The sequence below is a fragment of the Nuphar pumila genome, chromosome 6 (genome assembly GCF_984573655.1).
Source record: "Nuphar pumila chromosome 6, dmNupPumi1.hap1.1, whole genome shotgun sequence".
Classification (NCBI taxonomy): domain Eukaryota; kingdom Viridiplantae; phylum Streptophyta; class Magnoliopsida; order Nymphaeales; family Nymphaeaceae; genus Nuphar; species Nuphar pumila.
Genome location: NC_143254.1, coordinates 116,290,177 through 116,350,129, shown reverse-complemented (window position 1 = coordinate 116,350,129; position 59,953 = coordinate 116,290,177). Strand labels below are relative to the sequence as shown.

Sequence of the window (59,953 nt, the reverse complement as noted above, 5' to 3'; positions counted from 1 at the left end):
TTTAGATTTTATGGGTTTTAGATTATAATCTTTTTTTTTGTAATTTATTTAGTGATTGCATGCTAAATCTAATATTTTTTTTAGTATGCTTTAGATTTTAAGGGTTTTACATTATAAATGCTATTTTTAAATTTAGTAAGTGCATGAATGCTAAATCTAATTTTTTTATTTATGCTTTAGATTTTAAGAGTTTTGGATTATAATCCATAATTTTGTAATTTATTGAGTGAACACATGCTAAATCTGAATTTTATTTATTATGTATAATTTAGATTTTAATGGTTTTGCATTATAACTGTTATTTTTGTAATTTATTGAGTGAATGCATGTTAAATAAGATTTTCTTTATATATACTTTAGATTTTAAGGGTTTTGGATCATAATCTCTAATTTTATAATTTATTGAGTGAATGCATATTAAATCTGATCTTGTTCACATGTATGATTTAGATTTTAATTGCTTATTTTATAATTTATTGAATGAATGTATGATAAATCTGTTTTTTTTTAGCATGCTTTGGATTTTAGGGGTTTTGAATTATAATCCATAATTTTATAATTTATTGAACGAATGCATGCTAAATCTGATTTTTGGTTTCATGCATGCTTTATATTTTAAGAGTTTTGCATTTTTTTTTAGTGAATTCATGCTAAATCTGATTTCTTTTTTCATGTATACTTTAGTTTTTAAGGGTTTCACAATTTAATAAATGAATATGCATATTTTGAATGCTTTTTTATTATAAATGTTATTAACTTATTGTTCAATTTTCAACATATATTTTCTAGTTGTGTATCATCACAAGCTTCAATGCAGGAATCCGAAATACCTGTTGATTTTTAAGGTATTTGCTATGTTATATTGACTATGTAGTGTTATTGATAATAACTAACAAATTATTAATGCATGACTTTTCAATGCAGTAGCTAAGAAGACAAGAGGTTGTACCAGTGCTTTAGCTACAGTAGGCCTTCGCCAGAAACAAAAGCATAAAGTTGTCATTAATAGATATAGTCGGCCCATAGAGCGAGAGACACAATACCTAAGTAGCTTTATAGGAACCATTGCACAAGTTTCTGATGAGGCACTTATATTTTTTACCTGTCGTGCATTATTACATTCTTATAAGGAGGATGCTTGAACTTCTGTTTTAGTATGTATATTCCTTATATATAATATAAATTTTTAAAATTTTAGCACTTATTCTTTCAACTATAGATAAGATACATATATTGTTATTGCAAGAAAAATATGACATTCCTGAGATGATAAAATGATAGGTGTTAAAGGAATGCATAAGAGCCTGGAGAAACTTCAAGTGCGAGCTTAGGACAATCTTCAAGCAGTATAGTACTCTCGATAAGCACCTGACAGCATGTCCACTTTACATGCCTTCTAATCAGTTGAAAAGCGTGATGCATCATTTTGATTCTTGTTAATCAAAGGTTTGCATTTTTTATTTTATGTTAATGTTGTATGTATTCATTATATAAAATTCTAATTGTGTATATATATCTCACTTACATGTCCTTGTAGGCGTTAATTATAAAAAACACCACCAATCGTGTTTTAGAACAATTTCTGTACATTATGGGTAGAAAGAGTTTCACACAATTAGAAAAAAAAATATACATATAGAATTTTGTATTATTGTTATTCATGTATATGACTTTACACTTTTTAATTGTATTTCATTTATTTGCAGGTTGGTGATGATGGGGAAGAACCTGAGAGAATATGTTTTGCATGACCTATACCAACCAAAAACATGAGATTGTCAATGTAGAAATAAATCAAATGATGGTAAGACCTATTTGCTTTATCAGGGTTCATTGTTATTCATAGAAAGATTATATATAAAAATAAAAAATATTGGTTAATGAATTAATACATTGTCCTATAGGCAAAGATCAGAGACAAGCTAGCTCAACTGTCTCAGACGTCGGATGGATCGGTGGATGACCCATTGCACAGAGATGTGCTCTCTTAGGTTATGGGACAAGACAAATCTGAATGTGTATGGATGTTTAGCATGGGGATACCCAGCAAGAAAGTATTCGGTCCATGTAAAAGTTGAGCGAAACTCTTACATCAAAATACGACATATCACAAAAAGATAGATGTACTGTAAGTGCGAGTCTCTGGTCTGAAAACTAAGGTTAGCATGGTGAAGTAGCTATTATTGGGGGTGGTGGGCAACAATCAATCAAGTTGATCACATGCACCTTAGGTAAGTTATGATAATTGAAGATTTTAATCCTATTTATGACTTTGTATTTGGTTATATATATAATTATTTCATCTATTTTATTCACAAGTTTCATATACAAGCACGCTCTACCTCCTGTTATGAGATGTCATCTTTTTTGTAATTCATGAACTATAAAACTATTTGTATATATTTGAAATAAAAAAAAAATTTAGTTGACATTGTTTATATACATAAATTTTTCCTAATCTTATAAGTTTTTAAGTTCAAATCTCTACCCCTACATGAATATATGTGAATGTTGTGCTTATGCAGGGTTATGTGATTGTATTTTAATTTTGTTGTTATTTAGGGTTGAATGTAGAGTTATGGAGGGTTGAAGGAAGATGAATGTATGTGTAAATCCTATGTTTTTTGCCGGATCAAATATGTGAATGTTGGAGTCATGTAGAGTTGAAGGAGGATGAATATATTTGTAAATGTTATATTTTTTGCTGGGTCGAATATGTGAATGTTGGAGTTGTGGAGGGTTGAAGGAAAATAAATATATGCAAATGTATGTGTAAATGCTATAGTTTTTGCAGGGTTGAATATGTGAATGTTAAAGGGTTGTATGTATGTGAATGTTGTGTTTATGCATCGTGGAATGTAGGCAGTGGTTAGTGTATATGAATATATGCAAATGTTTTCTTATGCATGGTTGAATAATGTATAATATGAATGTATGTTTAACCATAGATGCATGTATGCTTATACAAATGTATGTTTATACTCAGATGAATGTATACTTATACAAGAAAATTTATTTTTAATAAATATAATAATTATTAAAAATATATTAAAAGTCTTTATTGATGCTAAAAGTACGCTAGTAAATGTGATTTTTATGGGCACTAAAAGTATAGCACCAGTAAAAATAATATTTACTTAGCACCAGTAAAAGTTTTACCAGAACAATCTATACCAGCAAAACTACAGGCACTTTGTGCGTGCCAATAAAAATCTTTACTGGTGCACAATAGGCTTTTACTGACGCTATTTTAGGTCCAATACAAGTGTTATTTTTTTGTAGTGTAGATACCAGTGAAGCCTCTTGGTTGATTGAGCTTATTGGGTAAATTACCATGAGTTGAAAATAAACCGAGCATGAGTAAATTACCACTTGTTGATAATAAACCGAGCATGATACCTTTTACAGGTCATTTCATCTTGACTTTTGCTCTACAAGCTCTCATATACAGAAAATCTACTGAATCCTCTTATTTAGACAGCAAAGTCAATTAAATTGATCTTTAACTACTTTCCTCCATATGTCAGCAGTAACCACTTCAGAAAGCTAAATTAATTACATAATGAACCATGAATACCGTAATTTCATCTACTTTCCTATGTTCATTTAGTGGTATTCTCTATTTCTTGAATGAATTCAGAGAAAAACGGGTTCCAAATTCCATTAAAATCCAAAATCAGAAATGGCACAAACATCATGGAGGTTAATTAACACCCTTAGATAAAGAGCAAGCCATCCTTTTGGAAATTCTAGAGACAAGGGTATGTGGGGTTGTTAAGGAGACTTGGACCTTGGCACGATTGATTTAGGGGGCACTCATTCCCTCATTCACACGTTGCCAAAGGATTGTATCTTATCATATGCACTCCAATGCCCTTTGGAATGAACATGGTCTGTTTAGTGAACTATGGGCAGCCAAGGCATTGCACCCCAAGTATTTGTGGGAAACCAAGACTTTTGACAGCCCAAGGAAAGGCATTTCCTCATGGCGGTTTATTTCTTCCAACCCAGAAAAGATATATACTTCAAGGTTTGACATGCTCACATCAGCATGTATATATATTATAGCCCCCCCCCCCCCCCCCCCTCAACTCAAAGAGTACAGCATAAGCTCTAGCAATGGCCACTGAAATCCTCCTGCCCTTTCTCTTCCTATCATCCTTTCTATTCCTCCTCTTTGGGTTTTTCAAAAGCAGGAGGAAGCTCCCTCTACCCCCTGGCCCTCCTGGCCTACCTCTCATAGGTCACATGCACATCATGGATCAACTCACACATACTGGCCTAACTAGGCTTGCCAAGAAGTATGGCGGCATCATGTATCTTAGGCTTGGCTTCCTGCCAACGGTTGTCATATCGACCCCGGATGCAGCAAGAGAAGTACTCAAGGAGCAGGACGGTGTCTTCTCGAATCGTCCGGCCACACTCACGATCCGGTACCTGACTTACGACCGCGCTGATATGGCCTTTGCTCACTACGGGCCCTTTTGGCGCCAAATGCGCAAGCTCTGTGTCATGAAGCTCTTCAGCCGGAAGCGTGCCGAATCGTGGGCCTCAGTGCGTGAGGAGATTGATGCCTTGATCCAAAGGCTTGCATCCAGGGCTACTACCAAGGTCAACCTCGGCAAGCTCGTGTTCAGCCTCACTAGGAACATCACGTTCAAGGCAGCGTTTGGGTCCGAATTCGAGGACGACCACAACGTGTTTATATCGATCCTTCAAGAGTTCTCCAAACTGTTTGGTGCCTTCAACATCACCGATTTCGTGCCGTGGCTCGAACGGCTCGACCTGCAGGGGCTGAAGAAGAGGCTGGAGAAGGCCCGGGGCTCATTGGACCACTTTATTGACCGGATCATCGATGAACATATGGCGCGAACAGTGAGCAAAGGTGATCAGAGCTCAGATATGGTGGATGAGCTTCTTGCCTTCCTCGGAGACGAGGCCTCTGCCGAAGCACTAGACGTCTCGGATGATGCTGCCCCTTCTCTAAAACTTACTAGAGATAACATCAAGGCTATAATCATGGTAACTTTCTCCTTTCCTTCATTTCCTTTTTCTTTTGGCTGTCTTTATTCTCTATATATCTTGAGATGGGGCAGTTGAGAGAGAAAGTGCCATATATAACACATTTGTTGGTACTATCGCATCCAGCAATATTATTCGTCAGCAGGATTGATTTACAACCTAGGATCATTCATTAGAATCATCGATGGAGAAAACTAGCATTCACTATTAATTACAACCCCGACCTTCTTTCTCTCTCTAATATATATATATATATATATATAGCAAGCATGCTGCTAAATAGAACATTTTATTGGATTTTTTGTTTTTTTTTTAAATCCTGACCCTACAAATGTGTTCAACATTATTGATTTACTAGAAATCGACACTTGTATCATGCATTTTGAATGTAAAATGTTATTTAGAGCCTAAAAAATTTATAAAAATTGTAGGCCATTGATTTTTGAAACCTTATAAAAAATCTATCTATGCATTGGAATCAAATGTTCCAAGAACTGGTTCTTATAAAAACAATAACATAGATCACTTTTGTATGGTCAGAATTTCAAAAAAACACAAAAACCCAGTAAAATGTTTCATTTAGCATCGTGACACACACACATAGAGTAATGGGTCCGTGCTAAACCATATTGGTGCTAAATCGGAACTAAAGCATGCTGACCGTCCGTTGCATGCATTGATAGATGATTGTGCGGGACCCATTTCTATATATATACCCACCTGAGTCGCATGAGTGGCAGCAGGAGCAGGCTGAAGGTGCTGACCCCTTCATCCCAGGTTTGACTCCCACCAGTTGTGTGGGTGCCTTTTCACCGGTGGGCTCCATAAGGGCTTGGGTGTCGGTGACCCCACCCAGGTTTAAATCCCATGAACAACATCCCTTGAGCAAGCTGAAGCATAGCGACTGCCTGGGGGCGGCAAGGGGGTAGGTAAGCCCACAGAGTTTTATGTTGCCAGGCCGGTGGCCTGGGTCAGCACAACTAGGTCTCTGATCCTGAGGGTAGTTTTCTTGGTATAAATATCAAAAAACAAAAAAGGCTTTTCTAAGTTTAGTGTATTTACATTCAAGGCAAACTTTATCCCTAACGCATACATATATCATGTTTAACATGTTCTATTTACTGTTTCTCATGGGTTAAAATTGACTTTAAAATAATATTTTAGGTCATTTTTAAACTATCGTTGTAAGTTGTGAGCTGTCAAATTTCCACTATTTTGTAAATTGAATCTTATGGTGCAGTGGATATGAGTAGAGCTGCTAGTATAGCAAATAATCCGTGTCAAACACACCTGTATACCTAAATATGTTTGGTGGCTAATTCTATCAAGGTAAGGGTCCACCACCGTAAGGCAGCGTGGTTTAACACATAATCCCACAATATATATAGTAATGGGTAGGTGCTAAATGAAATATGATAGATGATAAGTGCTAAATGGGTTTCTCAAGTTTTTTTTTTTAATATTTGACCGTACAGATGTGATCTATTTACTTGATTTTATAGGGATCAGCTCTTGAAGTATTAGATTCCTACACATGGGTGAGTTTTTATAAGGTTCAAAAAATCATCCGTCCAAAATCGGCTCCAAATATCATTTTTTTTCATGGAAAACACATGATCCAGGTATGAATTCCTCGTAAATTGACCATGTCCAACACATTTATGGGCTCGGAACTGCAAAAAAAAAACACCAAAAGAGCACAAAAACCCATTTAACACATTTTATTTAGCATATTTCATTTAGCACCTTAAATGGGTTTTTCTGTTCTTTTGGTGTATTTTTTGCACTTATGAGCCCATAAATGTGTTGGGCATGGTCGATTTACAAGGAATCCACACCTGGATCATGTGTTTTCTATAAAAAAAAATGATATTTGGAGCCTAAAAATTTTACAAGGATTTTGCACAGTTGATTTTTTGAATGTTAAAAACTCGCCCATGTGTCGTCAGTATCAAACACTTCAATTACATAGATCACATGTGTATGGTCCAAATTTAAAAACAAAATAAAAAAACCTGAAAAACTCATTTAGTGTATATATATACTAGTTGGTACAATCCAATGAACTATAGTTTGGAGAGTTCACAGCATTCACCACCTGCGAGTATTTGATTAATGGCTGACAAGATACATGTACCATGAGAAAGTTGAGTGGGTCACATGCACCACGATAACATGCTATAAGTGTTATCGTGTTAAATCATTAGGTGAGCATTTTGGTATCTTGTTCAACGCACCAAGCAAAAAGATTATTATAAAAGAAGTTTTCTTGCTAGTGGATATTGCTATAATGTTATTATAATCAGAAGACTACAGTGATAACTTGCTTTTGTGATTATTATTATTATTTTATGGCTTCAGGACGTGATGTTTGGTGGAACAGAGACGGTTGCCTCAGCAATAGAATGGGCCATGGCTGAACTAATGAACAACCCCAAGGAGATGCAGAGGCTGCAAGACGAGTTGAAGAGGGAAGTGGGCCTGGAGCGTCAAGTTCAAGAGGGAGACATAGAGAGGTTGATGCACCTGAAGTGGGTGCTCAAGGAGACCCTGCGCCTGCACCCACCCATACCTCTTCTCCTGCACGAGACTGCCGAAGAAACCATGCTCATGGGGTACACGATACCCGCTAGGTGCAGGGTGATGGTGAATGCCTACGCAATTGGCCGAGATGAGATGGCATGGACCGATTCCAACAAATTCATACCAGACCGGTTTGCCTCCGAGGGTGTCCCGGACCTCAAAGGGAGCCATTTTGAGCTCATTCCTTTTGGATCGGGGCGTAGGTCCTGTCCCGGGATGCAACTTGGTCTGTACACATTAGAATTGGCAGTGGCACAGATGGTTCACTCTTTCAATTGGAGTCTACCTGATGGGATGAAGCCTGAAGAGCTGGACATGAGTGATGCTTTTGGGTTAACGGCACCCAGAGCAAAGCACCTTGAGGCCATACCAATACCCCGTTTGGCTTTCAATCTCCTTTAGATGATCATGCCTTCTACTTAGACTTTTATAGGGTTGAAATTGTAAATGGCAAAAAGGAAGAACATTAATGTCTCAACTTATCCTTTTTTTTTTTTGGGGGGGGGGGGGGGGGGGTCTTTTGTTTGGAAGCTTGAGATTTAGAATATGGAAGCTTGTAAGAAACGAGAATAAAAGTACCAATTGTTGATCACACAAACTACTTTTTTTGGAGCCTACAAAGGCTCTGCTCATCTGGTAGGGGTGACTTGTGAATGCCACCAAGTTGATGGGATGTCACAAGTTTGAAGCCCACGGTGGCATCCCTTGCCGCAAGGCCAAAGCTGGATGTACTCCGGTGGTTAGGGGGACTTCAGGGGGTTTTACCAACCGGAGGCCAGCCAATGTGCAGTCACTGAATGGGGGTTTCCCTTGAATTATCCAAAAAAAAAAAAATCAGCTACTTTTTTGGGAGATTAGATTAATTTACGTTGTTTTAGCATTTTGATAAATAGAACATTGTGGATCCTCAATTTTTAAAAGAAAAAATGCAAGTTTTCCACGGCAAAATGATTTAACAAATAGATCTGATATTCGGATCCGAACTTTAGAAGATAATGGAAACTGCCTTTACTCCTCCGTTGAGTAGGGATCTGGATCAAGGATATGTCATATCTTCGTTCTTGGGGTTGCGTTGCGAAAAAGGGGGCTTACGTCGAGCAAAAACCTAAAAAAGGTGAGTTTAGTGGTGGGAACTACTGAAACTCATGCTAACGTTAGTCAAATATAAACTTGTAAAAATGAAGAAAATAAATAAAATACGTAAAAAGAGATAGAATCTCACCACAGGCTATGGGTAGCCCTCCTATGATCGATGAGTGCAGGAAGATGAACGTCACAAGTGGGCATGTGTTCCAAGAGGTAGTGCAAGATAGAAAGAATTTGGGTTCCTAGGCTAGGTCCAAGTAGATGCACCCGAAGCTAGTTGACAAGGCCAAGGTAGGCTAGGTGGGTTAGGTGGGTCGGCTAGGCTAGGTTTAGTCTCTAAAGGCGTTTTGGTAGAGTATCTGTGCTAGGAATGTTCGGGTTGAATATCATGAATAAAGGGGGAAAACCTCCCTATTTATAGAGTTTTAATGGATCTAGATAAGTTTTATACGTATCTAAGATCCAAAGTAGGATGGATGACTCTCATTCAAGGAGATTTGAATGAGGAGCTAAGATTTGATCTTATGGGGTTTCCTAAGATAGGCTAAAGGGGATAATGGGGAGAGGATATTTAGATTTTATTTTCGGTAGTCTAGTGGAGAAGATAAGGGTTGAGGCATGCATTTCAAAATGCTCAAGGTTTGCTGACAAAGAGGGACAATAATGACAATTTTGATGCCTGTCATATAAACAAGGATGTCTGACCAAACAAAGTTGGATGAGAGACTATGCTAATATCTTGTCCCACACGGTCTTAATTGCATACTCATGCAATTATACACTCATGTGTATGTCGTCCTGACACGCGCACACACATCAAATATACACTTTTAGAAATCTTACCTGCAAAACATCACATATAGCACAATTATATATAAATTTTATATTTTAATATTTAACATTCATCCTACAAACCACACACTTATAAAGTTTTGGATCACTCGGTTCTACAATTTTAATCACACGATCACCAATCCCAATACCAGTTAGTGTATAAACAATAATTAAATATTTACGAACCTCAAAAAGCCTTTCTTAGTGTCTACATATCTCGCAAGAAGTCCGGGCAAAGCTTGTCCTACCTTTGTACGTGATTATCCTAAAAATACAATAAGGGTGTGAGGAATTGTACCTCTAAAGATGTTTCTTTTATTTGGGGATTTTCCTAAAATTCTCGAATATGCATGTATTCTGGTGTGGAATCAGCAACTTGAGAGTGGCATGTGTCAGAGAGGTCAACTGCATTGCGGACCACGAGGCAACATGCACGTAGGGTGATAATGGTGTGGTTTCCAAGGTAGCATGTATGGGTCATGAGGTGGTTGCGATAATGGCAGTGGTATAGCGGCGGCGATGGCAGCAGTATGACGGTTGTGACAGCGGAGCTACCCAGCATCAACGAGGCCCACACGGCTCGGCAAGACAGTGGTTGCTACACACTGGGGTGCCAGCGGGGCGGTAGCCTACTCTTCCTTCTTCTTCCTCTCTTCACCTTCTTTCTTTTCTTCCCCATTTCTTTTCTTTTCCTTTCTTCTTTTCTCTTCTTCTTCCTTTGTCATAGTAGAACAAGTGGCCAACGACACTAGTGGCCGACTGCAAAGGAGGCCTCTTCAGTGGGGGGTGTGGCCTCGGCTGGCAGCTGATTGCCAGCAAAGGGCAACCCTCGGCTAGCAGCTAGTGGCTGGCAGAGGGCGGCCCCTGACAGAGAGGAGCGGCTCGACAATGAGTGGCCCTGGTTGGCAAGCAACCCCGGTAGAGGGGAGCTCAACAAAGGGGAAGAAGTGTGGTCGGCCAATAATGGTCGACTAAGCTCGGTTGGTAGGGAATCCCAATAAAAGTGGGTTTGGCTAGTAAGAGACCCTAATGGAAGCGAGAAAAGGCGGCGGTGGTCCAGTTGAGCGAGAGGGAAGGTGGCTGGTCAATAGGAGGTGGTCAACAAGTAGGGTGGTGGTCGGCGAGTGAAAGGGAATAAGAGATAGAGGAAGGGAAGAAACAAGAGGGAGAAGGAAGAGAACAAGAGAGGTGAGAGATCGATAAAGAGGATAGAGAAAGGAATAAATGGGAGAGGGGGTCGATCAAGTGAGGGGAGAGAGAAAGAAAAGAGGGAGGAGAGAGAAAGAAGGGAGGTGGGAGGAAGGAGGAGAGAGAAAGAAAGAGAGAAAGGCACCACATAGTGGCTCCACATGGAGCGCTAGGTTGCATCCATGGAGAGTTCCCATACTGCCTCTCACTAACAAAATTCTTGATTTGTCCAAGGATCCCAAAAAGATCCTTCATAGTTGCCCCTTTGTGCTCTGGGATTTCTGCATCACTATCCAACCCACTACCAATGTGACCCGCTTCATTAAATGGGTTTTCTAGAGTCCTTGTCAATCCAAAACCAGTTCGGATTGATACCCTAGAGCCTGCATAGCTCTGCATTCAGGTTTAAATCAGATTTCTTGAGTTTAGATCACTCCTAGATCCAAACTTACATAAATATTATGTAATTAATGCCAAATATTCATATAAAAAACTATGAGTATTACATCTTTACCCTCTTAAGAAATTTTTGTCTTTTAAATTTAACTACAAATATACGTTATCCTTGGCAGACTGCACGGATCCCACCACATGACATTATCATTACTAACTGTGGCATATCAACATAGACACATATTCTTGGACTCTTAAATCCTTTGGACTGGATTTGGACTTATTCCTCTGATACCAAGTTGTAATGCCCTGACTTTCAAACCTATGGGAATTTTTTATTTAATTGTATAGTGGAAGACTTTTCAAAACTACCCCCAAACCCTCTTGGACACGTCACAAGTTCATAATCAAAGTATTCAAATCATTACAATTCAAATTTAAAAGAAAGTTATAGTTGACCATTCAAAAGGATAAAAAGCAGAAGGGTTCAGTCTAATTCATCCCACAAACCCAGAAGTCCTCGTGTCCTACGATATCAATCCAAACTTATGCAAATAATATATAATTAATCCAAAATATTCGTATTAAAATTTATGGGTATCATACTCATTCTAGGGCAGATGACTCCCTGTTGCAACATCCGTGCCACTTATTTTTTTATCTCATCTTTTTTGGAGTGTTTATATTAATAGTGTCTAATATTCACCAAACCCATACCCTTCATCAAGAAAATGATGTGGTCTGGTGACCTGGTAGGCGACAACCCATGGGGCTTAGCAAACACATCAGAAAACTTACTCAAAACAACACCAAAATCAGTGGAGATTTTAGGAGGCAACGGGCCACTTTTTAGGTCAACTGCTTGGGCGGTAAGAAGGTAGGCACATTAGGTGCCACAAAGCGTTTTCAAAAATGATTTTTGTTGAACCTCCTTTGTTGTCGGAGGTCTGATAGCAGCCAACAAAACATCCTTTTCATCCCTGAAAAATTGCATCTCCATGGTAGAAAAATCCCACGCAACTTGGTCTAAAGTCTGAAGCCAATGTATACCCAACACCACATCAACGCGATGTATGAAGAGAACATACAAATCCACAAAAAAATTTGTCCCTTGCAGTTGTAATGGGATGTCCGAACATACCTCCAAACATTTGGGGTTCATTTTTTTACCCACCATAACATCGAAAATCGAGTGTTCTTTGAATCTATACCTGATTTCCCAAACTACATCCTCACAGATGATGTTGTTGGCACTCCCCGTATCGATCAAGACATTTACTTCATGGAAGTTTACCAACCCCCCTACACACATCGAGTTGGGTGTGCAAATACCATAGAGGGCATGATAGATGATGCCATGCTCTTCTTTGCATGTTGGTTGGTAATTGTCCAAGTTGCACTGTTGCTTGAGGTTTTTGAGCTCCACATGGTAGTTAACCAGCACTGTGGGCTCAAACCTCTCCATAATTTGATCCACAAAATCAATTCATGTGAGTTTTCTGTATACGAGATCAAGTCACTCGTATCAACGAAGGGTGCCGCCCTCTAAACGGGCAACTGTTTTGGCAATACGTGCTTCTTCCGACACCTTATGACATGTAAAGAACTACTTGAGTTTGAAAATAACTCATGCACGTTCTCACCAGAAATATGAGGAACTTCAAATCGGGGTTTATGACCCGTACCTCGTGTATGATCGTGCGGTGGCCCCTTGAGAATGGACTCATTGAGGTCATAGAACATGGGCAGCTTCTCATTGGCAGTCACGGTTGTGTTCATTTTCAGACGAAAGACCATTGATCTTGTATTGCACAAGATCATTGTCATCTATAGGGACATCAAAAATAGCATGGGAGTCGGCTATGAATTTAACTTTGTTCAGGTATGAGACCATATCATACACTCAACTTCCACCTCGTAGCAAGGAACATATACTCATGGTTTTCGAAGTCGTGATGTCGCTTCAGCTTGATGTGGTTCACACTTGGCGAAGATGAGTGAAGCCTCATGGGACCACCAACTTCTAGTTGTCTGCCATTATTTTACTAAAGAGCTTTTTATAACAAGTTACTTTCCTAGCGATTTTGTAATATCAAATTAGATTTATTATTACATAAAATTATAGCCAGAACGAAGAAACTACAAGATAAAGAGAATAAAATCAGAGAAGACACGATATTTAAGCCGTTCGACACTAAGTCCTGGCCTATGTGCATGAGCAAAGCTAAAAATCTACTAGCAAGATGTTAGGAAATACAACAGCAAGATATGGATCTCTCGGAACCCTAATCCCCAATACACTCAAAACCTCTCATACCTAATTCCAAAAAGATGTGACAATATATATGACAAAGGGCCAAAAACCCTAGCTGGTACCAAAGAGAAAAAAATACAAAATTAGATAGGTTCATATCATGAGGGCTCCAATCCAATGAAAATTCCCATTGTACAGTCTTTAAAATATTTTCGGATCGGGTCATGGATCAAAATGGATCCAAGATTCAAGATACCCACAACATTTATCCTGCCGAGTTTGACAATTTGAGAGAACATTTATCATTCAACGTTACCAAAATACATCCAACCGAATATTGGATGAGAGAGGAACATAAGAGTAAGACAGCCACCATCTAGATGGTGACTGTGCACAGTTCAGAGTATAAGTAGATCCAAACCCCCATCTCTACTATGTAATTTAAGAGTCAGATACACATCAAACATAACCCGCTGACGTAGCCTTCCAAAATTGAAGTTGATGCCCCTGAAAAAGATATTATTTCTTTCGGTCCATATCACCCACCATGCTGAAAACAACCATACCCGCCACAATAATCTCCCTTTTTTTTGTTTCCTAAACTCATGGGACCAAACAAGAGGTCCCGAATAACAGAACTCGAACGCGTTTGAACCGACAGTGCACCCCAAGTTTGAAAGAATAGGTCTAAAACTATCGGGCAAAACCAAAATAGGTGAGTCGTGTCCTCTACAGCCTTCTCGCAAAGAACACACATGCTTGGAAACTGAAGCCCCTGTTTCCTGACATTAATCTGGGTTTGAACACGATCCAGAGCCACTAACCATGCCAATACCTTTGCCCTTGGAGCGGGCCCCTTACCCCATATACAATCAATGGAAAACCAATCCATCCCAGATGGCAACAAGGAATAGTAAACTTGCTTAATTGAGAACCTATCTCCGCTCGCCATGGCCCAATGAAGCCACGGGCGGCCATGGCCAAGCCTAAGATCCCTGTCACTGAAGGAGCGAAGTGTTTTCTGCCACTCCAACCAGAGGGACGAATGACAGATTGAACTGGGCGTCGAAAGAAGGGAGTCAGGTAAACTACCATATTTTTCCCTAACAAACATAGCCCAAGAAGATGGAGATGTGGAAGCGACCCAAGCCCACTTCAAGACTAACACGATGCTCCTCTTTCTCAGAGCCGGAATCTCCAAGCCGCCTCGCTGCTTCGGGAGAACGATCTGCTGCCAAGAAACCAGTGGGTACTTTTTTTGAGACGCATTCCCAGACCAAAGAAAGTGCGAAAGCAAACGGTTAATCGTTCGTTCTACTGTCGTCGGTATAATAGACATGCTCATACGAAAATCTGGTAATCTGGCCAAAACATGGCGAATGAGCGTCAATCGTCCCGCAAAGGATAAATATCGGGCCTTCCAAGACTGCAATCTCTCTTGCACCCGCTCTATAGTAGACGTCCAAGAGAGAGAGAGGTTCTCCAGAGTTAGGAAATTTATTTATTTTTTCAAAAAAGATGAGAAAATTGATCAAATTAAGCAAAAGAAAATGGCCTATTTGTACTTTATTAGTTGTTCAAAAAAGTATTCTCCAAGTCTATAGTTCTAACTCTTTCAAAATTCTAAGTTTTCAAGATAATGCTTTTATGCTCAGGTTGCCTTTTTCATTCTGTAATATTGGTGATTGAACGAGACACTATCTCCTTTTGAAAACATCATAAGCACTGGCGTTTTCTTCCACTTCTCCGTGCCTGCCATTACAACTTCTTCCACTTCTATAATATTATTGGTGATAGGCTGACTGCACAAAAATATGGAGTATCTCAAGGGGGGGCCACATTGTGTTGCTTTGGAGCCTATGGAATGCTGCAATTTGATTGGATGTGCACACGTAAGAGATGAGTTAAGCAATCAGTGGGTCCCGGAAGTTGGCTGGGGGCAAGGGCGGATCCAGGAGGCGAGGAATTCATTTGGGAGAAGATGAAGCCTCCGAGCTGATGCCCTTCTTTGGGTTTGACTTGTGATTGATGATAATACTAAAATTATGAAGAAACTAGAATGGTGCCCTCAAGAGCCCGAGTCTGCACTTCCCCATATATGTTGTAATGATGGTGGAGAGAAAAATCAGGCTGCATCAAGTTCTTGCGTGGCTTTAAACTTCAGGGGTGCATCAAGCATATTATGCCCGAAACCCAATGTCACGTTATTTCGTTCTCCCAAAAAAAATTCCTTGTATATTTTGAAGTAAATTGGTTTTTCTCAGAAAATTTAAGGAAAAAACATGGGTTTATATAAAATATAAAAATATCTATAAATTTATAAATTATATTTTAAAAACATAATATTAAAAAAATCAATAGGTACCACTTTTTGAAAAAAAAAACATTTTTTTATGTAGCTGTGGCCGCGCTGCATGTTTAGCCGATGTTCGACATCCATTTCAATATTGTTCGAGATGAAGACCACTACCACCTCAAGGTATGTTGGTCTTTTTAGTAAAAAATGATTATTTTTGTCAAAAGTGATAAAATAAATGGGATAAAATTGTAACTTGAAAAAGTAAAAAACTGAAAAAGCACGACAACCTTTAGTAAAATAGCAAAAGCAAATGTTGTTTTTAGAGTAAAAAGTGAAGAACAAAGGACATAGTTCTCAAGTTTTTCACTTCTATTTTTTTGTGTTCTCTTCGTCTCTCTCTCAATCTCTGTCTCCAATCCTCTGCAGGCTGCCCTATTTCTTTGGGCCTCTCTCTTTGATTGTCTCGGTCTCCCTTTGTGCGTATCTATCTTTTTTCCTGCAACAAGAGCAAAAATCAAGTTAACAAAATACTTCTTTATTTGGTTATCAGTTTATGTATTTGAGATTTGAGTTTTTTGAAATTCTGTGCTTACCCATTTCACATTTTTTGTAAGTTTGTATGGTATAACAGCTATAGCTTGATTTTGTGCATGTGATGTAATTTTGTATAGTTATACCTATTGTCATCATGATCTTTTTTTGAGATGAGGCCATAAATAATCTTATTTTGAATTATTTTATTATAAAAAAAATTTACTCCTTTAAGCAAGATCCTGGCACTGGCTGGGGCTGGATCGATAAAAATGATGACTTGAAAGCACGCCAACAGCATTGACCTAGTGAGAGTGAATATGACAATATATATTCACGTTTGAATTGTGCTGTTATGTAATTGTGATCTTAAGATGACATTGAGATGACGCAAGATCTTCAATTTTTTCTTTTTTCTCTTCTTTATGCCACCTATCATGGTAGGTGAAGTCTTATCTGTTTGACCATAAAGCTTGTTCCAAGGTCGTTGCCATATGGGTGCGTTTGGAAAAGCCACCACATTGGCAACATCCAAAGAGTATATTGAGCACTATAAGCAACATTCCCTTTTTTCTTTCATATGGAAAAGCCACCACTATAGTTTGGATGTTCCGTTGCCAACCAAGAGATGTCACTTTAACTGTAGACCTGAGTCGGTGATCATAGCATAAAACTCAAGGAGTGAGCCCTACCACATGTGGATAACTACGCGCTCGATCTTCAACTTGAAAGCCTTAAGCTCACCCACGCAGCCAGGTGTACAGAGACCCCTATGGGTTACAAGCAACGTTCTGCAATTGTTACTTGTTTAACTTTATCTTTTCAGTATCATCCCTCTGTAATCATGAAGTTAAAATTTATGGCATTTAGGTGTGTGTGATTTCTGTGTGTGTGTGTGTGTGATTTCTGTTGTAGATTGCTTTTTTTCACTAATTAGCTAGCCAGACCGGCCTATTGCCCACCCATGTAGGGTTGAAGAATTCTACCAAGGAAAGAGACTGCATCACATGAAATCTATCAACATTCTAAAAGGATTTAGCTGTAGTAGAAATCATATGGTTCAAGGTCATATTTCACCTAAAACAAATTAACAACACTATCTTTTTCTTTTTTTAAAGCTTAGGAGCCCACCAAGATCCTGGCCTAATTAGCTCCAGCCAATGGTGGTAAAAAAAAAAATTTGCTAAAATAGTACAAAAATGTCTTTTCTAGCACTTTTTAGTGTTAGAAATGGTATTTTTTTAGTGTTATTTTAAAGCCAATGATGATTTTTTTGCTAATTTAATTATTTTATCATGTATAACTTGCTCATACATTCATTCAATAATAAACTTGCTTAGACATTCATTCTAAAATAAATTTGCTTATAGATATATGCATTCTTGCATACATTCATTTAAAAAATAAACCAATTCATACATTCATTCAAAAAGAACCAGCTCATTCATTTCATTTATTCTAAATCATACTTCTAATTCATTTCATTTATTTTAAATCATACTTCTAATTCATTTCATTCATTTAATAATGAATATTCATAACTCCAAGATTCATATTTGAAACCCTACAAGAAACACAACATTTAAAGCATACATAAGCACACAAATATATATATTTCTTCTTTCAATCCTATATAATTCTAACCTCCATAACTCAAATATTCACATTTGAAGCCCTGCAAGAAACACAACATTTAAAGCATACATAAATACATAATTATATATATTTCTTTATTCAACCCTCCATAACTTTAACCTCTATAATTTCAACATTCACATTTGAAGCCCTATAAGAAAACATAATATTTAAAGCATACATACACACATAAATATATATATTTCTTCTTTCAACCCTTCATAACTCTAACATCTATAACTTAAATATTTACATTTGAAGCCCAATAAGAAACACAACATTTAAAGCATACATAAACATACAATTATTTATATTTCTTTATTCAGCCCTCCATAACTCTAACCTTCATAATTTCAACATTCACATTTGAAGCCCTACAAAAAATATAATATTTAAAGCATACATACACAACTATAAACAATTCTTCTTTTAACCCTACATAACTTCAATATTCACATTTAAACCTCCATAACTCTAACATTCACATTCAAAGCCTTACAAAAAATACAACATTTTAAACATACACACCACTATATATATTTCTTCAACCTTCTATAACTGATGTAGTTCCATTTTTTGTGGACTTAGAACCTTATTCAAATGATGTATTTTTATTTTGGAACAGTACCCAAAGTTCTTAAGATTCAAACCCATATCCAAAACCAAGGTCACCTAAGCTCAACCAAGATGCTCTAAGATCCAAAGATGCCCCAATTGAAATCCATTTCAGAAATTGAAACCAAAGCATATTGGACCCATCAAGCCAAGATCCATTCATCCAAACCCAATCCACCTCAGCGATGCTGCCACTTCAACCATACCATCACCTCAGCCATGCATCCACCTTATCATCCAAGTGGCACCCACAAGGGGGCATCCCCTCTAGAAGTCACTCTTGGCTAGTGGGCCCACCCAAATGGCATCACCTAAGAGTCCTTGAAGGCACTTAAAAATTGTGTGACCCTTGGGCTGCTCTCCTTTATGGCCTTAGAGCCCAAGAGTCTCTTATAATTAGTGGCTCTCATTAGTGATTACTTAGAGCTTAGCATAGTAGGTATTTACTTTTAATTGTTTTTAAATTTCTTTAATTTATGTAATTATGTAGAAGCTCTCCTTGACATATAAAAGGGGCTCACTTGGTGTAGTTGGATCATGAAAAAGATAATCAAGTTGTCTCATTTTTTTCCTCTCTCAAGAAATCACCCCCATCTTGTGGGATATTTTTTATCTTTCTCTCTTCTACCCCCCACCCTTTAGACCATATTTCCTCATTCTTTACCTTTGTGAGTCCCTACCTCATTCATCTTATCTTGGGATCTTCTCCTAGTTACTAAAGTGGCTTTAATCTTAAAAGGATATGTAATTTGGCTAAGTGCTAAGTAGAACCAATTCTACTTGGTAACTCTTCGGTGAATATGAACCAACCTTGCATCAAGCGAAATTCCTGAGCTTGGTCAGATGGACCAGACCTCTTTTAATCCTTAAGATACATTTTTCAAACCGTGTAAGTCCTTAAAACCCATTTTCAAATCTCCCTCTATATCTAATCCTCTCATAAACCCAAATCTAGATACAACATCCTATTATTGTAATATCCAAAAAATATTCTTTTCTCTTAACGTTTCTCCCAAACCTACAAAATTAACCTTAGACACCCCTACATATTCTTAACGAATCCACCAAATTTATGATTCTATATCTTCCCCATTTAGGAGAATTAAATTTGACACCAAAACTTATTCCTCCCAAAACCCATTCCAAAAATAGACCTGATCCAAACCCAAGTCCTAACTTTGCATATTTTTAATTTTCAAACCATGCATATTCATACTCCCAAATTTTAACCAGACCCTCTCTTACTTGCCCATAGCCTAACTCTATTTTTTGTGACTTTTTTTATTTCTACTCTTAGAGAAATTACTCGCTCTCTCTTAGGGTGTGTCAAAAACATAACAAAATCTTCTCATAATTTTATCTCTATAACCATGAATCCCATAAACCTAAAATTTTAACCCAAGCTTTTCTAATGTATCATAAGTTATCTCCTATTTTTTTAGCATTTATTGTATTATATTTTAGGATAACCTGAATTTTCTTTAAACCCTGCCACAATCATACTTGAATTTGTTACATAAATTTGACCTTGACTTAATCAAACCTAACCCAAGCCCACCAAAACCCTAAATTCTAAACCTAGGCTCACCAAAATACATCAACTGGTATCAGAACAAACCTAGAGTAAAGCCATGCTATGCAAGCACGGCCAAGTCAATCCATCCGTGTTGAACTCCAAATTCATCAACAAATTTGATAGAAGGGCAAACACCAAGCGAGGAGTTTGCATGGCTGACATCGGTGCTGGCCTATAATAAATTATAGATGTGATGCAGCTACTCTGAGTTGGCATGGGAGCTGCCCAACATCAATTACAATACGCCTAACAACATTTCAAATCCTTTGGCAAAGGTGTTGGAACTCTCGTGGTGAAGCATGACAAGTTGAAGGAGAAGTTCGCACAAGATCTCATGCACGAGGAATGTGTAAGAACGAATCTGATTCTCATATATAGGAATCTAGATGTGGTCCATAATGAGCTTGTTGATGCAACCCTAGCATGCTACATCTTCACCTACAGCCAACCAAGAAAGTTGCAGCCACCCTTCCTGTGGAATTCATAAATCTATATAAGAAAAAGTTTTGAAATCAAGAATTGTGCTTAAATGCAAGGAAAAATAAGGCTCACCCTAGCCTTATGAAGTTGTTGACAAGAGAACTGACAACATGGTGGATGGACCTAGGATGATGGTTTTAAAAGATGCTCGAAGAACTTCCAACCTTGTTCCTAGAAGGACTATTTCAGCCACTCTCTTAGTACATTCTTGTGCTATGTTAGATGGGGTGTTGTTGAAGGTTAAATTGCAATAAATTCTCAATCAGCCATAAGTCAAGACTGATTGGACTGCCCCCTTGTGTGTCTGCTCATCATTACAGACACTATTATGCTATGTAAATTGCCTTGCATTTGTGAGGTTGCAGTTGTCGCATCAACTAGGCAACTTGATTCCACCATGTGTTGATGTTAAAGAATATTGAAACAAGTTTTGGTTAGAGATGCATGCTTTACTACAAAATGTGGTGTTTGACCCTAGTAGTGAAAGGAGAAAAATAGAGGGTCAGAAGGTGGATAATCTTGGGTCAGCATTTACCTCTTATTTCCCTCTCAAAGGACCCCATGGTGCTCCCAAGGGTCTTTCTGACCGATGACATTGTGAAGGTACAAAAAGTGCCTACCTCACTGCCTATGATGCCTTGTGCCAAGTGTGAGGCCGATCAGAAGTTTGAACCTCCCTTCTCCCATTCCTTACTCAAGAAGGAAATAGGACCAGAGGCTTCAAGACTATGACATGAACTTCATAAATGAAGAGATGGGCCTTCCAACTATGAGCGAGCAAATCAATTTGTTCAAACATCTCTTCCAAAAGAGCCAAAATGTTGAAAGCCTTGAATCCTTAGGGGCTTTTCATCATCCATGCTAGAGAAAGCTTCATATTTTATGTCAAAAGGTAGAATGGTAGCTAGTGCAATGCAAACAAGGGCTCCCTTGGTTTCGTGCTTAATCCTAGCGGATTAAAATACAACAAAAGCAATCAGACTATGAAGGCAGTGAATAGCTATTGGATCTTCATATGATCCCTTCCTATCCTTCTTTGTGTATGGACATTTAAACCATTACCAACTAGAACCAAGCCCATCTTAAACTTTGACAAGACCTCATAGCTTCCCTAAGCCTTCGAGTATCCCACCCGAATTCTATAGAAACCAAGTAGTTTTAAAAAATTCTCTAGGCCAAACCAGGATGAATCCAAGTCTGATTTTTTGACCCAACAAATTTCAAGATTTATTGAGTTCACAATGCAAAGAACTTGAATTTTTGGTACAGACTGTTGATACCCGAACACAATCTGTCCTGCACAATCCTGAAATTTCCCATGACTTTCAAAAATCATTTCTCCCTACTCTAATGGTATATGACCCTGATTTTTTTATTGTACCTTCCCTGATGTATCCAAAATCAACTCACAAAATTTCATAATTTTTTGATGCACCAATTGAGATAACCAATTTTTTCCCCCAAGTATGTCTGAATTACCTAAACTTGCCTCCCCTAAGTATGTGGAACCTGAGTCCCTTTTCCCGAGTTAGATTATATCTAGTCAATAGAGAAAAAAGAGTGTAATGGTGTAATCATACTAGGAATAAGGAAGGAAGATCAAGTAAGGAGATGTACATGTAAAGGAATTGTGTACCCAATCAACATGTATGTAACAATCTTGGTTGTCAGTCATGTACACCTCTTGCTCAACTAGGATTGAGCATGGCCCAACACACCTTTGGTGTTGAGTCGGCCCACTATTGATAGTCTATCTCCAACTCTAGAGACTAGCCATGGAATGGATTGTGGTTCTTTAACTTCCTAGCCATGGTTGATAGTCTTAAGGACTTCACCTTTCATGTTTATGATTTAAATATTAGGAAATAAAGTAGCGATTCTGCAATGGATCATATGTCATTCGGTCACAAGGATGAACTATCGATGTCACTTGGTAGGTGTGCACTTAATTGGAAAGACAGTTGTATAACCCAAAAATATTATAATTTTCCCTTAAAAGGAATGAATTGTCACAGAATTGGATGGTGAACCATTGCATGAACAAGTTCAAACATTGCCCTACAGCTCAGCATAGCATGTGAAGGTCCAAGGTGACCAACGAGGTGTTGATGACCTGATCACTCTGAAGGTCTGGACATATGACATGAAGACTGGATTCAAACCTAGTCGTTGGGGAAACTTTGCCTTCCTTTCTGTTCAATGGAGTTTAGACCATGACAAGAACTGAAACAGGAAGTGGCAGCTTGCCCTGTCACTGCAAGCGAAGAGATCAGAGTGGTTCAACAGTAAAGTGATGAGTGCTTTACTAAAGCATATATTGCCTAAGGGACAAGTCAATTCTCAAGGAGGAGGGGATGATGTGATCCCAATTTATGTGGACTTAAAACCTGATCCAAATGATGGGTTCTCATTTTGGAATAGTAGACAACTTCTCAGGATTTGGACCCATGTTCAAAACCAAGGTTGGCCAAACTTCCCAGGATCTGGATCCATATTCTCTATCTCTCTCTTCTATCCCTTGGCTCTTAGGCCATCTTCCTTGCTTTCATATCTCTGTGAGTCCCAACCCCATTTACTCATTCACCCTATCTTGGGCTCTTATCCTAGTTACTAAGGTTATTCGAATCTTTCAAAGATCTAAAAATTGCCTAAGTGCTAAGTAGAACCAATTCTACTTAGTACTTGTGTGGACTACATCAACAATCCAAAGAATGCGAAGCAACCCTACATCAAGCGAGGTTTTTGAGCTTTGCCAGATGGAATGAGCCTCTTTCAAACCATAGGACACCTTTCATAAACCATGTAATTCCTTATAACCCATTTTCTAAACCCCCTCTAAGTTTAATCATCTCCTAAACCCAAATCTGGATACAACATCATGTTGTTGTGATATCCAAAAAATATCTTACCATTCCCTTAACATTTCTCCCAAACTCCACCTAGTCCACACCTGCCAAATTAACCTCAGACACCCTTATGTTTTCTTAACTAACCCACCAAATCTTGAATCGTAATTCTTCCCTATTTAGCAAAATTAAATCTAACACCAAAACTTGTTCTACCCAAAACCCAGTCCAGAAATAGACCTAATCCAAACCTTATCCTAACTTTATATATTTTTAGTTCTCAAACGAGACTGACCCAGACCCCCAAATTTTTATCAAAACCTATCTAATATATCCCTAGCCTAACTCTATTTACTAATTTGTTTGATTTTTATTCTGAGAAAAATTACTCTCTCTGGGTCTATCGAAAACTAAATAGAATCTAGTTCTTGGATAAACCCAGAACTTCTCAAATTTTATCTCTGCAACATCGAATCCTCTGAACCTAAAATTTTAGCCCATGCTTCTCTAATATGTCCTAAGACAACACTTAATTTTTTAGCATTTATTGTATTGTATTTTAGGAGAACATGATTTTTTTTTAAACCCTACCAGAACCATACATGAACCTATTACATAATATTCTAACCCAAGCTCACCTAAACCCTAAAATCTGAACCTGGGCCTACCAGAATGTATCAATAACTTTAATCTTCATAATGCCAACATTCACATTTAAATCCCCATAAGAAATACAACATTTAATGCATACATACATACACAACTATATATATTTCTTTATTCAACCTTCTATAACTTTACCTTTTACATTTGAACTTAAAAACTTAAAATATTAGATAAATTCATTAATTAACATGTTAGACAACATCAACTAACAAAAAAATAAAGAAGTTTTGCTTCAAATATATACAAATAGTTTTATAGTTCATAAAATAAAAAAAGGATGGCATCTCCTAACCTGAAGTTTTATAGTTTAAAATAATGCATCAATTATAACCACTAATGTGAAAGAATGTAAAGTAGATGTATTGACAGAAGATCATCAAGTGTACTATATTATGTGAAGATCTTCCTAAGCTCACACTTGAAGTTTCTCTAGGCTTTTGTGTATTCCATCAACACCCATGCTTTCAACATCTTAGGAATGTCAAACTTTTTTTTAAAATAACAATATATATATATATATATATATATATATATTACCTATAGTTGAATGAATAAGTGTTAAAATTATACACTATATATAAGGAATATACATATCAACACTAAAGTTCAAGCATCTTCCGTGTAAGAATTTGGTAATGCATGCAAAAAAAATGTAAAGGTATGTGGTTAGGATCTTGTATAATTATTCGTATGAAGCTACTTAGGTATTGTGTCTCTCGCCATATGGGTTGACCATACATATTAATGTCAACCTTATAATTCTTTCCCTGCATCAATGCTTCTACTGAAAACGTCGCTGAAATATTATTATAGGATATGTGTTGGTCGGGTCTAATTCTAAAAGAAGAATCGATCTTTAAAAAACAAATACAAAATTGTAAATTGGTTATGATCTATATTTTGTATTGAATAGCATGTGCATGAATTTCAGTCAGATTAATAGCAAATATATTTGGGTTTATTGAGATCTAGATTGGAATCAATTGAGCGCTATAGTTGGTTCAGTTTAATTTGAATTTAATCAAACTCATTTATTTCTTGAAAACAAAAGGGTTTAACTCATTTCAACATACCCAAATAAACCAAATTATTATTATTATTATTATTATTATTATTTCTATTTTTTATTTTTTTAAAGGAAAATTGGGGTTAGGCAGACCCCTACCAGGTTTATTAAAGTAAATTTAGTAATTGTTTACAAAACAATCCAAAGAGGTCAGTCATGTGGATTCTGGTGAGCTAGGTGTGAAGCATGGCTCAAGAGAGAGGTGCTTACCACGTGAAGGAGGGTCGAGCAGCGTTGTGTGTGTGAGAGAGAGAGAGAGAGACGTTTCTCCTAAATGGCTGCTTGGGGATGCATGTGATGGATGGGGGTCGATGACAAAGGAGGGACAAAAGGTGTTCCCTTGGGGTCGATGATGGACGTAGAAGAAGAGGTGAATCAAAAAGCAAACTAAGAACAAAGCTTAGAGAAATCTCTCAATAAACTTCATTAAAAATTATCTAAGCAACATACACATATTTATAAAATATAAAAGGGCAAACAAGTAAAAGAACACAAGGGGCATCCCAACCTAGATGGGACTCTAGGTTGGACATCCTATAAAGTCCTATATCGGGAGGTCTTCTCTCTCTCATTCTCACAACCACGACCTAGATGAGACTCTAGGCTGAGTGGTTTCCTCGAAGCCTCTGATTTGGATCTAGAAACATCTTCTATATCAGATCGAGGGATCGGCAGACCCTGGGGCGATTTGTATCACATAGTCTTGGCCACAGAGCTGGTTCCCTTTCTATTCATGTGTCAAGCCTCTCTCGTGCTCCATAGTATAAAGGATCACCCAGTAAGTAATTTTTTTGTTGTTTTGTTCTTTTAGTAGGTGTTGTGTAGTGTTGTTACCTTCATGACAGTCTCTTCACTCATCATCTTTATAATAAATGAATATTTATACACAAAAAATTTGAGGACAGAGGTAAACAAACGAGCAAAAGAGAAACTGAATAGGTTAATTCAGATGAAATCAAATTACAAAAAGCAAACAAAATAAGCTATTGAAAATGCAAAAGAAACTTTAAAATAATACAAATGTTTCATAGTCATCCTTATAATACAAGATAAACAAGAGATAAATAACCAAATTAAAGGATAACAACATACCAAATTAAGGAGAAAAAATAGGCAAAGGAGACTCACATGAATTGAACAAAAAAACAGAATATGTTATTTAACATGCAAAGATAACTTAAGAATTATGTAATTATGAAAAAATGGGTCAAGGTGACTCACATGAATTAAATAAAAAAATGAAATAAGTTATTTAACAAGAAAAGATAAATTGAGAACCATACAATTGTTTTACAAAATAATTGTTTCAAAAAAAAACTTATTCAACTGTTACATTGAGTAAAACATGTGCTAACCAAAATATCTCATTATTGATGATGTACCAGACGCTTAAAAATTTGTTGTTGATGTGCCACCGCGCAACAGAGATAAAGTAATTATGCCAAAAAATATTATTGAGGGAAACATGTTGGAAACTGAAGGTTGGAAACCACAAAAACCTTAATTTTATTCTAAAATAGCCCTCAAATGTGATACTAGCCTTTTGAAAATATAGTTTCACATTTAATGATCATGAGAAGGTTCACACATTTTGGGGACATTCGCAAACATAATTTGTGAAGGTCATACAACATTTGCGAATGTAAGTATTTAATTAAGGAAAGTTCTCAAATTTTAGAGACATTCGCACAAATGATTTGTGAAGGTCTTATATATTTGCAAACTTAAGTATTTAGTTACAAAGAGGTTTGCATATTTTATGTGACATTCGCAAAAAAAATTGCGAAGGTTGTACCATATTTATGAACGTACTTCGAGAGTGTTTAGTTAAGGAAGGTTTACATATTTTTGAATAGCATTCACAAACATGATTTACAAAGGTTATACCAGATTTGCAGATGTACGTCAAGATCCTACATTTTGGGTGACATGCACAAACATGATTTATGAAGATCATACAATATTTGCATATGCACGTCAAAAGTGTTTAATTAAAGGAGATTTGTATGTTTTGGGTGACATAAAAAACATGAATTGTGATGGTCTAATCATATTTGCAGAAGGTTAAAAATGTCTTTAAAAAGTTGAAAATCAGAGAAGATTTTGGCAAATTGTGAGGCATTTCGAAGAACGCACCATTTTGCAAGGACTATTCGATCATTTCCCATATTTGAAACTCATATCAATATTTTTTAGTCTATCAATGTGTTTCAAACATGAATGTAACTGAAACTTTTTAAACCCTCACCTGCCAGTACCAATATCTTGTACTTGTACAGATCGAACTGGAGATAGTTTACCATCGACTTCAACCTTGCAATAAGGGATGTGCATCTCGGGTATTGAATTTGTGACATTCTCCAACTTGAATGCCTTGAACTGACCCACTTAGACAGGTGTGTGCTGAACCCCATCTGGGCTTATATACAGATCATACTTCACAAACATGTGAAAGACGTCTAATAGGTACATCGATCATGACAACTAGACAAAAATAAAAGAAAATAGCATAGCCAATTTTTCATTTTTCAGTAGTATCAGTATTCTTGCAATTACAAAAGTGGATCACAGAATTCCAGCTTAATGGACTGGCTGGACACTCCAAAATATTTGTCCCAACCAATTGAACGGGAAAAAAGAAAAAAAAAGTCTTCCAAACTTCTGGGAACATTACACTTTTGGGAAAAAAAGAAACATTCAAATCTTCAATGTGTTGATAAAATTAATGTATGTTCATATTAGAATACGAATGACAGCAAGACCAACAGCAGAGATGGAGACAAGTGTACCGATGCAGTATTTTATTAAATCATACTTTGCTGCTTCCAATTGGGCCTTTAATGCATGGATTTCCTGATTCAAACAAAAGGTACCACTTTCATTTCTGTGAATCAGGTGAATAATGTCACAATACGATATGTTTTCCAAGAATCTTCAAAATCCAGGAGTTCAGAGTTCTACCTTATCAAGCTTGTTGTTCAAATTAACGGTCTCTGCATTCTGATTAGCTAGTTCATCACGTATTCGTCTGAATTGATCAATTAATGGCAAGTATCAGTGCCATCCAGTAAAAAAAGTAAAATATCTGTTCAACAAGATCGGAGCATTTGAAATAATAGATAAAACCACAAGCTTTGGTATCCCTGGCATTACTTCATCTACTTACCTGAGGATACAAATCTATAAAAAAAATAATGTATATATTCTACTATTTAACATCAATTATAAACGTTTCTTAATGTTACAAAAGAAAACACCTAAATGATGAGGGAATCATAAGTTTTAAGTAGACAATCACAGGCATGACAAGCTACATCCAATTAACACACAGGAAAGAAAAAAAAGGTGACTCATTAGTAACCCAAAAAGAGTAAGAATAACAAAGTACAGAAGAAAAAAAGGAACCTTACCCTCTTTCAAGATTTAAATCAAGACGCTGTCCAGCTGTAACTTTGTCAATCTCATACCTGCACTAAAGAAGCATTGCTATGTAATGATGGAATAACACAAAAATACTTACAGAAATAAGTTGCACCATTCAAACCTTAATTCACTTCGATATTTTTCTATATCACTTCGAACCTTTTCGATTTCACGTTGTAGTAAAGAGAAATGATGCTCCTGCATGAATAAAAAATATATATTTATTTGAAGGTACATGATTCAGTTCATATGTACCAAAGTGTGACTTGTAAATATGTTTCAAGACAATAGAAGTGAAACCATTCCCAACAGTCCTGCCAAAAGATTGATGCAGAGTATTTAAGAACACTGATGTCACATCACGTGTGAGTGTGTGCTCATATCAGAGTTTCTCTTATTAGCATGTTAAATTTAGTGGGATCAACAAATAGTTTGTTAATGTTAACATGAAACAACTATAAAATGGGAATAATCACCAAGATCATCAGCACAGGGGATGGAAGAATAGTGTAAGAGGACTTCATAATCACCAAGCTCAGGATTCCCAATCTATGTCGCATACATGTCTGTGGATTTGGGGATACGGCTGCTTCTATGAAGCTTTTGAATATGACTATCATAGGTGGGGATATCAAATGGGAATAACAATGAAGTATCCATGTGATGTAGATCTCAGAATACAATATCCAACTTGTGGAACAGAATTTGCTTCCACAATAATCACATTGTGCTCCCAGTAAGATAGGGGTATGCATAATGGATGTATACTATCAAGATTGTATCTCAAGACTCCCTTTTCTCATTTTTTTAGGTAACGCTACCTGAAGCATGCACATACTGCTCAAAATGGTTTTTTGTACTGTAAAAAGTAAATAGACTCTCTCTCTCTCTCTCTCTCTCTCTCTCTCTCTCTCTCTCTCTCTCTCTCTCTCTCTCTCTCTGATTTATACATATATACATACACATACATATATATAGGGGTAATATTTGCTACCCTCATGGGTAAGGAACCCCCTAGTGAAAACTTGTAAATATTTTCAATTTTTAATGTTTTTTACATATCTAACCATTCAGATGTGATTTGCATGTTTGATTTAGTAGAAAACAACCTTTGGATCATGTATTTGCAACGCATGTGGGATTTTCCAAGGATGAAAAATGAAGGGCCTACAACGTACCAGATTTTCAACCCTTAAAAAATTTGCATTTGTACATCAAAAAAATATGATCCAAGAGTCCATTCCTACTATTTTGACCATACTGAACACAGCATTGTGATTAGATCTGATCAAAACAATCTTCCCCTATGAGTTCCAGCTAGGGGTTCCTTACCCATGGGGGTACCAAATGGTTTCCCATGTATGTATATATGTGGGATAGCATTTGCTACCCTCGTGAGTAAGGAACCCCTTAGGTAGAACTCATAGGGGAGGTTGTTCTGACCAAATCTGACATGGATGTGTTCAGCATGGACAAAATGGTAGGAATAAACTCCTCTGAGTGTTTACATGCAGCAAACTCTGGGGTTTGAAGCTCAGGGGGAGTGTCAGAAGGTATGTAAGTGCATCTCTTCCTTCTTCTTCCTTGCATCTCCTTCCTCCCAATTTTGAAGTAGTCTAGACATCCGACCTCTATTAGAGACCAACAACTACCTTGGTGAAGGTCTAAACCAACTCGAAAGGAGGTGCATATGGACGAAAAAGCAACGGCATCGTTGCGGGAAAAGCATTTTCGGTAGAAAATTTTCACTTTCATGGTGTTCGATTTCGACATGCATTAGCATACCCTATTTTTTATCCAGAGCTTGGATCTACATGTGATTTATGCCTAGAACGTTTATGACTACTAAATCTACATGAAAAAGATTTTTGAAAAACCCAAAATGGTGTTTTGGTGAATCAGTTCTAAGAAAAACGTTTTTGAAGAGAACTAGTTTCAAAAAGGCAAAATCGATATTTGTAGAATGGTTTTCTTGTTTGATTCAGATTGTTGTGAGCATGTTAATGGGTTATATCATGTTAGAAAAGAGAATATTGATGTTATTACATGATTTAGTTTATTTATCATGTAATTAATGTTAAATATAAATTAAAGATTTGATTCATGATGTTTTATGATTTACCAAAGGGATTTCTGAATTTTAATAGTGAGTCATCATGAAAGAGGGCTAAATATTATTGTGTACTTACTGTATTCATATTAAAACATTATCCATGGTGCTAAATCATATTTTTATGCCACGTTTAGCTTATGGTTTATGTTTTCATCAAGATTTCTAATAAACTTGGATTGTTGTTTCCATTTGTGACCCGACCAGTTTTCAAAATAATTTTGTTTCTCGTAGAATACAAATAAAAAATAAATAAATAAAAATATTGTGATGTTCTATACATCCGGAACTTGATTATAAAATGTTATTTTGTTTGATTTGGATCTATTTTGAGGGAGAAACGCTCGTTGTAACGTAGTCCAGTTTTCTGACTCTGGTTAAAGGGTTGTTTTGACCAGTTATTTTGAAAGTCTTGAAAACCTATTCAAAACAGATCAGATAAAATCATGAAAAATCTGAAATAGATCTAGCATATAGTAGAAGATATTGTAAAAAGAATTTTTGCAAAAAGAGTTACCAGTAAATCCACGAAAAATCTCCAAGTTAAAAAAAAATTTGCAAATTGCAAAAACTGGTACGGCGCTTTTCAAGAAGCGTATATGGTTACAAAATTTTTATAATTTCTGTACAACTAATTTTTGAGATATGTTTCTTGGGTTGTTTTCTCAGCATATTAAGGCATACACAGTAAAGATGGAAGTCGAATATGTTTTTTGTGATTTTTTATTGATTTTACAAGAACAAGCAAACTGAGGTTCGAATTTACCTCACTTGTTTATGCATATGCATAAGTCTCTTTCAATTGATAATTCATGTTTAGTAATACATGAACCATAAATTGTGATATTTGATGCACGTAAACTGATTGTACAGCAAGCCTAATGAGGCATGAAATTGACAATCTCTGAATATACTTTTGTCATGAGTGATTGCATGAAATTTTGCAATTGATATGTCTGCGATTGAATATATGCACAAATTGACACATGATATGCTTGAATGATAGCATGATCTCAAAATGCATAAGTGTATACGTAAAGTGAATTGTGAATATTTGCCATATTTAATTGTGCATACATAAATATGAATGATTAGTCTGCCCTGACTATGTAAATGCATAGTGATTGCATTATTGTATAAATATTATGATAGAAACTAATCAAAAGCATGCATAGAGGGACATGAATATTATTGCATATGAATCCTGAATATGATTGCATGTTTACATTGGCACATTTAACAAGAGAGTTAATTAAGAAATCAAAGTGAAATTAATTCTCTTGTGGCTTATTGAAAAAGCAAGCATGATAGTGAGTGGCTTTGTATGGACATTGTTTTAGTACGAAATGATGCTTTGACACCTTATCCATAGAGTCGGTGACTAGAGAAACTACCATGATTTGTCTGCAGTGTTGTAGGTAAGACTCATGAGGAAAAACTGATATATCGGGTTGCAAGAGGTTGAGAACTCTTTCTAAAATTTATATTTCCCTATCAGGAAAAGTCACAGTTGGAGCGTCATGCAAGTTAATAAGATATAATTATTTGAATATACAAAATCTGGGTTATATCTCTAAACTAGAAGATTTTGTGTTGCACTCACAAACAGGTAATTTTGGCAAGTGAAACAAAAATGTAAAATGCACATAGATAGAACATTGCATGCATCATATAAGCAAGAAAGTGATAATTGAAGATAAGAACTTACTCATGCATAGAACTCGCATTACCGAAATGTTATGCATCTTGTATATCTTTATGCATTCTTGTAAATGTCCATGCATATGCATGATTGGTTGCATTGTTGCAAATCTTAGCATGAATGAATGTGCATTAAGTTGACTTGCTATTTTATTATTTAGTATGATTTTATGTGTATTGTCTGCTAAGATATGTGTTGTAGGATTAATGTACAAAGTTGTGTTTGAATGTATTCTAATATCGTGCATTTATTGCAAGTATGTTATTTTCTACTAGGCTTTCACGAATCTGACCCGTTTTATGGGGTTTCAGGTCATTTATGATGTGCAACTGCAAAGCAGATGCGGAATGCTTGGACGATGTCGAGAGTCAGTCTTTTCCTTTCCCGGAGATAGTTTGAAAAAATAATTATTGTTATCAAAATACTCTGATATGTATTTTAAATCATTGAAACTAAATTAAATCTTAATGTTATTCACATTTTAATTCAAGTATGATGATTAATTGTACTATAACTCGCCCAGAATGTTTAACCCAAAGAAAAAAGTTGTTTTCATTGTTTTAAAAAGAAAAAAAATATATGTTGTCTGAAAATTTAGGGTTGAAATTTTGGGGTATTACAGGGTCTGTATCATCACCTTTAATTTCGGGACAAATATTGGATTATGCCTAGAATTATCTTTTGTTCTCCCTCTGCATTCAATTGGATTGATAGAGACACTAGCAATAGGGAATGAATGACCGATCAGATTTTCCTTTTCCTTTTCTGTGTCTGAATATAGTCAAAACGATAGTCCGTAGAATAGACGAGACTAGTCAGTACCCAGTTAAAAAAATTACAAAATAAAAGAATCAAGCATAATAAGATGTATACAACAAATAAATAGATCAAATACCAAATAAAACATGATTAAACCAGACAATCAAAGAAATACATATTTAAATTAATAACATGCTTTCATGAAATAGATTAACAAAAAATTCACAAAAACATAATTATAGAAATAGTATAGTCACTGGAGATGGGTCTCACCATCGTATTTCTCACATTGAAAACTTTGTCATTCCTATGTCTACTTCTTCTCTTGCTCTTTCAAATGTCATTTATGCTTCGAATATCAAGAAAAATATTGTTTCTGTCACTAAGCTTGTAGATGACATCAATGCTTTAGTTGAGTTTACTCCTTTTTCTGTTTGTGTCAAGGACCTTCACACGAGAAAAACGTTCGTTGAAGGAAAACGACAAGAGAATATGTACGCGTTCCAAGAGAATCCTTCTACCTTGAAGCTCACATCATCATCTTCTTCAGTTCCTCCTGAGAATGTTTTTAGTCTTTCTAAGTGTAATAAGTTGAATCTTTGGCATGGTTGTCTGGGTCATTGTAGTAGTCGTTTTATTGAAAAGCTTGTTTCAAGCAGTCTTATTCCCAAGTCAAGTCTAAGTTTAAATGTCAATGATAAAAAATGTTCTAGTTGTCTTCAATGTAAGAGTCATGTCCTTCCATTTCATTCTATTAATAAAAGAGCTTCAAGACCATTTAAAATTATTTTTTCTGATGTTTGGAGTCCAACTCCAGTTCCCTCCATGTCTGGCATCAGATATTATCTCATTTTTGTTGATAGCTATTCTCGGTATACATGGATTTTCTTTATGAAATGTAAATCTGAAACATTCAAGTTATTTCAGAATTTTCATTCATTTGTTCAAAATCAATTCTCTGATAATATCCTTTGTTTCCAATGTGATGGAGGGGGTGAATTTTCCTCCGATGACTTTATTAATTTTTTCCAGACAAATGAAATACGTAGGCAAGTGTCTTGCCCTCATATACCTCAACAGAATGTAATTGATGAACGAAAGCATCGCCATATTGTCGAGAGTGCAATGAGCATGATGCATGATAGTAACCTTCCAATTACCTTCTGGGCAGAGTCTTTTCATCCAGTCGTTCATATCATAAACCGATTGCCCATGAATATCTTGAAAAACAAATCACCTTACTTTTCTTTACATGGTGTTCATCCAAATTATCATGATTTGCGAGTATTCGGGTGTGTATGTTATGTTCATGTTGACAATTCAATTCAACACAAGTTTCAGGATAAGGCCTTGAAGTGGAGATTTGTGGGGTATGCTGATGATTATAAAAGGTACAGATGCTATGATCCCGTGAGCAAGCGTATCAAAATATCCAGGAATGTTGTATTTGATGAATTGAATTTTGACCGCAATGCTAACACCCTTCCGAAAATTGAAGTTTATCACCCCTAGTTGAACTCTTATCTCTTTTCTAGTGTTGATGATGTTTGTCCTTCATAATGTAATCAAAGAGATGAGGGAAACACGTCTGAAGGACTCAGGAAAGTGTCATTTCAGATCCACTCTTGCCTCCCGAAAGGTATAAAGGCATTGTTTACTCTCGACGTGAGAAGGGGATTCTCCCCAATTCTAATCAGGAGATGAATTCTTCTTCTGTTTTTGTTTCATCCTCTGTTCCCAGAAGATCCACTCGACCCGACATCCTATTGATAGATAGGTAAGTTATGAGAATTTCACTATGGATTTTCAACTCTTCTTAACCTCTTTAGGTAAGGAAGATCAGCCCACAACATTTCATCAAGCAGCAAATTCTAAGCGATGGATTGAAGCTATGAATGAAGAAATGAAGGCTCTTCATGAATGTGGCACTTGGGAGACTGTTCCCAGACCACATGATCGAAATGTGGTTGGGTCCAAGTGGGTGTATAAAATAAAGTATAAGTCGGACGGTACTATTGAGTGATATAAGGCTAGACCGGTTGCCAACAGATTCACCCAAAAGCAAGGACAAGACTATGATGAGACCTTCAGTCCGATTGTGAAAATGGGCACTATTTGAATCATACTATCATTGGCTATTGTGCATTACTGGAGTATCAGTCAATTGGATGTAAAAAATGCATTACTACATAGAACTCTGAAAGAGGAAGTGTACATGGAGCAGCCCACTAGGTATGCAGAAGGGAACTCCAAAGAATATGTGTGTAGATTAAAGAGAGCTATATATGGTTTGAAGCAAGCCTCTCGATCATGATTTGACAATTTTTCTCTTGAAATAGAGAAATATGGTTTTAGTCGATCTCTTCGTGATCATTCTTTTATCATATTCAAATATAAAGACACAATTACCTTGTTATTGATATATATAGATGACATAATCATTACAGGTAACTCTAATGAACATATTGAGCAGGTCAAAGAACTCCTGAACCACTAGTTCAAGATGAAGGACCTTGGTAAACTGTGATATTTTCTTGGAATAGAAGTTGAGAACTATTGAAGGCATGACACTTACCCAACATAAGTATACTATTGATGTTCTCAGCAAGGCAGGTATGAAAGATTGCAAGCCTCTAAGCACGCCCAGTGTACATCAGAAACTCAGTTCCCAAGATGGAGATTTGTATGAGGATCCTACAGGATATCGCAGGATAGTAGGGATGCTTCAATATCTCACCTTTACTCACCCTGATATTGTCTATTCAATCAATCAGGTATCTTAGTTCATGCATGAACCGCTTATTGGACATGGAAGTTGTTAAACGCATTCTCCGATATTTGAAGGAAACTATAGGGGATGGTCTTTTATACAGAAAGAGTATGAATGAACATCACATGCATGAACTTCTTGTTTACACAAATGCAGATTGGGCAGGAGATCCAGATGAGCGTAGGTCAGTCTCAGGATATTGTGTTTTTGTTGGCCTAAATCTTGTCTCTTGAAGCACTAGGAAACAAAGGGCTATTGCCAGGTCGAGCACAGAAACTGAATATAGATCAATGGCAGCTGCTACAGCTGAAGTAATATGGATCAGACATCTGTTGACAGAAGTAGGAGAATCGATATCTAAATGTATTCTCTTATGTGACAATCAAAGTGCCATCAACATATCATTTATGTTAGTTTTGGATCATGGATCCATGACCCGCACCACATTCCAAGGATCCATCTTGGGATGTGTGGGCGGTGGCATTTTGTAATTTATTTGTATTATTTGTGTTATGTTATACCATGTACAACACTTATAAATAATAAGTAAAAGAGGGAAAACCCTATTGCCGCCGACTCCTCTCTTCTCTTCTCTCTCTCCTCTCTCTTTATCTCACCTTTAACTCTTGCAGGTCGATATTTCTGACATGGTATCAGAGCACAGGCACGGAAATCAATTATCTAGAAGGACCATAAGGACCAGCACGTGCTTCTAAAGGACGTAGGCTTTATTTTTGTCTTGTTTTCCTTAACCAGATTTCTTTATTGCTCATTTTCTTAATCAGATTTCACGTCATTCTAGTTTCCCTTTTCTGGTTCACACGTAGGCTTGATTCTTCTCATTCCCAATATTTTTGGTACGCACGTCCTAACATCCTGTTTCAGTCTGCCGAGTTTTTGTTTTTTTCCCCAAAATATTTCTGATTCTTTCTTTTTCTGGTTCACACGTTAATATTCATCTATGTAACGTGTGTGCTGACATTGTTTTCAGCACACAGCATTGTTGTTTCCTTTCTCTGTGTAACGTGTGTGCTGATATTATTTTCAGCACACAGCATTACTATTTTCCCTTCAAAATATTGTTAGAACAGTCGGCATTCAATATTTTCACTATAATCACTATTTTTCTATGTAACGTGTGTGCTGATATTGTTTTCATCACACAGCATTGTTGTTTTTCCTTCAATACACTGTTAGAACAGTTTGACTTCTCATTCTTCATATAATCCATGGATTCCAAGTTGAACCCTAGTTTTCTTACCCACCTCATGACCCACAAGTTATCTCATGATAACTACTTGCTTTGGAAACGTCAGATTGTGCCTTTTATTCGCAGTCATGGTCTTTATGGGCATCTAGATGGGCGATCACCCGCCCCACCTACACATCATGCAAGAAATAACAGGTGAAGATGGGAAGGTGAGTCAACTTCGAATCACCAATCCTGCTTATGACATATGGGTACAACGGGATCAGACATTAGTTGCTTACATAACTTCCACACTTTCTGATCGTGTTTTACAAACAATAGCTGAATCACTTTTGAATATGAACAATAAATGATCTAGAACACTTTTAGTGAACCCATGATGTTGGATCTCCGTGGAAAAACTCTCAAACCAAGATCGAGAAGCTTGTTTCGAGCCATAAAGAGAGCGTTGAAGTTTACATACCCAATTGGATGAATCATGCATACTATAACCAGGTGGCTGCTCCATGTAAACTTCTTCCTTTAGTTCACCATGCAGAAAAGCATTTTTAACATCAAGTTGACTGAGTGACCATCCATGTTGTAACGCCAATGCAATGATAATCCTGACTGTGCCCAATTTTACTACTGGGCTGAACATTTCATCGTAGTCCAGCCCATATTGCTGTGTGAAAACAGGGAGGCCAGATAGTAGGCCAGGGCAGAGGGCAACTCAGACGTTTGCACGTACAAAATATCCTTATGACTACTTTCAATCAGATGAACTTGCGCCAAAATGATGAAGGTATATGGTATATTGATTCAGGGACAGCAGCACATGTTACTTCTGATGCAGGTAAATTTTCTCACTTGACTCCTTACACTGGAAATGGCACTATAGTCATAGGAGATGGATCTCACCACCCCATCTCTCACACTGGAAATGTCTCCCTTACTTTGCCTGAATCTCAATTACCCTTGTCAAATGTCTTACTCACACCTGCTATTGAAAAGAATATTCTATCTGTGTCTAAATTAGTTGATGAAACAAATTCTTCCGTTGAATTTACTCCTTCTGTTTATCTTAAGGATCTTCACACAAGAAGACGCTCGCTAAAAGTGAACGGCACGGGAACATGTACGTCTTTGAAGAATCTCAAGTGCCTTTGAAGACGTCGTCTTCCGTAGCCGTGGCTTCTTCAGCTTCTTCAGCTCCTTCCTTTCCAACATTTTTGAGTCGATCCACAAATCATAGTTCTTCATCTAGAGTCTTGAAACTTAATAAGCCAGACTTATGGCATCTTCGTTTGGGTCATTGTAGTCAAGTTTTTCTTGACAAGTTGTCTGCTAAAGGTCTAATATCCGCAATCAATTTAGAGTCAAAATGTCCAAGTTGTCATTTATGCAAAAGTCATGTACTTCCTTTTCATAGTATCAATAAAAGAGCAACAAAGCCTTTTGAGATTATATGCTCAGATGTTTGGGGTCTTGCGCCCACTGCCTCTCTTTCTGGATCTCGATACTATGTACTCTTTCTTGATTCTTACACTTGATTTAGTTGGATTTACTTCATGAAAAACAAACATGAAGTTTTCAAGTTGTTCAAACAGTTCCATGCACTAGTCCAAAACCAATTCAATACCAATATTGTATATTTCCAGTGTGATGGGGGGAGAATACATATCCCATGATTTTAGCGAATATTTGAAGGAGCATGGCATTACACGTAACATTTCTTGCCCTCGTACCCTCAACAAAATAGAGTAGCTGAGAGAAAACACAGGCATATTGTTGAGACAGCCTTGAGCATGATGCACACTGTGGGTATTCCCTTCTCTCTTTGAACCGAGGCTTTCCATACAGTTGTTTACGTTATCAACAGGTTGCCCATGACCATCCTTGAAGATAATTCTCCGTATTTTGTTCTTTATAATTGTCATCCATCATATGAAGAACTACATCCTTTTGGTTGTGTATGTTATGTTCACATTGATCATTCATTGAGAAATAAGTTTCAAGACAGGGTTGTACAGTGCAAGTTTCTTGGGTATGCAGATGACTATAAGGGATACAGGTGTTATGATCCTCATACAGGCAAAATTCGGGTATCTAGAAATGTTGTTTTTTATGATGAAAATTTTGACACTCTGGATTCATCTTCCACAGATACACAGGACAGTTATGATCCTTGGCTCAGTGACTCACTTTTATATGACTTGTTGCCCTATGAGGATTCATCTTCATTGACAGATAATGAACCCTATACTTTCGATGTGGAACCGCGTATGGAAGACATTCCTCCTACAACAACATCCTCACGTTTTTCTGGCCTTGTTTATTCTCATAGAGTTCATCCAGTCAATGATGAGACTCCTCTACGACGTTCCACTCGGATTAGACATCCTATAGATCGCTGGGTAAGTTATGACAATTTCTCTTTGGATTTTCAAACATTTCTAACCAGAGTGTCCAAAGAAACAGAACCTTCCTCCTTTCATGATGTTGTACATTACCGTGCCTGGGTAGAGGCGATGAATGAGGAAATGGAAGCATTGCATGAATGCAATACATGGGAAATTGTACCAAGGACAGATAACAAGAATGTTGTAGGATCCAAATGGGTGAACAAGATCAAGCACAAACCGAATGGCAGTGTTGAGCGCTATAAGGCTCGTCTGGTCGCACGAGGCTTCACACAGCAGTATGGGCAGGACTACGATGAAACGTTCAGCCCAGTAGTAAAATTGGGCACTGTCAGAATTATCATTGCATTGGCGTTACAACATGGATGGTCACTCATGCTTTTCTGCATGGTGAACTAAAGGAAGAAGTTTACATGAAGCAGCCACCTAGTTATAGTATGCATGATTCATCCAATTGGGTATGTAAACTTCGACGCTCTCTTTATGGCTTGAAACAAGCTTCTCGATCTTGGTTTGAGAGTTTTTCCACGAAGATCCAACATCATGGGTTCACTAAAAGTGTTCTAGATCATTCATTGTTCATATTCAAAAGTGATTCAGCTATTGTTTGGGTGCTTATATATGTTGATGATATCATTATTACCGGGAGTGATGAGGTTCACATATCTTGGGTTAAGTCTATGCTAATGGCTGAATTCAAGATGAAAGACTTGGGTCCCTTGCGATATTTTTTGGGTGTGGAAGTTGATAGTCGACATGAGACTATTACATTGAGCCAACATAAGTACACCATTGATATTTTACTTGCTACAGGGATGGAGAATTGTAAACCAATTAGCACACCTTGCCTTCTAAATCATAAGCTAAGTGCTAAAGAAGGCACTACTTATCATGATCCTACTTTGTATCGTCGAGTTGTAGGGATGTTACAATACTTAACATTCGCTAGGCCTGACATAGCATACTTTGTCAATCAGGCTTCACAGTTTATGCATGCTCCTACAGATGTACATATGGAAGGGGTAAAAAGGATCCTTAGGTATTTAAAGGGTACGATTGGAGATGGCTTGATGTACACCAAGGACACAGCTTATATGTTAGGGCATCGACTATTCACCTACACAGACGCGGACTGGGCTGGTGATCCTGACGAGCACAGATCAGTTTCAGGGTATTGCATTCTTATAGGCAATAATATTGTAACATGGAGTAGCAAGAAGCAAAAGGCAGTGGCGTGATCTAGTACTGAAGCGGAGTATCGTGCAATGGCAGCAGGAACAGCCGATGTTACATGGGTGAGACATCTACTGCAAGAATTACAAGAACTGATCTCGTCCTCTATGCTTCTTTGCGATAATCAGAGTGCTATCAATATTGTCTTTAATCCCATCCTTCATTGTCGCACGAAGCATATCGAGATCGATCAACATTTTGTTAGGCAAAAGGTGGAAGAAAAAGAAATTGAACCTGCATATGTTCGGTCAGATATGCAAGTTGCTGACATCTTTACCAAGGGATTATCCACTCATCAGTTTTGGGCACTCAAAGACAAGTTGAGCATGAGCAAAGACCATACTCAACTTGAGGGAGGCTGTTAGTTTTGGATCATGGATCCATGACCCGCACCACATTCCAAGGATTCATCTTGGGATGCGTGGGCGGTGGCATGTTTGTAATTTATTTTTATTATTTGTGTTATGTTATACCCTGTACAACACTTATAAATAATAAGTAAAAGAGGGAAAACCCTATTGCCGCCGACTCCTCTCTTTTCTTCTCTCTCCTCTCTCTTTATCTCACCTTTAACTCTTGCAGGTCGATATTTCTGACAATTTAATCTTATCTACCACAGTCGTGCCAAGCATATTAAAATTGATCAACATTTTGTAAGACAAAGTCGAAGAGAAGGAAATTGAACCAGAATTTGTTCGGATTGCTGATCAAGTTGCTGACTTGTTTACCAAAGGGCTTATCAAGGACAGATTTTAGATATTGAAGGCACGTTGTTCATGGTTCAAAACCATGTACAACTTGAGGGAGGATGAAAAGAAGTCATCATTCACGACTGGGTTTGGATCTTATCCAAACCCAATTCAAGTTTAATTAATTACATATTTAAGCACATGTTCATTAATGGCATATTGTAAATTTCATGTGTAATGGGTATTTTCGTACCCTAGTAATTGTAACATATATTTAATGGGAAGCCAATACCGCAGCCTCTGATTGAGGATTCTGCAGCTCTCACGTATTCTCCCTTCATTTTGTGCTTAGTCTTGTGTATGAGAGAAGGAACCCACGATTTTTATCAATATTAACAAAATTTGGAAACATGTCCATCACAAATTTTTTATATGATTCATCTTTTGTTTTTGGCCTTGTTGCTTTCGTTGAACCAAAGTTGTTTGTTGGGGTGAGTTGCGTGCACCTCAATTTTATCAATTTAGATTGACGGCTTATAGTTTGGCTCTAACTAATGTTTGTTTGATCTCTGGTTTTGTGAGTGTATTGTAACACTGAATTGGACATTTGGTCATTTGTATTATGGATGCTTATAATTATGTTTATTTGTGATGACTCTATTTTTTAAACCATGATGTTTCAAAAGGTTGTGAAATTTAATATTTTTGCCTTGATTTGTAAATCTCTTTGTTACCTTGTTGATGACATTAGTTTGTTTTCATTACAATAGCTCTTACCTCGTGTGTTTTCTTATATTATGCCTCCTATTTTTCATTTTATAAAAACAAGAGATGGTTTTCAAATGTGGTGAGTTACGTGCACTCATTGGTTATTCACACTTTTTGTGTGTTTGTTTTGCTTATATTTGGCATTGTGATTATGCTTTAGTTCTAGTAGCTTATACACTTGTTTAAGTGTTATTTTATGTAGACAAAAGATTCGGAACGAGGAGATACGTAAGAAGGTAGGTGTTGCACCCATTGAAAATAAGATGAGAGAGAATCGTTTACGATGGTTTGGACATATTCGGCGAAGGCCTAATGATGCTCCAGTTAGAAGGATGGAGAAATGGGAAAATATATTAGTTAAAAGAGGTCGGGGTAGGCCTAGGAAGACATGGATGGAGGTGATAGGAAATGATATGAATGCTTTGAACCTCACCGAGGACATGGCATTGGATAGAAATGATTGGAGGAGAAGGATTCATGTGGAAGAACCATAATGATTTTCTTTTTTGGTTCATATCGCCGACCCCAATTATTTTGGGATGAAGGCGTTGTTGTTGTTGTTGTTGTTGTTGTTGTTGTTGTTGTTTAGCCCATTAATGGCATTATGATTATGCTCTTGTTCTATTAGTTGATGCAAATGTTTAAGTGTCATTTTATCTAGACAAAAGATGTTGGTTATTAACACTTTTTGTGTGTTTTTTAACCCATTAGTGGCATTGTAACTATGCTCTTGTTCTAATAGTTGATACACTTGATTTTTGAGGTTCGGAGGTCTAGTGAGGTGATTGTTTATGATGGTCAAACTATTGTTGAGATTTGCAAATATCATTCTTTTTTTTATGTGAAATTTTTAAAATCTCTCCATAAAATTTCTAAACTTTTTGTACTTGTATGAAAAAATGTTTATTGATAAAATTTTATTCATCTTATGTGCATTTCATTTATTATATATATATATATATATATATATATTAAGATTGATGTTTAGCCCATTCTAGGTTATGTGAATGAATCCTAATGGGTTGTGATTTGTGATATTTTTTTCTTTTATTATTATGTGCATTAAATATGTGCTTTAATTGCATGTTGGATATATATGTGTTTTATATTAATTATCTTGTTCACATTGTTGTTAATTATCTCCTCTTTTCTCGAGGGCTCTTTTGAATTGTTATATTTTATATACATGTCGGTGATGATTTGTTATTTTCATTTCAAATACCAAATAGAGTTGTTGGGTTCTTTTTCTGTAATATCGTGTGTTTTTTCTACCATGTTAAATTATGAGATTTTAGAATATTTGGCTAGGTGTTTTGGTAAAGTTGATAAAATCCTCGATTTTAGGTGGCGTCATCTGCGTCTAGGCGTAGCCCATGACCTATTCACAAGACCTAAATGAGCCAATTAAGATTTAGTAAAACTTTTTATTTTTTACCTTTAAAATCGAGAAAAATTTAGGTTAAATTCAAGAGAAATTCATAGGCAAAATTCAGGTAATATATCATTAGATGCGTTTTGAAATTCTGAAAACATTGATATTTCGTTTTTCTGAATTCGGGCTACGGTTGGCCCAAAAATCGCATTTCTTCCTTGATTGCCTTTTGAAATGGTGGGATCCTTGATGTCATGGGAGACCGTGAGGATACTAAACACCGTGAGCGTTGTTTACCCCAAGAACCTGATCGATGGTTCGTGTTCTTGGCCATGGTTGTAGGAAACTTCCACCACTTTGCCTGGGGATAGTGATATTTTGACTCAGTTGTAATTATTGATATACCAAGAAAAGTGGCATTAGAGGGGCATTAAGTGGTGATTCTTAATGTTGTAACTTAGAGTGATGATTTCTGACGTTGGTCGAGGAACATCTATGGGATCCAGATAATAAAATATAAATTGTGTTTAAAATACAACTGGAGACTACCTTGGACCTCGGGATTTCACCTGTTTATAGTATTCGCAAGATTTATGCAAGAACCTAAATGAAATTGCAATAAGCATACTCATACATTCAAAAGCAATGGTTAGTAATTAGATAAAAAGTCATGCAGCGATTATGCATTGGTTCAAGCATCAATTATGCATTGGTTCAAGCATCAACTATGCATTGGTTTATGTAGCATGTGCTTTTTTATTGCTTGTATTAAATTGGTTGATTTTACAAGTATGTCTTAGTTGTGAATTATGCTTTTAAGGATTTTTTTAAACTTATGTCTAAGTTGATGTATGCTTCTTTCCTTATTGTTGGATTTTGAGAGGGTCTCGTACGAGAACTTCGGTTCTTACCCCATTTTTAAAAACTTTTTTCTAGGTGTTGAGACTTAGTCGTAGTTGAGCAACGTGATGGCGGGACCGGCTTGCTGGAGAGGACGACGATTTATGATTTGGTGGTCGGGATTCTAACTGTTATGGGATTGGATTGTGTTTAAACTTATGAACTTAAAGTTGGGATTATTAAGTTAATTTTTAATTGAATTAAATTATGGTTTGATTTAAATCACACTTGAAATGAATGTTGTGTGATGGATATGAAATACGTGATGTGCCCCAGGTCCGTGAGTTTGCTTTTCCGCAATGATTTAAAAAACCTATGTTCCTTTAAAAAAATCCATAAATTTTCAAGGGTGAGTTTGGGTTCGTTACAATTCATGCTCAATAAGATGAATATTTTTTATGTTTTAAGGTCTTCTTTTTAGTTCTTTAATGTCTTGAATGTACTTAGTGCTTGTGTTGTGCCTTTATGCTATTGTATTATCCCTTAGTTGGACTAGTTGGACTTATGTATGTGCATGTGCACCTTGTATTTATGATCTTATAAGCTCTTAAAGGCCCCTATTCTCAATTTCTATATATTTCATTACAATCTATGCATCAGCAAAAAGATGAAGCCATCATGTTAAAAGATGTGTGTGCACTTGCACAATATCTAGGGTGAGAAACCTTCATATAGGGATGCTTAATATGAGGCAGGGTCTTTCCAATGTGATGTATTGATCAGGATCAAAATATTGTCAGCTTTTTAAAATATAACATCTAAAGTTGTTCATCACAGAAATGTCCATCAAAGCATCTGAAGCAATCTTCACTTTTCTTAGAATAAATAGCAAGTAGGGTAATGGCAAAACAGTGATCAAGAACAAACAACAAATTAGAATAGTAATTTTCATATTTCATGCATTAATGGTGTCAAGTAATTGTTCACAAATACTGGGGAACAGTATTAATGAATATGGTGAATAGGAACTTTTTTGAGAAATAAAAAATAAAAGCATGATTTAGCTTTTCTGGTAAGCTCTGAAAGCGTTTATGACAAGCACTACAGTGCTGTAGGTACTCACAAGCAGTAACTTTGTAAAGTAAAATTAAAAACTTAAAAGATAGAGTTACAGATTAAAAGCATGAAGATGAGTACCAAACACTGTCCAAGACCCAATTCTTCATGTCAACAGATGCTTGTACCTTACATGAAGATAGGTCGCCCATAGTTCACATGTAAGGCACATTGGGTGCAAAATGCTTCAAGGCACACATCTCTTAAAACTTGTGCATGCAGGTATGTGAAATTGAACTCAAATCTTCATGCCGTTCTTTCAAAATTGCCATATCAAATATCCATATCCATGTATTTGTGCCTCTATATCCACAGGGCAATAGATAAGATTTGAAAATATCCGTATTGTTATGCATCACCTATCCAAGATTTGTATTTATTGGAATACGATCATTAAGCATGTGGAGAAAGCAAAGCACCTTAGGCTTTGCAACAGAAAAAGGGGAGATTAATTCAAAACCAATATATCACCTGGGTACATACAGGTTGAACTATTTGAAATAGGACACAACCATCAGGCTTCTAGTTATGGACTTGAGGCTCACACTAAAAAGTAGATGTGCATCCATCTTATGCAACTAAAATAAAGACATTGAACATATAGCATTCATAAAACCTAAAGAAAAGATTGAATTGCTGCTGCTTCACATTTGCTTGGTTGTCCTACCATATGTTTACCACCTCAGTATTGCTTAAAATATCTGCTACCTAAATTGAGTAAGACTAGTTGTATCTAGTAAGCTTGAGTATTGTCAGGTGCCTAACTAATACACCAAAATGCCCTAAGGTGATCAAGGTACATAAAGTCAATCCCTTAAACCACCAGGATCCTAGCAATTCACCGCAGTCCGCAGCTGACATCCGGTCCACTCTAAGGTCACTCTAGCCTTTAACTCCAGGTAGCCTTTTCCATCTTTGGCAGCTCTCCCTCTTTACTAGTCACCCCTTCAACGAATCAAATTTGAGACATGGTGGTTGCTCTGATACCAAATATTAGGTGCCTAAATCCTAAAAATGTCCTAGGGTCATCAAGGTGCATAAGTCTAGCCCTTAACCCACCAGGATCCTAACAGTACACAATCCATAGTTTGGCAACTATAACAGTAAGGATCATTGACTAGAAACATCCTATTAAAGTTCTGACAAGAGCTGATTCACTAGTATAAGCAGGTCCATCTCACACCTTGGCAGCCTATACAAGCTCAAAAGGTTTTGGCTTAAAATTGGAATTAACTTAGTGAAATCTCTTCTGTACCATTCACACATCCTAAACTCCAGCCATTCATCAAAGCTTGACATAAAAATCTTTCATTCTGTTCAATGGGATTCCCTGTTAGCATGCATGAGGCAAATGAATTTCAGTAGCCGATAAAATGGATGGATATCTGAATTAATAAAATCAGCTCATATTTCAATAAACATCAACTGTGTCACAAGTGAATACTTCTTCACTTCGAGGTCAAGGCAGGTCTCTACTACTCCCATCATCTTTGACATCGTCAGCAAAGGCCTGGCTGTTCCAATGAGAAATGTTGTGCCCAAAGGCTTCTTTTTATGTTCAATGATGCCATAATTTCAGTTCTAACCCACCTCCAATTTTCTGATGACACTTTTAGTGCCGATGAGTCTTGCAATTAATGTTGTGCATTAGGTCTTGCAATTAACGAAGACAAATAAGTTTTCTAGTACACAAGCTTGAACTAGAGATCATCAAAGGCGTTAATACCACTTTTGGCCATAGCAAAGGTGATTTACCATGAAATACCTAGTGTGACCATTTTCAAAGGTTGTTCAAAAGAAGTGCATTGATTTGCCATCAAGAATAATGGCTACGAGGATTCATGTGCAAAAGCATGATATCTATCCTGTCAGAAAGAATCCCCTTGACAAAGCATTCAATTTCTAGCATCTTCCTACTGAGGGCATGTTTGATAGCCCTCGAGATCCTCAAATCTCTTGGCTCGAGGTGGGATCTGGCACAGGGCACACACCAGATCAGGCGCACACACCAGATCAGGCCCTCAAGCAAACAAGGGATCTCACATCAAAGGATCTGAGATCCTAAAAACCATACAATCCAAGGTTTATTGGTCCAATTAGAGGGAGATGCCGACCAGAAAACCAGTGACCTAAGATCCATCATTGCCTCAGATCTACCCGCTTTAAGGTTCCTAAGAAAATTCAATTAAAATCTTCAAGAATAATGAGATCATTCTTGTGGAAATGCAACATCACTTCCGAAAAAAGAGGACTAGTAGCATGAGATGGTGGAATAGAGCCTCTTAATGTGGGAGGATTGGCATTAGAAGGCTCGACGTGTTAAAGAAAGCACTTAAAGCAAGATGCTAGTGACTATTTTGTGAGGAAAATCCTTGGTTTAGACTTATCAAATATAGATACAGGCCAGTAGAAGGTCCAAGGGGGAACATCAAACGAGGGGATATAGCTTAGTTGGTAGTTGCAATTAAGGCCCAAGGTATCTAAAGTTTCAAGTATGGAAGAAGGATTTAGGTGTTTGCAGAGGTTGGCTAGCAGGTTTAAAAGAATTTATACAAAAAAAAGAATTGAACTGCAGAAACATGATTCCTTCCTATTCTAGAAAGATAGATGGAGCAGCCATTGTACAATTTCTAGGATCTACACCTCATTGTTTAGACTAGGGGTGGCAAAACCTGACACGACCCGCCAACCCGCCTCTTAGGCGGGTTCGGGTTTGGAAAAAATGAACCCGTTTAATAAACGGGTCAACCCGCCTAACCCATTTATTAAACGGGTCGGGTTCGTGTTAGGGGTATGCCAACCCGCCAACCCGCCTGACCCGTTTAATAAACGGGTTAGGCGGGTGGGTCAACCCGCCGACCTGCCAACCCGACCCGCCAACCTGACCCGCGAACCTGAGAACCTGTTTACCCGACCCAACCCATTTATTAAATGGGTTGGCGGGTCGTGTCGGGTTACCCATTTATTAAACGGGTCGGGTTCGTGTTTGCCACAGCCGACACGTTTAATAAACGGGTCGGTTCGGGTTGAGGTATGCTGACACGCCAACCCGTCAACCCGACCCGCCAACCCGACCCGATTGCCACCCCTAGTTTAGACTAACTAGGCATGCATATGGTAAACTACCTTGACTGCAAGGTCAAGGTGTGGGAATAGGGCTTAGTTTTTAGTAGAGAACTTAGGATGTGTTTGAGAATATTAATTCTCAAATCCCAGGCATTGCACATGAGATCGTCAGTTTTGAAAAGTGAGGATCTCCAGCCCAAACCCCAGGTCAGGCCTTGGAGCTGTGTATTTTTCTATATGTTATGCATCTCAAATCCTCACCAAGTAGTTTGAAAGCCTCGAATTTAGGCATGGCTCTCATGCCGCATTCTCATCTGCCCATGCCATGTCAGATCCTCGGATCTATGATCAAAGGCTCTCAAACTCACCCTTAAAGATAGAGAAATTGAAGAATGGAACTGGCTGCATATAATATAAACAACGATAAAATTACCTGAAGCTTGAAGGCATGATCAATCAGGTTCATTCTCCACATAAAAAAATGTGAGTTCATGGTTCATCACCAAGGGCTAAAAATTGTGCTTGTATGCTTTCTATTTGCATATACACAGGAAATTTTGAGGAAGAAAAGGTTCTATATGCAGTTACTACTGCTATTACGTCATGCTCAACCATCTTCTCAGCTATCATGGAGTCGTCATATTGGTCAGTATCCATTCAAAATGGCATGGCCAGATTTATGTTCTTTGTAAAGTCTAGGTCTTCTACAAGGAGTCTGCTGATTGGAAAAATAAATAAATAAACTTCAGAAGAGTAAGAAGTGAAGACTTAATCAGAGATGGTGGCTTATACTCGCAACAGTCATTCCCAATTTATAAAAGATTCATCACAAAATTCAAGAACATTCTTTTGTGCACAAACAGGGAATGGCTTGGAGCTGGATTAACTTAGATTGGCAACAACAGACTCGGGAATGTTATTGTAGGCCTTTAAATTCCATTGTTTTCCTTCTGTGACTTCTCATCACTTGATTGTCACTTTTCTTTAATAAGGTTCTTTTGCTTGTAAAAAACAAAAGGTATGTTTTCTATTCCCATGTTGCTCTATCAAAGACTCCTATCATAATTTTCTAAGTAGAATCATCCTACTTGTTTTCAATACACATCACTTACTGCATTTTTTTGATAGGTGGTCAAAAATGCTAAATTATACCTGATAGCAGGTATATTTTAAAACAAACCAAACACTCACAAAACGCAGGAAGTTTTAAAGTGGTTTGGCCTAAGGAGGTACCTACGTCCACTACTACTCTCTCTCACTCTCAATTACACAGGAGAGAGCAGTTTATTTTATTTATGTTAGAGCAAACAGATACAAGGCTCATCATGGAAGGTACATTAGGAGAATCCAGAAAACTGTTTTTCACCAAGATCACGGTGATTTGTGCAGTCTCCATTCTTGGACTCTTTCTTAATTTTACTATCCTTATCTGCTCTTGCCATTTTTCTTCATTTGCTCTTGGTAACTTCCCATTTGCTGCAGTAATTCCAGCTTCACCAGATCTCTCCTTATCCGGACTGACATGCATATCTTTAACAGCCCCCTTCAAGCTCAACGCTCTAGGGAGCAGGTTGAGCATGCCACTTAAGAGTTTGAATCATGGAGTGGGAAGAGGTTTAGTCAAGATGTCGACAATCGGATACCTTGTAGATATGTATCAAACAATCAATTCCTTCTGGCCAATTTTATCACGGATAAAGGGAAGGTCGATCTCGATATGTTTACTTCTATTGTGATACATGGGATGAGCTGCCAAAAAGGATGCACCAACATTGTCACACCACGGCACGGGAGCAGAACATAAAGTAATTCCAAGTTCATTCAACAAATATTTCAACCATGTGATTTTCGCAGCAGTGTTGGCTAAGGCTCTGTACTCTGATTTTGTACTAGACCTTGATACTGTTGACTGCTTCTTGGAACTCCAAGATATCATTTTTTTTCCAAAATATATTGCACACCCTCGTATTGACTTGCGATCATCTGGGCATCCAGCCCAGTCTGCATCTAAATAGGCATTAATATCAAAGGTTGGTAAGGCATGGAGGTTGAATTCATAATGAATAGTTCCCTTCAAGAAACTCAGAAATCATTTTACAGCAACCCAATGACTCAGTAGGAGCATGCATATACTAACATACTTTGTTGACCGCAAATGAAATGTCAGGTTTGGTTATGGTGGCATAACAACACTCCTGTAGAGAGTTGGATCACTAAAACTGGATCCAGAATCTACACTTAGAGGAGGAGAAATGGCCATAGAAGTTGACACGGGTTTAGCTCCAATCATCCCTACTCGAGTCAAAAGATCAAAAATGTATTTTTGTTGGGATAAAACAATGCTTTGATCTGTAATCCAAGTTTCTATCCCCAAGAAGAAATGCAATGGACTGAGGTCTTTTAGAGCAAACTATGGTCCCAACTTTTCAATAAGTTTATGAATATAGGTAGTTGAGTTAAATTATACATCAAATATTGTAATCTTATGTATATTTTATATATATAAAAGGTGATACATATACATATACTATATATGTATATGTATCTACCTAATTATATATATATAATATATATTCCTTTATTATTAGCCGTAGGGGTAGTTTAGTCATTTCACTGTTCTTGCGCATATTCATTTTACGAATATGCTTGTAATTTTGTTTTTTTTGTTTTTTATTTTTCTTTTATTTCTTTTTTTATTTGACTAAGTCAAACTCCCTTGGGGGGCCACTCTTATAGATGTTGGGCCCCTCCAATGGTCACAATTGTGACCATTGGAGGGGCTCCAACGTCCATAAGTTGGAACCCCCTCCAAGGTCCTCCTTAGTGTGTATAAATAGGGGCTTTTCCCCCTTGTAAATGCAAGGCTTTGAGTCAAAGCCCAAGTGTTTTTCAAATAAAGCTTTTAATTCTTTTATGCCTTTGTGCATTTGTGAGATTGAGTGATTTATGCTTTTGTGCACAAGTGTTCTAAGAGTGATTATTGTGCATGTGTGCACGTGTTTATCATCAAGAATATTAAGGTCTTGATCATAGTATCTTGTTAAAGATACTTTCACAGTTGAGCTTCCAGTCATGATAATGACATCTACGTATATAAGAGCATACACAGTGACATTGTTATTATGCAGAATGAAAAGAGAAGTATAAGTTCTGGATCGTCTGAATTTCATAGTATGTAAGAATGAACTAAGCCGAGCAAACCAAGCTCGTGGGGCTTGTTTTAGCCCATAGAGAGTCATTTGCAATTCACACATATGTCCAAGAAATTTAGGATCTTCAAAAGTGGGAGGTTGGTCCATATATACTTCTGAAGCCGTGGAGGAATGCATTATGCACACCTAAATGACGAATGGGTCAATCTCTACTGATAGTAATGGAAAGGACATGCATTATGGTAGTGAGTTTTATTACAGGACTAAATGTCTCAAAGTAGTCTACTCCTTCTTGTAGACTAAAGCCCTTAATTACAAGATGAGCTTTGTATCACTGAAGGATCTCATCGGCCTTCTGTTTTATTTTGAAAATCCTTTTACAGCCAACAATGTGTTCCGCTTGATAAGAGGGAACTAACACCCAGGTTTGGTTCTTGATAAGAGCCTCAAACTCCGACAGAATGGCAACACACCATCTAGGGTCCTGGCAAGCTTTTTTGAAGGAGACAGTCTCATTGTCATGGTGTAGGGTAGACAAGAGGGCTATAGGAATAGGATATTTGGTGGCATGGTAGATTTTAGATTTCAAGGTTCCATCTTAAAACCTTGTGTTCATGTGATGGGTTCTGGCAAGCTCGGAAGAGGTGGTTTCAATGGCTGGTGGGCTCACATGTTCACAGGTCTGGGATTCATTGGACTGGTTAGAATTATCAGATAAAGTAGTCTGATTTGTTTGGGTGAGAAGTTTGGAAGGTTCAGAATAATTTTTTTGATCAATGTCTTGATTGGGTTCTAAACTTGGTTCAACAGGTTCGGTGATTTGGTAAGTAGTAATTTTGGGTATAATGATAGTGGGACTTTGAGACGTCTCAGATCTGGTTCTAATAGGCCCTTAATTTTTATCCATGAAAGGAAATTTCCCCTCATCAAAAATCCCATTGCAGGAAATGAGCAATCTGCCAAACTTCAAATCCAAAACATGATATTCATGTTCAGGAGTGTGCCCCAAGAAAAAATATTTTTGATATTTGTAATCAAGTTTATTTGACCGATACTCTCTGGGGCAGGGATAGCATAGGCACACAGATTTTCAAAAAATTGCAATCAGGATTCACGTTAAATCATTTTTCCAGGGGTATAACTCCCGTGACTCTTGATGGAGTTTTGTTTATCAAGGACATAGTCATGGTGAAGGCATATGACCAAAAAAATTTGGCAAATCAGCTTGTGCCATAAACGTCAAACCATGTCAACTATATGACAGTGCTTGCGCTCAGCAGCACCATTTTGTTGGTGTGTATGCAGGCAGGAGATCCGATGCCCAATACCACATTCATTCAAAATTTTGGACACAGCTTGATACTATCCTCCCCAGTCGGAATAGAGATATCCGATATTATGACCTGTGACATTCTCAACATGAACCTTGAATGATCAAAACACTACTTGAACATCTGACTTTTGCTTTAGGAGATAAATCCAAATCTATTTTGAAAAAGCATCAATAAAAGTTACATAATATTTGAAACCATTTGTGTTGACTATCAGTGTCGGGCCTCACACTTCAGAATATATTATTTCCAAAGGTCTACTAGCAAATCTAGACAACTTATTAAAGGGTAAACCATGGCCGTTACCTTTTTGGCAAGCATCACAAATAGAAAATCAAATGAATGTTCAAACGGTAAACCAAACTTATTTATAGTCTGATAAACTATGTTAAGAGCAGGATGACCCATGCACCTATGTCATTCTTCAACTGAGGTCCTCTACCCAACAAAAGCAGCCTTATTTTTTTCCCTTAGTTGTCGCAAATTTGATAGAATCCCTCACTGCTTGATCCTTGTACGAGTATGTTCCCTATGTGGTGATCCTTTACAAAACAAGAATCAGGGTGAACTTTGAATATCACATCATTAACCCTGGAAAATTTTTGAACTGAAAGTAATTTTCTGGAAATATCAAGAACATGCAGTATATCCTTCAAAATAAAATTTCTACCAAACATAGAAGATCCCACATGTTTAATGTCCAATCCTGAGCCATCTACAATTTTCAGGGCATCTGATCCTTGATATTCTACTGACACTGATAGATTGTTGGTGTCATTGGTCACATGGTATGTCGCACCACTGTCCGGATACCAATTATCATCCCCAACAATTTGAGATGATAAAGTATGAGATGCTACAAGGTAAGCTTGAGGTGGTGGCGTTTTGACTTGAGTAGAGTGTTGGTAACATTGACTTGCAGAGTGAACACCCTTATCGCACAGCTAACAAACGACTCTAGGTGGTCGGTCCTCATTAAACCTTCCACCTGATCTTCCTCCTCTTTGTTGATAACCTCCACGGTTTCCCCTACCATGGTTATTGGGATATCGAGTCGGATTTTCGGATTGTTGCCTGGAAACTATATTGGCCAACGGGTTAATGTGATAAAGCAGAGTTACTAAAAGCTTCTTAGATAGGTGGGAATCCCACTTCTCAGAAACTCACTTAGGAAGCACGATACTCCTCGCTTCCGAAACTTGATGGGAATCTCAATTCTTCCACACTTCTCCTATGCTTTTCACACGCTTCATCTATTCTTCTCATATGTTTTTTCACTCTACTTTTCATTTTTTTTGTGTGTGTTTTCTCTCACGCTTCTCATTTACTTCCATGTGCTTTCTCTAAATTGGCAGTCATCATTTTTAGATTTTGTTAAAAATTTAATTCTTACATTAAAAAATCATGAAATTTAAGAATAGTCACTTTTATTTTAGTTTTTATTTGTGTTCCATTTCTATTATCATTCAATTCTTATATTACTTTTTCATTCCTCGCTTCCCACTTCCTATACATTTCAAAATGCATCACTTCTCGCTTCCGCTTCCTAGACTGGCAACCTTGGATCAGACTCACTTTCTCCAACTTCAGTCATATGGGCTTCTTGTGTGAGGAGTCCATGAAGTTCACTCAGCATGATTGGTTCAGTCCTAATCTTCATGGTAGGAAATGGACATTTATTTTCCAGTGGAGGCTATCATAGACACAATGAATTCCCTGGCAGCAGAAGAATTCAAGGGCGCTTGAAGACAAGTCTATTATTACTATTCTGATGCAGTGGACAGGAACTACAAATTTTTATGCACTAAGGAAAGATAGTTGAGAGAAGACCAAAGTTGAACTGGTTTCCTGTGCTTTCAGGATTTTCCTGAGTTCTTCTCCCCCTCTGATTTTCTTTTCCATTGTTGTTCTTTTCTTTTCGGTTCCTCAACACTTGGCTTTGTCAATATTGCTTCAGCATGTTCACTTTCTTCTCAACAAGTTTTTTAAGCAACCTTTTCTTCAGCATGGTAGATGTTTCTAGATCTACTCCACTTTCTTCTGACAGCAGTTCACATTAGTCTGTCTGAATTTTCTTCTCTTTTCTCCAATCATTCAACGCTTCAACTTACTAGCTAATCATCCACTTCGTGAAATTGAGATCCCAATGCTTGTGAAATCAGTCTTTTCAAGAAAGTAGCAGCACTCAGCTAAAGGTGAGTTTGCAACAAGGTCAGAGAAAATTCTCATAACTTATAGACTTGAAATCTACAAAATTCTTCCTAGGAAATACTAACAGTGTACTTGGATAAAAGGTTGGATGGAGAAATTAGGTGGCAAATCGGAATTCTCATTAATGAGGGTTTTCCGAAAATAGGAAACACGGAGATACATATAATTAGTGTGCCTCATGCTTTCTTAGAATTCTTGAAATTGTCATTACCAGTAGGGAGGTGGTAGTCTGTATTCTCTTCAAAAAAAACAATATCCATCCTCATTTTTTGAAACAGTATGGAAACAAATGTCATAATCTTTCCATTTTTCTCTCACCTGAAAAAAGGAACTATAAGCCCAGTGACACGCTGACACTCATCAAAATTATCACCTGTGGTATCCAATTCACCATAAACTAAACAGGAGCAAAATGAAATCACATAAACCAACCACAAGGGACCCCTGCATTCTTAATCTCTTCTTGCTTTTGCATATTAAGTTCTTTTTTCCTTTACCAATGGGGGCTCTGCTTGTTTGGCAAGAGCAGTTAGTGTGCCTCTCCTCGTGTTGGGACGTTGCACGTTCGAATCCCAATGGTATTAGTTGTATAACTGGGTAGGGGTCTGCCTAACCCCAGCTTTCTCTGTCAAAAAAAAAGTTTTTTTTTCCTTTTTTGACAGCCCAATATCTCAACAAAGTGATAAGAAAAATCATCCTAAACCCCACCCCTTCAATAGAGTGGCAAAGCCATTGGACCAACAGTTAGCTCATTCTTTTGGCTTTGAGCTTGAAGAGGCCTAAAAAACTGAAGTCATTTTAAATGGTTTTCTGAAAAGATGGTTTTCATCCAATCAATAATTGGTTATCACAAATATTACCATCAGGTAGGCCAAAGAAGTACTATACAAATGTCATTTTTTACAACAAAAGTTTGTGAAACAGATATTCCACACTTCCACAATCACAAGTATGCATTTGTGGCCTCGTAAGGAAATGCTCCTTTATATGTCCAAAAAGATAATTAAAAATGTATATTGACCAAATATGAAACTCTCCATTAAAAAGATTCCTAATGCTTGAGCTGTTCATCATGCCCTTTATTCAGGAAAAAAGAACCCTCCAAAAATACAACATTCAATATAATCAAATCAAACACCCACCATATCCAATATTCGTAGTCAGCAAAACGAACAGAAAATCTGAAGTAAAAGACCACATAAAAGAGCAAACTACCAAGCACTTGCAATCACTCAAGATAGAGAAACGATTTACTAAACACAAGCATGCTAATGAGCTGACGCCACAGATGATGGTACAGAGAGAGACAAAGACCACACCTGAGAGCTCTGCACTTCAGACTTGAATTTGGATAAGTTAGCTTCTTGAATCATTTGGCTCTGTCACAATAAACAGTATCAGATTGGCAAATCTTCATAACAAATAGCAATAGGATCCATAATACACATTTAAAAAACAAAACAAAAAAAGGAGAGAGCCCCAAACGAAGTAGAGCCAAAAAATGCATAATTTTTCAAATTTAAGAAGAGAAAAGGAAGAAAATGCACAGAGAATCAATCATGGGTAACGCCAAAAATCCTACCTTCTGCATCTCCCCTTTAGAAGCATATGACTGAGCTACATTCTCCAAACTATCATTCAAAACCTCCGTTATCGCGGCAGTGATGGCTTCAGCATGTTTCGACGGCACTCCTTGCCCTTCTAATGTCCTAACCTGATCAACCAGACAAAAGACGAAGATGGAAACCATCTTAATCATTCAGAACACCAATCTCCCAATTCTCTCAATTCGCGTCTATCCAGAAACTGAAGAACACAAAAGATTACCAATGCCAAGGTGTCCACGAGGAATGCCCGCTTCCCGTTGGATTTTACGAGCTGCGACATCCCCCGACTCTGAAACCCGACATGCCCAACATTGCAATTCACCGCCGAAGTTCTCGCCAGGGCCTGCAGCACCGCTCTTCGAGCGGCAACGACGCCGGCCATCCGTTTCCCTCCACCTCCCCAATCGAGCAAACGACTCAAAGAGAACCAAAGCCCGATATACTCCAAAGGAACCAAAACGAAAGCCCCCTTTAGATGAAACAGGGCACTAGAGGAATTGCGGCGATTCTTTCATTGATTCGTACCAGATTTCGGAAAACTAATCAATCCCCAAGAAATTTTGGCACTGTAAAAAAGCAAGGTGGGCAAAAAGACCGAATGAAAACCCGTCGTCGGTTCGCTACAAGCAGCAACGTCTATGGAAATGCACACACACAGAGAGAGAGAGAGAGAGACCAAAAAGAAAACCTTATTTGCTTGCCGTAGGAGAAGAAGAAAGAAGGGGAGGGGGAGAGAGGTTTGCGGTCTGCTGGTGGAGAGATTTGCTATTTGCCAAAAACGTCCTAAAAAGTCTCGATGCTGGTTGGTTGTTTTCTTGTAGGCCACGTTTTTTTTCGGGGTGTCCCATAATATGGGTTTTTTGGGCTGGACATCCAGTCTAATTGAATCCATTTAGCAGATTTGGTAAACCCCTCCCTGATATCAGTTAAATTGCCAAGTCTATCCCTCAAATCGATTTGCATCTGGATTTGACTAGTGTTGTTGGAACTTTGAAATGTCCTAGATCTCCTATCAAGGTGTGGACTCCACATAAAAGGATGTAAATGGGTCGGATTCAAGATGGAGGTTTTGAAATTTTTTACTGTTCTAAATTCGATTCCATTCCAAATCCCCATGTGTCTAGTTGTTCTGGATCCGAGCCGCTTTCATGGCTCCTACATAGTCCCTCAAGGCCACGGATCTTTAGCCCAATGGTAGGGTTCGGACTAGAGATATCCTTGAGAGCCCATGATCTCTTGGCTGAGATGGAGGGATTCAAACGCACCTCAAGGGTATGTTAAGATTTACCAAGTAAAGTTACTTATGTGAATCTTGACATTTTTCTTACTTTATTGTTGCAATTTGTTTGTTTCTTATTTTTATTGTATTCAATTGTAGCTTTCGTCTGTAATCTTATGGTAGATAGGATTGGATTCTAGCATTTATATCTGAAAAGACCTCATCATCCCATAAGAGAATAGGAAGAGTGCACATTCTTTAATCTAAGATACACTGAACTTCAGTTTTCATCTCCCAAGGTTTTCCTCTATCGTTTTGATATGTTAAGCTTCACATGGTATCAGAGCGACGGCTCTGATCCTGGTCACATCGTCTTCCTTGGTTTGTTGGTGTTGTGGTCGATGAAGAAAGAGATCTCTTCTCACCGACTCTTGCTGTCGTGTCTTACAACAAGCTGCATATTCTTCTCAAGCTCTTTGCACCAACTGCTACTGTTGTGACCTCCGGCAAGTTGCGCCTTCTCAACACCTCTTTGCCGCTGTCACTCGTTCATCCGGCCGGTTGTGTTTATCATCTCTAGTCAATTAAAATTCATCGAAAATACATATCCAACAGTTTATTCCTAGCAAATTTACCATGCTGAACACATCTACATGGTTGGATTTACAAAAAAGACTTTGGAAATGCCATATTTCTAGTTCTCATATTCTGGTTACTCTATCCTGTTAACTTCCAAATGTGATTAGCTCAGTTTACATAAAGGTTAGACCATAATGGATCAGGTATCCAACCTATTACGATGAACCTGAACGTGCCCAAATAACAGCTAGGTTCATCTTTGATTCGATAAAAAAGAAGCCCAAACCCGACCCTTATAATTTAAGAGTATTTACCAAAAAATACTTGGGCCGTGTCGTTTAAGCCTGGACCAATTAACGGGCCAGGCTTGTTGTGCTCTGTGTATTACACAGTGGCCCAACCCTATTCGGGCTTGATTATTTAATGGGACAGAGTCCGGCCCGAGTTTTATCAGGCTGCAGCTGCATTTCGCTGCCGGCACCCGACTTGTTACGGGCCAGGTACCGAACAGCTCATTGGGCAACCAGCCTGGTGGGTTCATCGCTGCTACGTCTTATTAAATCAGATCTGGTCATATTTATAACGGATAGGAACCCGAACCATTTGCATTTATATGGTGGAAGTCACGAGTATTTTTGGTTGACGTATTTTATGTTTTTTTAAAATCCATTCAGATAAAGTGCCCGGTTAAATGTAATAATTTTAATTTTTGATAGTTTTTTGTAAATAACAGAAAAGTTATAACTTTTTATTAATTTCTTTTTTAATTTTACATAAAAATAAAGCAATAAAGAGGGAAAAGGAGCCGTCATTGACTTGTCCTCTACGGTTTCTGCAATCACATTTTCCAGCATGTCGTGGCTTAAATGGTGACTTGCTGGTCAAATGTGGTTAGATGCCTATAATCTGGTCAATTGTTTGGTTTTTGGCTTGTTATGGCAAAAATTAGGGCTGGTAAACGAGTCGAGCCGAGCTTGGGTTGTTCCGGCTCAGCTCATTAAGGGTACACCTTAGCTTGAACTCGGCTCATCAGCTTGTCATGAAGTAACCTGAGCCCGAGCTTGTTACCAGCGGAGCTTGGAGAGCCGATCATGAGCTAGCTCATATTTTTTAATATTTTCAAGTGTTTTTTTAAGCTTGATAATATATAGAAATATATAATACATATAATAAATATATAAAATTCACATAATTTATAGTATATAATATGTAAAACGACCCTATACAAGCCGAGCCAAGCTTACCATGTTCATGCTCGGCTAGTTTACCTAAACAAGATGGCTCACAGCTCTGCTCGCTGAGCTCAATTTTCAAGCCAAG

At 37.3% G+C, this 59,953-nt stretch overlaps 2 protein-coding genes across 2 annotated transcripts; one reads left to right on the top strand and one right to left on the bottom strand.

Annotated features, from left to right (window-relative positions):
• Nucleotides 1-4,130: 4,130 nt before the first annotated feature.
• On the top strand, nucleotides 4,131-8,045 carry LOC149835837 (cytochrome P450 84A1-like; the record flags this gene model as incomplete). Its single annotated transcript, XM_090009662.1, is given in 3 exon segments — nucleotides 4,131-4,162; nucleotides 4,164-5,022; nucleotides 7,384-8,045. Coding segments are annotated over 3 exon segments (1,515 nt in total), but the record flags the coding sequence as incomplete, so codon positions are not given.
• A 19,524-nt stretch (nucleotides 8,046-27,569) lies between these two features.
• LOC149835836 (uncharacterized) lies at nucleotides 27,570-57,596 on the bottom strand. The gene is made up of 7 exons (XM_090008779.1): nucleotides 57,056-57,596; nucleotides 56,811-56,942; nucleotides 56,548-56,607; nucleotides 28,619-28,695; nucleotides 28,485-28,541; nucleotides 28,036-28,102; nucleotides 27,570-27,927 (listed from the first exon to the last, which is right to left on the bottom strand). Exons 1-7 carry the CDS (start codon nucleotides 57,215-57,217, stop codon nucleotides 27,808-27,810), a joined length of 675 nt encoding a protein of 224 aa, XP_089864905.1. The 5' UTR covers nucleotides 57,218-57,596; the 3' UTR covers nucleotides 27,570-27,807.
• Nucleotides 57,597-59,953: the final 2,357 nt, after the last annotated feature.

Coding starts and splice junctions, on each gene's coding strand:
- LOC149835836 (XM_090008779.1), bottom strand. CDS start 57,217: ATGGCCGGCGTCGTTGCCGCTCGAAGAGCGGTGCTGCAGGCCCTGGCG. Junction 56,608..56,810: donor CTAAAGGGGAGATGCAGAAG/GTAGGATTTTTG, acceptor TTATTGTGACAG/AGCCAAATGATTCAAGAAGC. Junction 28,696..56,547: donor CTGAAGTGCAGAGCTCTCAG/GTGTGGTCTTTG, acceptor TTATTCATGCAG/GAGCATCATTTCTCTTTACT.